Consider the following 70,102-nt stretch of genomic DNA (forward strand, 5'->3'; position numbering starts at 1 on the left):
GGTCCGTGGATCGAAACCATGCTCTGCTATGTTATTGAAAAGTAGCATTTGCTATTTTGGTATCAGTTAGTTTTTCATATAATGGTGATGTAAGCAGAGTGGCGCAGTGGAAGCGTGCTGGGCCCAAAACCCAGAGGTCCGTGGATCGAAACCACGCTCTGCTATGTTAATGCAAAGTAGCATTTGCTATTTTGGTATCAGTTAGTTTTTCATATAATGGCGATGTAAGCAGAGTGGCGCAGTGGAAGCTTGCTGGGCCCATGACCCAGAGGTCCATGGATCGAAACCACGCTCTACTATGTTAATGCAAAGTAGCATTTGCTATTTTGGTATCAGTTAGTTTTTCATAGAATGGTGATGTAAGCAGAGTGGCGCAGTGGAAGCGTGCTGGGCCCAAAACCCAGAGGTCCGTGGATCGAAACCACGCTCTGCTATGTTATTGCAAAGTAGCATTTGCTATTTTGGTATCAGTTAGTTTTTCATATAATGGTGATGTAAGCAGAGTGGCGCAGTGGAAGCGTGCTGGGCCCAAAACCCAGAGGTCCGTGGATCGAAACCACGCTTTGCTTTGTTAATGCAAAGTAGCATTTGCTATTTTGGTATCAGTTAGTTTTTCATATAATGGCGATGTAAGCAGAGTGGCGCAGTGGAAGCTTGCTGGGCCCATGACCCAGAGGTCCATGGATCGAAACCACGCTCTACTATGTTAATGCAAAGTAGCATTTGCTATTTTGGTATCAGTTAGTTTTTCATATAATGGTGATGTAAGCAGAGTGGCGCAGTGGAAGCGTGCTGGGCCCATAACCCAGAGGTCCGTGGATCGAAACCACGCTCTGCTATGTTAATGCAAAGTAGCATTTGCTATTTTGGTATCAGTTAGTTTTTCATATAATGGTTATGTTTGCAGAGTGGCGCAGTGGAAGCGTGCTGGGCCCATAACCCATAGGTCCGTGGATCGAAACCATGCTCTGCTATGTTATTGAAAAGTAGCATTTGCTATTTTGGTATCAGTTAGTTTTTCATATAATGGTGATGTAAGCAGAGTGGCGCAGTGGAAGCGTGCTGGGCCCAAAACCCAGAGGTCCGTGGATCGAAACCACGCTCTGCTATGTTAATGCAAAGTAGCATTTGCTATTTTGGTATCAGTTAGTTTTTCATATAATGGCGATGTAAGCAGAGTGGCGCAGTGGAAGCTTGCTGGGCCCATGACCCAGAGGTCCATGGATCGAAACCACGCTCTACTATGTTAATGCAAAGTAGCATTTGCTATTTTGGTATCAGTTAGTTTTTCATAGAATGGTGATGTAAGCAGAGTGGCGCAGTGGAAGCGTGCTGGGCCCAAAACCCAGAGGTCCGTGGATCGAAACCACGCTCTGCTATGTTATTGCAAAGTAGCATTTGCTATTTTGGTATCAGTTAGTTTTTCATATAATGGTGATGTAAGCAGAGTGGCGCAGTGGAAGCGTGCTGGGCCCAAAACCCAGAGGTCCGTGGATCGAAACCACGCTCTGCTATGTTAATGCAAAGTAGCATTTGCTATTTTGGTATCAGTTAGTTTTTCATATAATGGCGATGTAAGCAGAGTGGCGCAGTGGAAGCTTGCTGGGCCCATGACCCAGAGGTCCATGGATCGAAACCACGCTCTACTATGTTAATGCAAAGTAGCATTTGCTATTTTGGTATCAGTTAGTTTTTCATATAATGGTGATGTAAGCAGAGTTGCGCAGTGGAAGCGTGCTGGGCCCATAACCCAGAGGTCCGTGGATCGAAACCACGCTCTGCTATGTTAATGCAAAGTAGCATTTGCTATTTTGGTATCAGTTAGTTTTTCATATAATGGTTATGTTTGCAGAGTGGCGCAGTGGAAGCGTGCTGGGCCCATAACCCATAGGTCCGTGGATCGAAACCACGCTCTGCTATGTTAATGCAAAGTAGCATTTGCTCTTATGGTATCAGTTAGTTTTTCATATATTGGTGATGTAAGCAGAGTGGCGCAGTGGAAGCGTGCTGGGCCCATAACCCAGAGGTCCGTGGATCGAAACCATGCTCTGCTATGTTATTGAAAAGTAGCATTTGCTATTTTGGTATCAGTTAGTTTTTCATATAATGGTGATGTAAGCAGAGTGGCGCAGTGGAAGCGTGCTGGGCCCAAAACCCAGAGGTCCGTGGATCGAAACCACGCTCTGCTATGTTAATGCAAAGTAGCATTTGCTATTTTGGTATCAGTTAGTTTTTCATATAATGGCGATGTAAGCAGAGTGGCGCAGTGGAAGCTTGCTGGGCCCATGACCCAGAGGTCCATGGATCGAAACCACGCTCTACTATGTTAATGCAAAGTAGCATTTGCTATTTTGGTATCAGTTAGTTTTTCATAGAATGGTGATGTAAGCAGAGTGGCGCAGTGGAAGCGTGCTGGGCCCAAAACCCAGAGGTCCGTGGATCGAAACCACGCTCTGCTATGTTAATGCAAAGTAGCATTTGCTATTTTGGTATCAGTTAGTTTTTCATATAATGGCGATGTAAGCAGAGTGGCGCAGTGGAAGCTTGCTGGGCCCATGACCCAGAGGTCCATGGATCGAAACCACGCTCTACTATGTTAATGCAAAGTAGCATTTGCTATTTTGGTATCAGTTAGTTTTTCATAGAATGGTGATGTAAGCAGAGTGGCGCAGTGGAAGCGTGCTGGGCCCAAAACCCAGAGGTCCGTGGATCGAAACCACGCTCTGCTATGTTATTGCAAAGTAGCATTTGCTATTTTGGTATCAGTTAGTTTTTCATATAATGGCGATGTAAGCAGAGTGGCGCAGTGGAAGCTTGCTGGGCCCATGACCCAGAGGTCCATGGATCGAAACCACGCTCTACTATGTTAATGCAAAGTAGCATTTGCTATTTTGGTATCAGTTAGTTTTTCATATAATGGTGATGTAAGCAGAGTGGCGCAGTGGAAGCGTGCTGGGCCCATAACCCAGAGGTCCGTGGATCGAAACCACGCTCTGCTATGTTAATGCAAAGTAGCATTTGCTATTTTGGTATCAGTTAGTTTTTCATATAATGGTTATGTTTGCAGAGTGGCGCAGTGGAAGCGTGCTGGGCCCATAACCCATAGGTCCGTGGATCGAAACCACGCTCTGCTATGTTAATGCAAAGTAGCATTTGCTCTTATGGTATCAGTTAGTTTTTCATATATTGGTGATGTAAGCAGAGTGGCGCAGTGGAAGCGTGCTGGGCCCATAACCCAGAGGTCCGTGGATCGAAACCATGGTCTGCTATGTTATTGAAAAGTAGCATTTGCTATTTTGGTATCAGTTAGTTTTTCATATAATGGTGATGTAAGCAGAGTGGCGCAGTGGAAGCGTGCTGGGCCCAAAACCCAGAGGTCCGTGGATCGAAACCACGCTCTGCTATGTTAATGCAAAGTAGCATTTGCTATTTTGGTATCAGTTAGTTTTTCATATAATGGCGATGTAAGCAGAGTGGCGCAGTGGAAGCTTGCTGGGCCCATGACCCAGAGGTCCATGGATCGAAACCACGCTCTACTATGTTAATGCAAAGTAGCATTTGCTATTTTGGTATCAGTTAGTTTTTCATAGAATGGTGATGTAAGCAGAGTGGCGCAGTGGAAGCGTGCTGGGCCCAAAACCCAGAGGTCCGTGGATCGAAACCACGCTCTGCTATGTTATTGCAAAGTAGCATTTGCTATTTTGGTATCAGTTAGTTTTTCATATAATGGTGATGTAAGCAGAGTGGCGCAGTGGAAGCGTGCTGGGCCCAAAACCCAGAGGTCCGTGGATCGAAACCACGCTTTGCTTTGTTAATGCAAAGTAGCATTTGCTATTTTGGTATCAGTTAGTTTTTCATATAATGGCGATGTAAGCAGAGTGGCGCAGTGGAAGCTTGCTGGGCCCATGACCCAGAGGTCCATGGATCGAAACCACGCTCTACTATGTTAATGCAAAGTAGCATTTGCTATTTTGGTATCAGTTAGTTTTTCATATAATGGTGATGTAAGCAGAGTGGCGCAGTGGAAGCGTGCTGGGCCCATAACCCAGAGGTCCGTGGATCGAAACCACGCTCTGCTATGTTAATGCAAAGTAGCATTTGCTATTTTGGTATCAGTTAGTTTTTCATATAATGGTTATGTTTGCAGAGTGGCGCAGTGGAAGCGTGCTGGGCCCATAACCCATAGGTCCGTGGATCGAAACCATGCTCTGCTATGTTATTGAAAAGTAGCATTTGCTATTTTGGTATCAGTTAGTTTTTCATATAATGGTGATGTAAGCAGAGTGGCGCAGTGGAAGCGTGCTGGGCCCAAAACCCAGAGGTCCGTGGATCGAAACCACGCTCTGCTATGTTAATGCAAAGTAGCATTTGCTATTTTGGTATCAGTTAGTTTTTCATATAATGGCGATGTAAGCAGAGTGGCGCAGTGGAAGCTTGCTGGGCCCATGACCCAGAGGTCCATGGATCGAAACCACGCTCTACTATGTTAATGCAAAGTAGCATTTGCTATTTTGGTATCAGTTAGTTTTTCATAGAATGGTGATGTAAGCAGAGTGGCGCAGTGGAAGCGTGCTGGGCCCAAAACCCAGAGGTCCGTGGATCGAAACCACGCTCTGCTATGTTATTGCAAAGTAGCATTTGCTATTTTGGTATCAGTTAGTTTTTCATATAATGGTGATGTAAGCAGAGTGGCGCAGTGGAAGCGTGCTGGGCCCAAAACCCAGAGGTCCGTGGATCGAAACCACGCTCTGCTATGTTAATGCAAAGTAGCATTTGCTATTTTGGTATCAGTTAGTTTTTCATATAATGGCGATGTAAGCAGAGTGGCGCAGTGGAAGCTTGCTGGGCCCATGACCCAGAGGTCCATGGATCGAAACCACGCTCTACTATGTTAATGCAAAGTAGCATTTGCTATTTTGGTATCAGTTAGTTTTTCATATAATGGTGATGTAAGCAGAGTTGCGCAGTGGAAGCGTGCTGGGCCCATAACCCAGAGGTCCGTGGATCGAAACCACGCTCTGCTATGTTAATGCAAAGTAGCATTTGCTATTTTGGTATCAGTTAGTTTTTCATATAATGGTTATGTTTGCAGAGTGGCGCAGTGGAAGCGTGCTGGGCCCATAACCCATAGGTCCGTGGATCGAAACCACGCTCTGCTATGTTAATGCAAAGTAGCATTTGCTCTTATGGTATCAGTTAGTTTTTCATATATTGGTGATGTAAGCAGAGTGGCGCAGTGGAAGCGTGCTGGGCCCATAACCCAGAGGTCCGTGGATCGAAACCATGCTCTGCTATGTTATTGAAAAGTAGCATTTGCTATTTTGGTATCAGTTAGTTTTTCATATAATGGTGATGTAAGCAGAGTGGCGCAGTGGAAGCGTGCTGGGCCCAAAACCCAGAGGTCCGTGGATCGAAACCACGCTCTGCTATGTTAATGCAAAGTAGCATTTGCTATTTTGGTATCAGTTAGTTTTTCATATAATGGCGATGTAAGCAGAGTGGCGCAGTGGAAGCTTGCTGGGCCCATGACCCAGAGGTCCATGGATCGAAACCACGCTCTACTATGTTAATGCAAAGTAGCATTTGCTATTTTGGTATCAGTTAGTTTTTCATAGAATGGTGATGTAAGCAGAGTGGCGCAGTGGAAGCGTGCTGGGCCCAAAACCCAGAGGTCCGTGGATCGAAACCACGCTCTGCTATGTTATTGCAAAGTAGCATTTGCTATTTTGGTATCAGTTAGTTTTTCATATAATGGTGATGTAAGCAGAGTGGCGCAGTGGAAGCGTGCTGGGCCCAAAACCCAGAGGTCCGTGGATCGAAACCACGCTCTGCTATGTTAATGCAAAGTAGCATTTGCTATTTTGGTATCAGTTAGTTTTTCATATAATGGCGATGTAAGCAGAGTGGCGCAGTGGAAGCTTGCTGGGCCCATGACCCAGAGGTCCATGGATCGAAACCACGCTCTACTATGTTAATGCAAAGTAGCATTTGCTATTTTGGTATCAGTTAGTTTTTCATATAATGGTGATGTAAGCAGAGTGGCGCAGTGGAAGCGTGCTGGGCCCAAAACCCAGAGGTCCGTGGATCGAAACCACGCTCTGCTATGTTAATGCAAAGTAGCATTTGCTATTTTGGTATCAGTTAGTTTTTCAAATAATGGTGATGTAAGCAGAGTGGCGCAGTGGAAGCGTGCTGGGCCCAAAACCCAGAGGTCCGTGGATCGAAACCACGCTCTGCTATGTTAATGCAAAGTAACATTTGCTATTTTGGTATCAGTTAGTTTTTCATATAATGGCGATGTAAGCAGAGTGGCGCAGTGGAAGCGTACTGGGCCCATAACCCAGAGGTCCGTGGATCGAAACCACGCTCTGCTAAATTAAAGCAAAATAGCACTTGCTATTTTGATTTAAGTTAGTTTGTTCATACAATGATCATGTAAGCAGAATGGCGCAGTGGAAGCGTGCTGGGCCCATAACCCAGAGGTCAGTGGATCGAAACCACGCTCTGCTAAATTAAAGCAAAATAGCACTTGCTCTTTTGCTATCAGTTAGTTTGTTCATACAATGATCATGTAAGCAGAATGGCGCAGTGGAAGCGTGCTGGGCCCATAACCCAGAGGTCAGTGGATCGAAACCACGCTCTGCTAAATTAAAGCAAAATAGCACTTGCTCTTTTGCTATCAGTTAGTTTGTTCATACAATGATCATGTAAGCAGAATGGCGCAGTGGAAGCGTGCTGGGCCCATAACCCAGAGGTCAGTGGATCGAAACCACGCTCTGCTAAATTAAAGCAAAATAGCACTTGCTATTTTGCTATCAGTTAGTTTTTCATATAATGGTGATGTAAGCAGAATGGCGCAGTGGAAGCGTGCTGGGCCCATAACCCAGAGGTCCGTGGATCGAAACCACGCTCTGCTAAATTAACGCAAAATAGCACTTGCTATTTTGATATAAGTTAGTTTGTTCATACAATGATCATGTAAGCAGAGTGGCGCAATGGAAGCGTGCTGGGCCCATAACCCAGAGGTCCGTGGATCGAGACCACGCTCTGCTATGTTGTTGAAAAGTAGCATTTGCTATTTTGGTATCAGTTAGTTTTTCATATAATGGTGATGTAAGCAGAGTGGCGCAGTAGAAGCGTGCTGGGCCCATAACCCAGAGGTCCGTGGATCGAAACCACGCTCTGCTATGTTAATGCAAAGTAGCATTTGCTATTTTGGTATCAGTTAGTTTTTCATATAATGGTTATGTAAGCAGAGTGGCGCAGTGGAAGCGTGCTGGGCCCATAACCCATAGGTCCGTGGATCGAAACCACGCTCTGCTATGTTAATGCAAAGTAGCATTTGCTCTTATGGTATCAGTTAGTTTTTCATATATTGGTGATGTAAGCAGAGTGGAGCAGTGGAAGCGTGCTGGGCCCATAACCCAGAGGTCCGTGGATCGAAACCACGCTCTGCTATGTTATTGAAAAGTAGCATTTGCTATTTTGGTATCAGTTAGTTTTTCATATAATGGTGATGTAAGCAGAGTGGCGCAGTGGAAGCGTGCTGGGCCCATAACCCAGAGGTCCGTGGATCGAAACCACGCTCTGCTATGTTAATGCAAAGTAGCATTTGCTATTTTGGTATGAGTTAGTTTTTCATATAATGGTGATGTAAGCAGAGTGGCGCAGTGGAAGCGTGCTGGGCCCAAAACCCAGAGGTCCGTGGATCGAAACCACGCTCTGCTATGTTATTGCAAAGTAGCATTTGCTATTTTGGTATCAGTTAGTTTTTCATATAATGGTGATGTAAGCAGAGTGGCGCAGTGGAAGCGTGCTGGGCCCATAACCCAGAGGTCCGTGGATCGAAACCACGCTCTGCTATGTTAATGCAAAGTAGCATTTGCTATTTTGGTATCAGTTAGTTTTTCATAGAATGGTTATGTTTGCAGAGTGGCGCAGTGGAAGCGTGCTGGGCCCATAACCCATAGGTCCGTGGATCGAAACCACGCTCTGCTATGTTAATGCAAAGTAGCATTTGCTCTTATGGTATCAGTTAGTTTTTCATATATTGGTGATGTAAGCAGAGTGGCGCAGTGGAAGCGTGCTGGGCCCATAACCCAGAGGTCCGTGGATCGAAACCATGCTCTGCTATGTTATTGAAAAGTAGCATTTGCTATTTTGGTATCAGTTAGTTTTTCATATAATGGTGATGTAAGCAGAGTGGCGCAGTGGAAGCGTGCTGGGCCCAAAACCCAGAGGTCCGTGGATCGAAACCACGCTCTGCTATGTTAATGCAAAGTAGCATTTGCTATTTTGGTATCAGTTAGTTTTTCATATAATGGCGATGTAAGCAGAGTGGCGCAGTGGAAGCTTGCTGGGCCCATGACCCAGAGGTCCATGGATCGAAACCACGCTCTACTATGTTAATGCAAAGTAGCATTTGCTATTTTGGTATCAGTTAGTTTTTCATAGAATGGTGATGTAAGCAGAGTGGCGCAGTGGAAGCGTGCTGGGCCCAAAACCCAGAGGTCCGTGGATCGAAACCACGCTCTGCTATGTTATTGCAAAGTAGCATTTGCTATTTTGGTATCAGTTAGTTTTTCATATAATGGTGATGTAAGCAGAGTGGCGCAGTGGAAGCGTGCTGGGCCCAAAACCCAGAGGTCCGTGGATCGAAACCACGCTCTGCTATGTTAATGCAAAGTAGCATTTGCTATTTTGGTATCAGTTAGTTTTTCATATAATGGCGATGTAAGCAGAGTGGCGCAGTGGAAGCTTGCTGGGCCCATGACCCAGAGGTCCATGGATCGAAACCACGCTCTACTATGTTAATGCAAAGTAGCATTTGCTATTTTGGTATCAGTTAGTTTTTCATATAATGGTGATGTAAGCAGAGTGGCGCAGTGGAAGCGTGCTGGGCCCAAAACCCAGAGGTCCGTGGATCGAAACCACGCTCTGCTATGTTATTGGAAAGTAGCATTTGCTATTTTGGTATCAGTTAGTTTTTCATATAATGGTGATGTAAGCAGAGTGGCGCAGTGGAAGCGTGCTGGGCCCAATTCCCAGAGGTCCGTGGATCGAAACCACGCTCTGCTATGTTATTGCAAAGTAGCATTTGCTATTTTGGTATCAGTTAGTTTTTCATATAATGGTGATGTAAGCAGAGTGGCGCAGTGGAAGCGTGCTGGGCCCAAAACCCAGAGGTCCGTGGATCGAAACCACGCTCTGCTATGTTAATGCAAAGTAGCATTTGCTATTTTGGTATCAGTTAGTTTTTCAAATAATGGTGATGTAAGCAGAGTGGCGCAGTGGAAGCGTGCTGGGCCCAAAACCCAGAGGTCCGTGGATCGAAACCACGCTCTGCTATGTTAATGCAAAGTAGCATTTGCTATTTTGGTATCAGTTAGTTTTTCAAATAATGGTGATGTAAGCAGAGTGGCGCAGTGGAAGCGTGCTGGGCCCAAAACCCAGAGGTCCGTGGATCGAAACCACGCTCTGCTATGTTAATGCAAAGTAACATTTGCTATTTTGGTATCAGTTAGTTTTTCATATAATGGCGATGTAAGCAGAGTGGCGCAGTGGAAGCGTAATGGGCCCATAACCCAGAGGTCCGTGGATCGAAACCACGCTCTGCTAAATTAAAGCAAAATAGCACTTGCTATTTTGATTTAAGTTAGTTTGTTCATACAATGATCATGTAAGCAGAATGGCGCAGTGGAAGCGTGCTGGGCCCATAACCCAGAGGTCAGTGGATCGAAACCACGCTCTGCTAAATTAAAGCAAAATAGCACTTGCTCTTTTGCTATCAGTTAGTTTGTTCATACAATGATCATGTAAGCAGAATGGCGCAGTGGAAGCGTGCTGGGCCCATAACCCAGAGGTCAGTGGATCGAAACCACGCTCTGCTAAATTAAAGCAAAATAGCACTTGCTCTTTTGCTATCAGTTAGTTTGTTCATACAATGATCATGTAAGCAGAATGGCGCAGTGGAAGCGTGCTGGGCCCATAACCCAGAGGTCAGTGGATCGAAACCACGCTCTGCTAAATTAAAGCAAAATAGCACTTGCTATTTTGCTATCAGTTAGTTTTTCATATAATGGTGATGTAAGCAGAATGGCGCAGTGGAAGCGTGCTGGGCCCATAACCCAGAGGTCCGTGGATCGAAACCACGCTCTGCTAAATTAACGCAAAATAGCACTTGCTATTTTGATATAAGTTAGTTTGTTCATACAATGATCATGTAAGCAGAGTGGCGCAATGGAAGCGTGCTGGGCCCATAACCCAGAGGTCCGTGGATCGAGACCACGCTCTGCTATGTTGTTGAAAAGTAGCATTTGCTATTTTGGTATCAGTTAGTTTTTCATATAATGGTGATGTAAGCAGAGTGGCGCAGTAGAAGCGTGCTGGGCCCATAACCCAGAGGTCCGTGGATCGAAACCACGCTCTGCTATGTTAATGCAAAGCAGCATTTGCTATTTTGGTATCAGTTAGTTTTTCATATAATGGTTATGTAAGCAGAGTGGCGCAGTGGAAGCGTGCTGGGCCCATAACCCATAGGTCCGTGGATCGAAACCACGCTCTGCTATGTTAATGCAAAGTAGCATTTGCTCTTATGGTATCAGTTAGTTTTTCATATATTGGTGATGTAAGCAGAGTGGAGCAGTGGAAGCGTGCTGGGCCCATAACCCAGAGGTCCGTGGATCGAAACCACGCTCTGCTATGTTATTGAAAAGTAGCATTTGCTATTTTGGTATCAGTTAGTTTTTCATATAATGGTGATGTAAGCAGAGTGGCGCAGTGGAAGCGTGCTGGGCCCATAACCCAGAGGTCCGTGGATCGAAACCACGCTCTGCTATGTTAATGCAAAGTAGCATTTGCTATTTTGGTATGAGTTAGTTTTTCATATAATGGTGATGTAAGCAGAGTGGCGCAGTGGAAGCGTGCTGGGCCCAAAACCCAGAGGTCCGTGGATCGAAACCACGCTCTGCTATGTTATTGCAAAGTAGCATTTGCTATTTTGGTATCAGTTAGTTTTTCATATAATGGTGATGTAAGCAGAGTGGCGCAGTGGAAGCGTGCTGGGCCCATAACCCAGAGGTCCGTGGATCGAAACCACGCTCTGCTATGTTAATGCAAAGTAGCATTTGCTATTTTGGTATCAGTTAGTTTTTCATAGAATGGTTATGTTTGCAGAGTGGCGCAGTGGAAGCGTGCTGGGCCCATAACCCATAGGTCCGTGGATCGAAACCACGCTCTGCTATGTTAATGCAAAGTAGCATTTGCTCTTATGGTATCAGTTAGTTTTTCATATATTGGTGATGTAAGCAGAGTGGCGCAGTGGAAGCGTGCTGGGCCCATAACCCAGAGGTCCGTGGATCGAAACCATGCTCTGCTATGTTATTGAAAAGTAGCATTTGCTATTTTGGTATCAGTTAGTTTTTCATATAATGGTGATGTAAGCAGAGTGGCGCAGTGGAAGCGTGCTGGGCCCAAAACCCAGAGGTCCGTGGATCGAAACCACGCTCTGCTATGTTAATGCAAAGTAGCATTTGCTATTTTGGTATCAGTTAGTTTTTCATATAATGGCGATGTAAGCAGAGTGGCGCAGTGGAAGCTTGCTGGGCCCATGACCCAGAGGTCCATGGATCGAAACCACGCTCTACTATGTTAATGCAAAGTAGCATTTGCTATTTTGGTATCAGTTAGTTTTTCATAGAATGGTGATGTAAGCAGAGTGGCGCAGTGGAAGCGTGCTGGGCCCAAAACCCAGAGGTCCGTGGATCGAAACCACGCTCTGCTATGTTATTGCAAAGTAGCATTTGCTATTTTGGTATCAGTTAGTTTTTCATATAATGGTGATGTAAGCAGAGTGGCGCAGTGGAAGCGTGCTGGGCCCATAACCCAGAGGTCCGTGGATCGAAACCACGCTCTGCTATGTTAATGCAAAGTAGCATTTGCTATTTTGGTATCAGTTAGTTTTTCATATAATGGCGATGTAAGCAGAGTGGCGCAGTGGAAGCTTGCTGGGCCCATGACCCAGAGGTCCATGGATCGAAACCACGCTCTACTATGTTAATGCAAAGTAGCATTTGCTATTTTGGTATCAGTTAGTTTTTCATAGAATGGTGATGTAAGCAGAGTGGCGCAGTGGAAGCGTGCTGGGCCCAAAACCCAGAGGTCCGTGGATCGAAACCACGCTCTGCTATGTTATTGCAAAGTAGCATTTGCTATTTTGGTATCAGTTAGTTTTTCATATAATGGTGATGTAAGCAGAGTGGCGCAGTGGAAGCGTGCTGGGCCCAAAACCCAGAGGTCCGTGGATCGAAACCACGCTCTGCTATGTTAATGCAAAGTAGCATTTGCTATTTTGGTATCAGTTAGTTTTTCATATAATGGCGATGTAAGCAGAGTGGCGCAGTGGAAGCTTGCTGGGCCCATGACCCAGAGGTCCATGGATCGAAACCACGCTCTACTATGTTAATGCAAAGTAGCATTTGCTATTTTGGTATCAGTTAGTTTTTCATATAATGGTGATGTAAGCAGAGTTGCGCAGTGGAAGCGTGCTGGGCCCATAACCCAGAGGTCCGTGGATCGAAACCACGCTCTGCTATGTTAATGCAAAGTAGCATTTGCTATTTTGGTATCAGTTAGTTTTTCATATAATGGTTATGTTTGCAGAGTGGCGCAGTGGAAGCGTGCTGGGCCCATAACCCATTGGTCCGTGGATCGAAACCACGCTCTGCTATGTTAATGCAAAGTAGCATTTGCTCTTATGGTATCAGTTAGTTTTTCATATATTGGTGATGTAAGCAGAGTGGCGCAGTGGAAGCGTGCTGGGCCCATAACCCAGAGGTCCGTGGATCGAAACCATGCTCTGCTATGTTATTGAAAAGTAGCATTTGCTATTTTGGTATCAGTTAGTTTTTCATATAATGGTGATGTAAGCAGAGTGGCGCAGTGGAAGCGTGCTGGGCCCAAAACCCAGAGGTCCGTGGATCGAAACCACGCTCTGCTATGTTAATGCAAAGTAGCATTTGCTATTTTGGTATCAGTTAGTTTTTCATATAATGGCGATGTAAGCAGAGTGGCGCAGTGGAAGCTTGCTGGGCCCATGACCCAGAGGTCCATGGATCGAAACCACGCTCTACTATGTTAATGCAAAGTAGCATTTGCTATTTTGGTATCAGTTAGTTTTTCATAGAATGGTGATGTAAGCAGAGTGGCGCAGTGGAAGCGTGCTGGGCCCAAAACCCAGAGGTCCGTGGATCGAAACCACGCTCTGCTATGTTATTGCAAAGTAGCATTTGCTATTTTGGTATCAGTTAGTTTTTCATATAATGGTGATGTAAGCTGAGTGGCGCAGTGGAAGCGTGCTGGGCCCAAAACCCAGAGGTCCGTGGATCGAAACCACGCTCTGCTATGTTAATGCAAAGTAGCATTTGCTATTTTGGTATCAGTTAGTTTTTCATATAATGGCGATGTAAGCAGAGTGGCGCAGTGGAAGCTTGCTGGGCCCATGACCCAGAGGTCCATGGATCGAAACCACGCTCTACTATGTTAATGCAAAGTAGCATTTGCTATTTTGGTATCAGTTAGTTTTTCATATAATGGTGATGTAAGCAGAGTGGCGCAGTGGAAGCGTGCTGGGCCCAAAACCCAGAGGTCCGTGGATCGAAACCACGCTCTGCTATGTTATTGGAAAGTAGCATTTGCGATTTTGGTATCAGTTAGTTTTTCATATAATGGTGATGTAAGCAGAGTGGCGCAGTGGAAGCGTGCTGGGCCCAAAACCCAGAGGTCCGTGGATCGAAACCACGCTCTGCTATGTTATTGCAAAGTAGCATTTGCTATTTTGGTATCAGTTAGTTTTTCATATAATGGTGATGTAAGCAGAGTGGCGCAGTGGAAGCGTGCTGGGCCCAAAACCCAGAGGTCCGTGGATCGAAACCACGCTCTGCTATGTTAATGCAAAGTAGCATTTGCTATTTTGGTATCAGTTAGTTTTTCAAATAATGGTGATGTAAGCAGAGTGGCGCAGTGGAAGCGTGCTGGGCCCAAAACCCAGAGGTCCGTGGATCGAAACCACGCTCTGCTATGTTAATGCAAAGTAACATTTGCTATTTTGGTATCAGTTAGTTTTTCATATAATGGCGATGTAAGCAGAGTGGCGCAGTGGAAGCGTACTGGGCCCATAACCCAGAGGTCCGTGGATCGAAACCACGCTCTGCTAAATTAAAGCAAAATAGCACTTGCTATTTTGATTTAAGTTAGTTTGTTCATACAATGATCATGTAAGCAGAATGGCGCAGTGGAAGCGTGCTGGGCCCATAACCCAGAGGTCAGTGGATCGAAACCACGCTCTGCTAAATTAAAGCAAAATAGCACTTGCTCTTTTGCTATCAGTTAGTTTGTTCATACAATGATCATGTAAGCAGAATGGCGCAGTGGAAGCGTGCTGGGCCCATAACCCAGAGGTCAGTGGATCGAAACCACGCTCTGCTAAATTAAAGCAAAATAGCACTTGCTCTTTTGCTATCAGTTAGTTTGTTCATACAATGATCATGTAAGCAGAATGGCGCAGTGGAAGCGTGCTGGGCCCATAACCCAGAGGTCAGTGGATCGAAACCACGCTCTGCTAAATTAAAGCAAAATAGCACTTGCTATTTTGCTATCAGTTAGTTTTTCATATAATGGTGATGTAAGCAGAATGGCGCAGTGGAAGCGTGCTGGGCCCATAACCCAGAGGTCCGTGGATCGAAACCACGCTCTGCTAAATTAACGCAAAATAGCACTTGCTATTTTGATATAAGTTAGTTTGTTCATACAATGATCATGTAAGCAGAGTGGCGCAATGGAAGCGTGCTGGGCCCATAACCCAGAGGTCCGTGGATCGAGACCACGCTCTGCTATGTTGTTGAAAAGTAGCATTTGCTATTTTGGTATCAGTTAGTTTTTCATATAATGGTGATGTAAGCAGAGTGGCGCAGTAGAAGCGTGCTGGGCCCATAACCCAGAGGTCCGTGGATCGAAACCACGCTCTGCTATGTTAATGCAAAGTAGCATTTGCTATTTTGGTATCAGTTAGTTTTTCATATAATGGTTATGTAAGCAGAGTGGCGCAGTGGAAGCGTGCTGGGCCCATAACCCATAGGTCCGTGGATCGAAACCACGCTCTGCTATGTTAATGCAAAGTAGCATTTGCTCTTATGGTATCAGTTAGTTTTTCATATATTGGTGATGTAAGCAGAGTGGAGCAGTGGAAGCGTGCTGGGCCCATAACCCAGAGGTCCGTGGATCGAAACCACGCTCTGCTATGTTATTGAAAAGTAGCATTTGCTATTTTGGTATCAGTTAGTTTTTCATATAATGGTGATGTAAGCAGAGTGGCGCAGTGGAAGCGTGCTGGGCCCATAACCCAGAGGTCCGTGGATCGAAACCACGCTCTGCTATGTTAATGCAAAGTAGCATTTGCTATTTTGGTATGAGTTAGTTTTTCATATAATGGTGATGTAAGCAGAGTGGCGCAGTGGAAGCGTGCTGGGCCCAAAACCCAGAGGTCCGTGGATCGAAACCACGCTCTGCTATGTTATTGCAAAGTAGCATTTGCTATTTTGGTATCAGTTAGTTTTTCATATAATGGTGATGTAAGCAGAGTGGCGCAGTGGAAGCGTGCTGGGCCCATAACCCAGAGGTCCGTGGATCGAAACCACGCTCTGCTATGTTAATGCAAAGTAGCATTTGCTATTTTGGTATCAGTTAGTTTTTCATAGAATGGTTATGTTTGCAGAGTGGCGCAGTGGAAGCGTGCTGGGCCCATAACCCATAGGTCCGTGGATCGAAACCACGCTCTGCTATGTTAATGCAAAGTAGCATTTGCTCTTATGGTATCAGTTAGTTTTTCATATATTGGTGATGTAAGCAGAGTGGCGCAGTGGAAGCGTGCTGGGCCCATAACCCAGAGGTCCGTGGATCGAAACCATGCTCTGCTATGTTATTGAAAAGTAGCATTTGCTATTTTGGTATCAGTTAGTTTTTCATATAATGGTGATGTAAGCAGAGTGGCGCAGTGGAAGCGTGCTGGGCCCAAAACCCAGAGGTCCGTGGATCGAAACCACGCTCTGCTATGTTAATGCAAAGTAGCATTTGCTATTTTGGTATCAGTTAGTTTTTCATATAATGGCGATGTAAGCAGAGTGGCGCAGTGGAAGCTTGCTGGGCCCATGACCCAGAGGTCCATGGATCGAAACCACGCTCTACTATGTTAATGCAAAGTAGCATTTGCTATTTTGGTATCAGTTAGTTTTTCATAGAATGGTGATGTAAGCAGAGTGGCGCAGTGGAAGCGTGCTGGGCCCAAAACCCAGAGGTCCGTGGATCGAAACCACGCTCTGCTATGTTATTGCAAAGTAGCATTTGCTATTTTGGTATCAGTTAGTTTTTCATATAATGGTGATGTAAGCAGAGTGGCGCAGTGGAAGCGTGCTGGGCCCAAAACCCAGAGGTCCGTGGATCGAAACCACGCTCTGCTATGTTAATGCAAAGTAGCATTTGCTATTTTGGTATCAGTTAGTTTTTCATATAATGGCGATGTAAGCAGAGTGGCGCAGTGGAAGCTTGCTGGGCCCATGACCCAGAGGTCCATGGATCGAAACCACGCTCTACTATGTTAATGCAAAGTAGCATTTGCTATTTTGGTATCAGTTAGTTTTTCATATAATGGTGATGTAAGCAGAGTGGCGCAGTGGAAGCGTGCTGGGCCCAAAACCCAGAGGTCCGTGGATCGAAACCACGCTCTGCTATGTTATTGGAAAGTAGCATTTGCTATTTTGGTATCAGTTAGTTTTTCATATAATGGTGATTTAAGCAGAGTGGCGCAGTGGAAGCGTGCTGGGCCCAATTCCCAGAGGTCCGTGGATCGAAACCACGCTCTGCTATGTTATTGCAAAGTAGCATTTGCTATTTTGGTATCAGTTAGTTTTTCATATAATGGTGATGTAAGCAGAGTGGCGCAGTGGAAGCGTGCTGGGCCCAAAACCCAGAGGTCCGTGGATCGAAACCACGCTCTGCTATGTTAATGCAAAGTAGCATTTGCTATTTTGGTATCAGTTAGTTTTTCAAATAATGGTGATGTAAGCAGAGTGGCGCAGTGGAAGCGTGCTGGGCCCAAAACCCAGAGGTCCGTGGATCGAAACCACGCTCTGCTATGTTAATGCAAAGTAACATTTGCTATTTTGGTATCAGTTAGTTTTTCATATAATGGCGATGTAAGCAGAGTGGCGCAGTGGAAGCGTACTGGGCCCATAACCCAGAGGTCCGTGGATCGAAACCACGCTCTGCTATGTTATTGCAAAGTAGCATTTGCTATTTTGGTATCAGTTAGTTTTTCATATAATGGTGATGTAAGCAGAGTGGCGCAGTGGAAGCGTGCTGGGCCCAGAACCCAGAGGTCTGTGGATCGAAACCACGCTCTGCTATGTTAATGCAAAGTAGCATTTGCTATTTTGGTATCAGTTAGTTTTTTAAATAATGGTGATGTAAGCAGAGTGGCGCAGTGGAAGCGTGCTGGGCCCAAAACCCAGAGGTCCGTGGATCGAAACCACGCTCTGCTATGTTAATGCAAAGTAACATTTGCTATTTTGGTATCAGTTAGTTTTTCATATAATGGCGATGTAAGCAGAGTGGCGCAGTGGAAGCGTACTGGGCCCATAACCCAGAGGTCCGTGGATCGAAACCACGCTCTGCTAAATTAAAGCAAAATAGCACTTGCTATTTTGATTTAAGTTAGTTTGTTCATACAATGATCATGTAAGCAGAATGGCGCAGTGGAAGCGTGCTGGGCCCATAACCCAGAGGTCAGTGGATCGAAACCACGCTCTGCTAAATTAAAGCAAAATAGCACTTGCTCTTTTGCTATCAGTTAGTTTGTTCATACAATGATCATGTAAGCAGAATGGCGCAGTGGAAGCGTGCTGGGCCCATAACCCAGAGGTCAGTGGATCGAAACCACGCTCTGCTAAATTAAAGCAAAATAGCACTTGCTCTTCTGCTATCAGTTAGTTTGTTCATACAATGATCATGTAAGCAGAATGGCGCAGTGGAAGCGTGCTGGGCCCATAACCCAGAGGTCAGTGGATCGAAACCACGCTCTGCTAAATTAAAGCAAAATAGCACTTGCTATTTTGCTATCAGTTAGTTTTTCATATAATGGTGATGTAAGCAGAATGGCGCAGTGGAAGCGTGCTGGGCCCATAACCCAGAGGTCCGTGGATCGAAACCACGCTCTGCTAAATTAACGCAAAATAGCACTTGCTATTTTGATATAAGTTAGTTTGTTCATACAATGATCATGTAAGCAGAGTGGCGCAATGGAAGCGTGCTGGGCCCATAACCCAGAGGTCCGTGGATCGAGACCACGCTCTGCTATGTTGTTGAAAAGTAGCATTTGCTATTTTGGTATCAGTTAGTTTTTCATATGATGGTGATGTAAGCAGAGTGGCGCAGTAGAAGCGTGCTGGGCCCATAACCCAGAGGTCCGTGGATCGAAACCACGCTCTGCTATGTTAATGCAAAGTAGCATTTGCTATTTTGGTATCAGTTAGTTTTTCATATAATGGTTATGTAAGCAGAGTGGCGCAGTGGAAGCGTGCTGGGCCCATAACCCATAGGTCCGTGGATCGAAACCACGCTCTGCTATGTTAATGCAAAGTAGCATTTGCTCTTATGGTATCAGTTAGTTTTTCATATATTGGTGATGTAAGCAGAGTGGAGCAGTGGAAGCGTGCTGGGCCCATAACCCAGAGGTCCGTGGATCGAAACCACGCTCTGCTATGTTATTGAAAAGTAGCATTTGCTATTTTGGTATCAGTTAGTTTTTCATATAATGGTGATGTAAGCAGAGTGGCGCAGTGGAAGCGTGCTGGGCCCATAACCCAGAGGTCCGTGGATCGAAACCACGCTCTGCTATGTTAATGCAAAGTAGCATTTGCTATTTTGGTATGAGTTAGTTTTTCATATAATGGTGATGTAAGCAGAGTGGCGCAGTGGAAGCGTGCTGGGCCCAAAACCCAGAGGTCCGTGGATCGAAACCACGCTCTGCTATGTTATTGCAAAGTAGCATTTGCTATTTTGGTATCAGTTAGTTTTTCATATAATGGTGATGTAAGCAGAGTGGCGCAGTGGAAGCGTGCTGGGCCCATAACCCAGAGGTCCTTGGATCGAAACCACGCTCTGCTATGTTAATGCAAAGTAGCATTTGCTATTTTGGTATCAGTTAGTTTTTCATAGAATGGTTATGTTTGCAGAGTGGCGCAGTGGAAGCGTGCTGGGCCCATAACCCATAGGTCCGTGGATCGAAACCACGCTCTGCTATGTTAATGCAAAGTAGCATTTGCTCTTATGGTATCAGTTAGTTTTTCATATATTGGTGATGTAAGCAGAGTGGCGCAGTGGAAGCGTGCTGGGCCCATAACCCAGAGGTCCGTGGATCGAAACCACGCTCTGCTATGTTAATGCAAAGTAGCATTTGCTATTTTGGTATCAGTTAGTTTTTCATATAATGGCGATGTAAGCAGAGTGGCGCAGTGGAAGCTTGCTGGGCCCATGACCCAGAGGTCCATGGATCGAAACCACGCTCTACTATGTTAATGCAAAGTAGCATTTGCTATTTTGGTATCAGTTAGTTTTTCATAGAATGGTGATGTAAGCAGAGTGGCGCAGTGGAAGCGTGCTGGGCCCAAAACCCAGAGGTCCGTGGATCGAAACCACGCTCTGCTATGTTATTGCAAAGTAGCATTTGCTATTTTGGTATCAGTTAGTTTTTCATATAATGGTGATGTAAGCAGAGTGGCGCAGTGGAAGCGTGCTGGGCCCAAAACCCAGAGGTCCGTGGATCGAAACCACACTCTGCTATGTTAATGCAAAGTAGCATTTGCTATTTTGGTATCAGTTAGTTTTTCATATAATGGCGATGTAAGCAGAGTGGCGCAGTGGAAGCTTGCTGGGCCCATGACCCAGAGGTCCATGGATCGAAACCACGCTCTACTATGTTAATGCAAAGTAGCATTTGCTATTTTGGTATCAGTTAGTTTTTCATATAATGGTGATGTAAGCAGAGTGGCGCAGTGGAAGCGTGCTGGGCCCAAAACCCAGAGGTCCGTGGATCGAAACCACGCTCTGCTATGTTATTGGAAAGTAGCATTTGCTATTTTGGTATCAGTTAGTTTTTCATATAATGGTGATGTAAGCAGAGTGGCGCAGTGGAAGCGTGCTGGGCCCAATTCCCAGAGGTCCGTGGATCGAAACCACGCTCTGCTATGTTATTGCAAAGTAGCATTTGCTATTTTGGTATCAGTTAGTTTTTCATATAATGGTGATGTAAGCAGAGTGGCGCAGTGGAAGCGTGCTGGGCCCAAAACCCAGAGGTCCGTGGATCGAAACCACGCTCTGCTATGTTATTGGAAAGTAGCATTTGCGATTTTGGTATCAGTTAGTTTTTCATATAATGGTGATGTAAGCAGAGTGGCGCAGTGGAAGCGTGCTGGGCCCAAAACCCAGAGGTCCGTGGATCGAAACCACGCTCTGCTATGTTATTGCAAAGTAGCATTTGCTATTTTGGTATCAGTTAGTTTTTCATATAATGGTGATGTAAGCAGAGTGGCGCAGTGGAAGCGTGCTGGGCCCAAAACCCAGAGGTCCGTGGATCGAAACCACGCTCTGCTATGTTAATGCAAAGTAGCATTTGCTATTTTGGTATCAGTTAGTTTTTCAAATAATGGTGATGTAAGCAGAGTGGCGCAGTGGAAGCGTGCTGGGCCCAAAACCCAGAGGTCCGTGGATCGAAACCACGCTCTGCTATGTTAATGCAAAGTAACATTTGCTATTTTGGTATCAGTTAGTTTTTCATATAATGGCGATGTAAGCAGAGTGGCGCAGTGGAAGCGTACTGGGCCCATAACCCAGAGGTCCGTGGATCGAAACCACGCTCTGCTAAATTAAAGCAAAATAGCACTTGCTATTTTGATTTAAGTTAGTTTGTTCATACAATGATCATGTAAGCAGAATGGCGCAGTGGAAGCGTGCTGGGCCCATAACCCAGAGGTCAGTGGATCGAAACCACGCTCTGCTAAATTAAAGCAAAATAGCACTTGCTCTTTTGCTATCAGTTAGTTTGTTCATACAATGATCATGTAAGCAGAATGGCGCAGTGGAAGCGTGCTGGGCCCATAACCCAGAGGTCAGTGGATCGAAACCACGCTCTGCTAAATTAAAGCAAAATAGCACTTGCTCTTTTGCTATCAGTTAGTTTGTTCATACAATGATCATGTAAGCAGAATGGCGCAGTGGAAGCGTGCTGGGCCCATAACCCAGAGGTCAGTGGATCGAAACCACGCTCTGCTAAATTAAAGCAAAATAGCACTTGCTATTTTGCTATCAGTTAGTGTTTCATATAATGGTGATGTAAGCAGAATGGCGCAGTGGAAGCGTGCTGGGCCCATAACCCAGAGGTCCGTGGATCGAAACCACGCTCTGCTAAATTAACGCAAAATAGCACTTGCTATTTTGATATAAGTTAGTTTGTTCATACAATGATCATGTAAGCAGAGTGGCGCAATGGAAGCGTGCTGGGCCCATAACCCAGAGGTCCGTGGATCGAGACCACGCTCTGCTATGTTGTTGAAAAGTAGCATTTGCTATTTTGGTATCAGTTAGTTTTTCATATAATGGTGATGTAAGCAGAGTGGCGCAGTAGAAGCGTGCTGGGCCCATAACCCAGAGGTCCGTGGATCGAAACCACGCTCTGCTATGTTAATGCAAAGTAGCATTTGCTATTTTGGTATCAGTTAGTTTTTCATATAATGGTTATGTAAGCAGAGTGGCGCAGTGAAAGCGTGCTGGGCCCATAACCCATAGGTCCGTGGATCGAAACCACGCTCTGCTATGTTAATGCAAAGTAGCATTTGCTCTTATGGTATCAGTTAGTTTTTCATATATTGGTGATGTAAGCAGAGTGGAGCAGTGGAAGCGTGCTGGGCCCATAACCCAGAGGTCCGTGGATCGAAACCACGCTCTGCTATGTTATTGAAAAGTAGCATTTGCTATTTTGGTATCAGTTAGTTTTTCATATAATGGTGATGTAAGCAGAGTGGCGCAGTGGAAGCGTGCTGGGCCCATAACCCAGAGGTCCGTGGATCGAAACCACGCTCTGCTATGTTAATGCAAAGTAGCATTTGCTATTTTGGTATGAGTTAGTTTTTCATATAATGGTGATGTAAGCAGAGTGGCGCAGTGGAAGCGTGCTGGGCCCAAAACCCAGAGGTCCGTGGATCGAAACCACGCTCTGCTATGTTATTGCAAAGTAGCATTTGCTATTTTGGTATCAGTTAGTTTTTCATATAATGGTGATGTAAGCAGAGTGGCGCAGTGGAAGCGTGCTGGGCCCATAACCCAGAGGTCCGTGGATCGAAACCACGCTCTGCTATGTTAATGCAAAGTAGCATTTGCTATTTTGGTATCAGTTAGTTTTTCATAGAATGGTTATGTTTGCAGAGTGGCGCAGTGGAAGCGTGCTGGGCCCATAACCCATAGGTCCGTGGATCGAAACCACGCTCTGCTATGTTAATGCAAAGTAGCATTTGCTCTTATGGTATCAGTTAGTTTTTCATATATTGGTGATGTAAGCAGAGTGGCGCAGTGGAAGCGTGCTGGGCCCATAACCCAGAGGTCCGTGGATCGAAACCACGCTCTGCTATGTTAATGCAAAGTAGCATTTGCTATTTTGGTATCAGTTAGTTTTTCATATAATGGCGATGTAAGCAGAGTGGCGCAGTGGAAGCTTGCTGGGCCCATGACCCAGAGGTCCATGGATCGAAACCACGCTCTACTATGTTAATGCAAAGTAGCATTTGCTATTTTGGTATCAGTTAGTTTTTCATAGAATGGTGATGTAAGCAGAGTGGCGCAGTGGAAGCGTGCTGGGCCCAAAACCCAGAGGTCCGTGGATCGAAACCACGCTCTGCTATGTTATTGCAAAGTAGCATTTGCTATTTTGGTATCAGTTAGTTTTTCATATAATGGTGATGTAAGCAGAGTGGCGCAGTGGAAGCGTGCTGGGCCCAAAACCCAGAGGTCCGTGGATCGAAACCACGCACTGCTATGTTAATGCAAAGTAGCATTTGCTATTTTGGTATCAGTTAGTTTTTCATATAATGGCGATGTAAGCAGAGTGGCGCAGTGGAAGCTTGCTGGGCCCATGACCCAGAGGTCCATGGATCGAAACCACGCTCTACTATGTTAATGCAAAGTAGCATTTGCTATTTTGGTATCAGTTAGTTTTTCATATAATGGTGATGTAAGCAGAGTGGCGCAGTGGAAGCGTGCTGGGCCCAAAATCCAGAGGTCCGTGGATCGAAACCACGCTCTGCTATGTTATTGGAAAGTAGCATTTGCTATTTTGGTATCAGTTAGTTTTTCATATAATGGTGATGTAAGCAGAGTGGCGCAGTGGAAGCGTGCTGGGCCCAATTCCCAGAGGTCCGTGGATCGAAACCACGCTCTGCTATGTTATTGCAAAGTAGCATTTGCTATTTTGGTATCAGTTAGTTTTTCATATAATTGTGATGTAAGCAGAGTGGCGCAGTGGAAGCGTGCTGGGCCCAAAACCCAGAGGTCCGTGGATCGAAACCACGCTCTGCTATGTTAATGCAAAGTAGCATTTGCTATTTTGGTATCAGTTAGTTTTTCAAATAATGGTGATGTAAGCAGAGTGGCGCAGTGGAAGCGTGCTGGGCCCAAAACCCAGAGGTCCGTGGATCGAAACCACGCTCTGCTATGTTAATGCAAAGTAACATTTGCTATTTTGGTATCAGTTAGTTTTTCATATAATGGCGATGTAAGCAGAGTGGCGCAGTGGAAGCGTACTGGGCCCATAACCCAGAGGTCCGTGGATCGAAACCACGCTCTGCTAAATTAAAGCAAAATAGCACTTGCTATTTTGATTTAAGTTAGTTTGTTCATACAATGATCATGTAAGCAGAATGGCGCAGTGGAAGCGTGCTGGGCCCATAACCCAGAGGTCAGTGGATCGAAACCACGCTCTGCTATGTTATTGCAAAGTAGCATTTGCTATTTTGGTATCAGTTAGTTTTTCATATAATGGCGATGTAAGCAGAGTGGCGCAGTGGAAGCGTACTGGGCCCATAACCCAGAGGTCCGTGGATCGAAACCACGCTCTGCTAAATTAAAGCAAAATAGCACTTGCTCTTTTGCTATCAGTTAGTTTGTTCATACAATGATCATGTAAGCAGAATGGCGCAGTGGAATCGTGCTGGGCCCATAACCCAGAGGTCAGTGGATCGAAACCACGCTCTGCTAAATTAAAGCAAAATAGCACTTGCTATTTTGCTATCAGTTAGTTTTTCATATAATGGTGATGTAAGCAGAATGGCGCAGTGGAAGCGTGCTGGGCCCATAACCCAGAGGTCCGTGGATCGAAACCACGCTCTGCTAAATTAACGCAAAATAGCACTTGCTATTTTGATATAAGTTAGTTTGTTCATACAATGATCATGTAAGCAGAGTGGCGCAATGGAAGCGTGCTGGGCCCATAACCCAGAGGTCCGTGGATCGAGACCACGCTCTGCTATGTTGTTGAAAAATAGCATTTGCTATTTTGGTATCAGTTAGTTTTTCATATAATGGTGATGTAAGCAGAGTGGCGCAGTAGAAGCGTGCTGGGCCCATAACCCAGAGGTCCGTGGATCGAAACCACGCTCTGCTATGTTAATGCAAAGTAGCATTTGCTATTTTGGTATCAGTTAGTTTTTCATATAATGGTTATGTAAGCAGAGTGGCGCAGTGGAAGCGTGCTGGGCCCATAACCCATAGGTCCGTGGATCGAAACCACGCTCTGCTATGTTAATGCAAAGTAGCATTTGCTCTTATGGTATCAGTTAGTTTTTCATATATTGGTGATGTAAGCAGAGTGGAGCAGTGGAAGCGTGCTGGGCCCATAACCCAGAGGTCCGTGGATCGAAACCATGCTCTGCTATGTTATTGAAAAGTAGCATTTGCTATTTTGGTATCAGTTAGTTTTTCATATAATGGTGATGTAAGCAGAGTGGCGCAGTGGAAGCGTGCTGGGCCCATAACCCAGAGGTCCGTGGATCGAAACCACGCTCTGCTATGTTAATGCAAAGTAGCATTTGCTATTTTGGTATGAGTTAGTTTTTCATATAATGGTGATGTAAGCAGAGTGGCGCAGTGGAAGCGTGCTGGGCCCAAAACCCAGAGGTCCGTGGATCGAAACCACGCTCTGCTATGTTATTGCAAAGTAGCATTTGCTATTTTGGTATCAGTTAGTTTTTCATATAATGGTGATGTAAGCAGAGTGGCGCAGTGGAAGCGTGCTGGGCCCAAAACCCAGAGGTCCGTGGATCGAAACCACGCTCTGCTATGTTAATGCAAAGTAGCATTTGCTATTTTGGTATCAGTTAGTTTTTCATATAATGGCGATGTAAGCAGAGTGGCGCAGTGGAAGCTTGCTGGGCCCATGACCCAGAGGTCCATGGATCGAAACCACGCTCTACTATGTTAATGCAAAGTAGCATTTGCTATTTTGGTATCAGTTAGTTTTTCATATAATGGTGATAAAAGCAGAGTGGCGCAGTAGAAGCGTGCTGGGCCCATAACCCAGAGGTCCGTGGATCGAAACCACGCTCTGCTATGTTAATGCAAAGTAGCATTTGCTATTTTGGTATCAGTTAGTTTTTCATATAATGGTTATGTAAGCAGAGTGGCGCAGTGGAGGCGTGCTGGGCCCATAACCCATAGGTCCGTGGATCGAAACCACGCTGTGCTATGTTATTGAAAAGTAGCATTTGCTATTTTGGTATCAGTTAGTTTTTAATATAATGGTGATGTAAGCAGAGTGGCGCAGTGGAAGCGTGCTGGGCCCATAACCCAGAGGTCCGTGGATCGAAACCACGCTCTGCTATGTTAATGCAAAGTAGCATTTGCTATTTTGGTATGAGTTAGTTTTTCATATAATGGTGATGTAAGCAGAGTGGCGCAGTGGAAGCGTGCTGGGCCCAAAACCCAGAGGTCCGTGGATCGAAACCACGCTCTGCTATGTTATTGCAAAGTAGCATTTGCTATTTTGGTATCAGTTAGTTTTTCATATAATGGTGATGTAAGCAGAGTGGCGCAGTGGAAGCGTGCTGGGCCCAAAACCCAGAGGTCCGTGGATCGAAACCACGCTCTGCTATGTTAATGCAAAGTAGCATTTGCTATTTTGGTATCAGTTAGTTTTTCATATAATGGCGATGTAAGTAGAGTGGCGCAGTGGAAGCGTACTGGGCCCATAACCCAGAGGTCCGTGGATCGAAACCACGCTCTGCTAAATTAAAGCTAAATAGCACTTGCTATTTTGCTATCAGTTAGTTTTTCATATAATGGTGATGTAAGCAGAATGGCGCAGTGGAAGCGTGCTGGGCCCATAACCCAGAGGTCCGTGGATCGAAACCACGCTCTGCTAAATTAACGCAAAATAGCACTTGCTATTTTGATATAAGTTAGTTTGTTCATACAATGATCATGTAAGCAGAGTGGCGCAATGGAAGCGTGCTGGGCCCATAACCCAGAGGTCCGTGGATCGAGACCACGCTCTGCTATGTTGTTGAAAAGTAGCATTTGCTATTTTGGTATCAGTTAGTTTTTCATATAATGGTGATGTAAGCAGAGTGGCGCAGTGGAAGCGTGCTGGGCCCATAACCCAGAGGTCCGTGGATCGAAACCACGCTCTGCTATGTTAATGCAAAGTAGCATTTGCTATTTTGGTATCAGTTAGTTTTTCATATAATGGTTATGTTTGCAGAGTGGCGAAGTGGAAGCGTGCTGGGCCCATAACCCATAGGTCCGTGGATCGAAACCACGCTCTACTATGTTAATGCAAAGTAGCATTTGCTATTTTGGTATCAGTTAGTTTTTCATAGAATGGTGATGTAAGCAGAGTGGCGCAGTGGAAGCGTGCTGGGCCCAAAACCCAGAGGTCCGTGGATCGAAACCACGCTCTGCTATGTTATTGCAAAGTAGCATTTGCTATTTTGGTATCAGTTAGTTTTTCATATAATGGTGATGTAAGCAGAGTGGCGCAGTGGAAGCGTGCTGGGCCCAAAACCCAGAGGTCCGTGGATCGAAACCACGCTCTGCTATGTTAATGCAAAGTAGCATTTGCTATTTTGGTATCAGTTAGTTTTTCATATAATGGCGATGTAAGCAGAGTGGCGCAGTGGAAGCTTGCTGGGCCCATGACCCAGAGGTCCATGGATCGAAACCACGCTCTACTATGTTAATGCAAAGTAGCATTTGCTATTTTGGTATCAGTTAGTTTTTCATATAATGGTGATGTAAGCAGAGTGGCGCAGTGGAAGCGTGCTGGGCCCAAAACCCAGAGGTCCGTGGATCGAAACCACGCTCTGCTATGTTATTGCAAAGTAGCATTTGCTATTTTGGTATCAGTTAGTTTTTCATATAATGGTGATGTAAGCAGAGTGGCGCAGTGGAAGCGTGCTGGGCCCAAAACCCAGAGGTCCGTGGATCGAAACCACGCTCTGCTATGTTATTGCAAAGTAGCATTTGCTATTTTGGTATCAGTTAGTTTTTCATATAATGGTGATGTAAGCAGAGTGGCGCAGTGGAAGCGTGCTGAGCCCAAAACCCAGAGGTCCGTGGATCGAAACCACGCTCTGCTATGTTAATGCAAAGTAGCATTTGCTATTTTGGTATCAGTTAGTTTTTCAAATAATGGTGATGTAAGCAGAGTGGCGCAGTGGAAGCGTGCTGGGCCCAAAACCCAGAGGTCCGTGGATCGAAACCACGCTCTGCTATGTTAATGCAAAGTAACATTTGCTATTTTGGTATCAGTTAGTTTTTCATATAATGGCGATGTAAGCAGAGTGGCGCAGTGGAAGCGTACTGGGCCCATAACCCAGAGGTCCGTGGATCGAAACCACGCTCTGCTAAATTAAAGCAAAATAGCACTTGCTATTTTGATTTAAGTTAGTTTGTTCATACAATGATCATGTAAGCAGAATGGCGCAGTGGAAGCGTGCTGGGCCCATAACCCAGAGGTCAGTGGATCGAAACCACGCTCTGCTAAATTAAAGCAAAATAGCACTTGCTCTTTTGCTATCAGTTAGTTTGTTCATACAATGATCATGTAAGCAGAATGGCGCAGTGGAAGCGTGCTGGGCCCATAACCCAGAGGTCAGTGGATCGAAACCACGCTCTGCTAAATTAAAGCAAAATAGCACTTGCTCCTTTGCTATCAGTTAGTTTGTTCATACAATGATCATGTAAGCAGAATGGCGCAGTGGAAGCGTGCTGGGCCCGTAACCCAGAGGTCAGTGGATCGAAACCACGCTCTGCTAAATTAAAGCAAAATAGCACTTGCTATTTTGCTATCAGTTAGTTTTTCATATAATGGTGATGTAAGCAGAATGGCGCAGTGGAAGCGTGCTGGGCCCATAACCCAGAGGTCCGTGGATCGAAACCACGCTCTGCTAAATTAACGCAAAATAGCACTTGCTATTTTGATATAAGTTAGTTTGTTCATACAATGATCATGTAAGCAGAGTGGCGCAATGGAAGCGTGCTGGGCCCATAACCCAGAGGTCCGTGGATCGAGACCACGCTCTGCTATGTTGTTGAAAAGTAGCATTTGCTATTTTGGTATCAGTTAGTTTTTCATATAATGGTGATGTAAGCAGAGTGGCGCAGTGGAAGCGTGCTGGGCCCATAACCCAGAGGTCCGTGGATCGAAACCACGCTCTGCTATGTTAGTGCAAAGTAGCATTTGCTATTTTGGTATCAGTTAGTTTTTCATATAATGGTGATGTAAGCAGAGTGGCGCAGTGGAAGCGTGCTGAGCCCAAAACCCAGAGGTCCGTGGATCGAAACCACGCTCTGCTATGTTAATGCAAAGTAGCATTTGCTATTTTGGTATCAGTTAGTTTTTCAAATAATGGTGATGTAAGCAGAGTGGCGCAGTGGAAGCGTGCTGGGCCCAAAACCCAGAGGTCCGTGGATCGAAACCACGCTCTGCTATGTTAATGCAAAGTAACATTTGCTATTTTGGTATCAGTTAGTTTTTCATATAATGGCGATGTAAGCAGAGTGGCGCAGTGGAAGCGTACTGGGCCCATAACCCAGAGGTCCGTGGATCGAAACCACGCTCTGCTAAATTAAAGCAAAATAGCACTTGCTATTTTGATTTAAGTTAGTTTGTTCATACAATGATCATGTAAGCAGAATGGCGCAGTGGAAGCGTGCTGGGCCCATAACCCAGAGGTCAGTGGATCGAAACCACGCTCTGCTAAATTAAAGCAAAATAGCACTTGCTCTTTTGCTATCAGTTAGTTTGTTCATACAATGATCATGTAAGCAGAATGGCGCAGTGGAAGCGTGCTGGGCCCATAACCCAGAGGTCAGTGGATCGAAACCACGCTCTGCTAAATTAAAGCAAAATAGCACTTGCTCTTTTGCTATCAGTTAGTTTGTTCATACAATGATCATGTAAGCAGAATGGCGCAGTGGAAGCGTGCTGGGCCCGTAACCCAGAGGTCAGTGGATCGAAACCACGCTCTGCTAAATTAAAGCAAAATAGCACTTGCTATTTTGCTATCAGTTAGTTTTTCATATAATGGTGATGTAAGCAGAATGGCGCAGTGGAAGCGTGCTGGGCCCATAACCCAGAGGTCCGTGGATCGAAACCACGCTCTGCTAAATTAACGCAAAATAGCACTTGCTATTTTGATATAAGTTAGTTTGTTCATACAATGATCATGTAAGCAGAGTGGCGCAATGGAAGCGTGCTGGGCCCATAACCCAGAGGTCCGTGGATCGAGACCACGCTCTGCTATGTAGTTGAAAAGTAGCATTTGCTATTTTGGTATCAGTTAGTTTTTCATATAATGGTGATGTAAGCAGAGTGGCGCAGTAGAAGCGTGCTGGGCCCATAACCCAGAGGTCCGTGGATCGAAACCACGCTCTGCTATGTTAATGCAAAGTAGCATTTGCTATTTTGGTATCAGTTAGTTTTTCATATAATGGTTATGTAAGCAGAGTGGCGCAGTGGAAGCGTGCTGGGCCCATAACCCATAGGTCCGTGGATCGAAACCACGCTCTGCTATGTTATTGAAAAGTAGCATTTGCTATTTTGGTATCAGTTAGTTTTTCATATAATGGTGATGTAAGCAGAGTGGCGCAGTGGAAGCGTGCTGGGCCCATAACCCAGAGGTCCGTGGATCGAAACCACGCTCTGCTATGTTAATGCAAAGTAGCATTTGCTATTTTGGTATGAGTTAGTTTTTCATATAATGGTGATGAAAGCAGAGTGGCGCAGTGGAAGCGTGCTGGGCCCAAAACCCAGAGGTCCGTGGATCGAAACCACGCTCTGCTATGTTATTGCAAAGTAGCATTTGCTATTTTGGTATCAGTTAGTTTTTCATATAATGGTGATGTAAGCAGAGTGGCGCAGTGGAAGCGTGCTGGGCCCAAAACCCAGAGGTCCGTGGATCGAAACCACGCTCTGCTATGTTAATGCAAAGTAGCATTTGCTATTTTGGTATCAGTTAGTTTTTCATATAATGGCGATGTAAGCAGAGTGGCGCAGTGGAAGCTTGCTGGGCCCATGACCCAGAGGTCCATGGATCGAAACCACGCTCTACTATGTTAATGCAAAGTAGCATTTGCTATTTTGGTATCAGTTAGTTTTTCATAGAATGGTGATGTAAGCAGAGTGGCGCAGTGGAAGCGTGCTGGGCCCAAAACCCAGAGGTCCGTGGATCGAAACCACGCTCTGCTATGTTAATGCAATGTAACATTTGCTATTTTGGTATCAGTTAGTTTTTCATATAATGGCGATGTAAGCAGAGTGGCGCAGTGGAAGCGTACTGGGCCCATAACCAAGAGGTCCGTGGATCGAAACCACGCTCAGCTAAATTAAAGCAAAATAGCACTTGCTATTTTGATTTAAGTTAGTTTGTTCATACAATGACCATGTAAGCAGAATGGCGCAGTGGAAGCGTGCTGGGCCCATAACCCAGAGGTCAGTGGATCGAAACCACGCTCTGCTAAATTAAAGCAAAATAGCACTTGCTCTTTTGCTATCAGTTAGTTTGTTCATACAATGATCATGTAAGCAGAATGGCGCAGTGGAAGCGTGCTGGGCCCAAAACCCAGAGGTCCGTGGATCGAAACCACGCTCTGCTATGTTATTGCAAAGTAGCATTTGCTATTTTGGTTACAGTTAGTTTTTCATATAATGGTGATGTAAGCAGAGTGGCGCAGTGGAAGCGTGCTGGGCCCAAAACCCAGAGGTCCGTGGATCGAAACCACGCTCTGCTATGTTAATGCAAAGTAGCATTTGCTATTTTGGTATCAGTTAGTTTTTCATATAATGGCGATGTAAGCAGAGTGGCGCAGTGGAAGCTTGCTGGGCCCATGACCCAGAGGTCCATGGATCGAAACCACGCTCTACTATGTTAATGCAAACTAGCATTTGCTATTTTGGTATCAGTTAGTTTTTCATAGAATGGTGATGTAAGCAGAGTGGCGCAGTGGAAGCGTGCTGGGCCCAAAACCCAGAGGTCCGTGGATCGAAACCACGCTCTGCTATGTTAATGCAATGTAACATTTGCTATTTTGGTATCAGTTACTTTTTCATATAATGGCGATGTAAGCAGAGTGGCGCAGTGGAAGCGTACTGGGCCCATAACCAAGAGGTCCGTGGATCGAAACCACGCTCAGCTAAATTAAAGCAAAATAGCACTTGCTATTTTGATTTAAGTTAGTTTGTTCATACAATGACCATGTAAGCAGAATGGCGCAGTGGAAGCGTGCTGGGCCCATAACCCAGAGGTCAGTGGATCGAAACCACGCTCTGCTAAATTAAAGCAAAATAGCACTTGCTCTTTTGCTATCAGTTAGTTTGTTCATACAATGATCATGTAAGCAGAATGGCGCAGTGGAAGCGTGCTGGGCCCATAACCCAGAGGTCAGTGGATCGAAACCACGCTCTGCTAAATTAAAGCAAAATAGCACTTGCTCTTTTGCTATCAGTTAGTTTGTTCATACAATGATCATGTAAGCAGAATGGCGCAGTGGAAGCGTGCTGGGCCCATAACCCAGAGGTCAGTGGATCGAAACCACGCTCTGCTAAATTAAAGCAAAATAGCACTTGCTATTTTGCTATCAGTTAGTTTTTCATATAATGGTGATGTAAGCAGAATGGCGCAGTGGAAGCGTGCTGGGCCCATAACCCAGAGGTCCGTGGATCGAAACCACGCTCTGCTAAATTAACGCAAAATAGCACTTGCTATTTTGATATAAGTTAGTTTGTTCATACAATGATCATGTAAGCAGAGTGGCGCAATGGAAGCGTGCTGGGCCCATAACTCAGAGGTCCGTGGATCGAAACCACGCTCTGCTATGTTAATGCAAAGTAGCATTTGCTCTTATGGTATCAGTTAGTTTTTCATATATTGGTGGTGTAAGCAGAGTGGCGCAGTGGAAGCGTGCTGGGCCCAAAACCCAGAGGTCCGTGGATCGAAACCACGCTCTGCTATGTTATTGCAAAGTAGCATTTGCTATTTTGGTATCAGTTAGTTTTTCATATAATGGTGATGTAAGCAGAGTGGCGCAGTGGAAGCGTGCTGGGCCCAAAACCCAGAGGTCCGTGGATCGAAACCACGCTCTGCTATGTTATTGCAAAGTAGCATTTGCTATTTTGGTATCAGTTAGTTTTTCATATAATGGTTATGTAAGCAGAGTGGCGCAGTGGAAGCGTGCTGGGCCCATAACCCAGAGGTCCGTGGATCGAAACCACGCTCTGCTAAATTAAAGCGAAATAGCACTTGCTATTTTGCTATCAGTTAGTTTTTCATATAATGGAGATGTAAGCAGAATGGCGCAGTGGAAGCGTGCTGGGCCCATAACCCAGAGGTCAGTGGATCGAAACCACGCTCTGCTAAATTAAAGCAAAATAGCACTTGCTATTTTGCTATCAGTTAGTTTTTCATATAATGGTGATGTAAGCAGAATGGCGCAGTGGAAGCGTGCTGGGCCTATAACCCAGAGGTCCGTGGATCGAAACCACGCTCTGCTAAATTAACGCAAAATAGCACTTGCTATTTTGATATAAGTTAGTTTGTTCATACAATGATCATGTAAGCAGAGTGGCGCAATGGAAGCGTGCTGGGCCCATAACACAGAGGTCCGTGGATCGAGACCACGCTCTGCTATGTTGTTGAAAAGTAGCATTTGCTATTTTGGTATCAGTTAGTTTTTCATATAATGGTGATGTAAGCAGAGTGGCGCAGTAGAAGCGTGCTGGGCCCATAACCCAGAGGTCCGTGGATCGAAACCACGCTCTGCTATATTAATGCAAAGTAGCATTTGCTATTTTGGTATCAGTTAGTTTTTCATATAATGGTTATGTAAGCAGAGTGGCGCAGTGGAAGCGTGCTGGGCCCATAACTCAGAGGTCCGTGGATCGAAACCACGCTCTGCTATGTTAATGCAAAGTAGCATTTGCTCTTATGGTATCAGTTAGTTTTTCATATATTGGTGATGTAAGCAGAGTGGCGCAGTGGAAGCGTACTGGGCCCATAACCCAGAGGTCCGTGGATCGAAACCACGCTCTGCTATGTTAATGCAAAGTAGCATTTGCTATTTTGGTATCAGTTAGTTTTTCATATAATGGTGATGTAAGCAGAGTGGCGCAGTGGAAGCGTGCTGGGCCCAAAACCCAGAGGTCCGTGGATCGAAACCACGCTCTGCTATGTTAATGCAAAATAGCATTTGCTATTTTGGTATCAGTTAGTTTTTCATATAATGGTTATGTAAGCAGAGTGGCGCAGTGGAAGCGTGCTGGGCCCATAACTCAGAGGTCCGTGGATCGAAACCACGCTCTGCTATGTTAATGCAAAGTAGCATTTGCTCTTATGGTATCAGTTAGTTTTTCATATATTGGTGATGTAAGCAGAGTGGCGCAGTGGAAGCGTGCTGGGCCCAAAACCCAGAGGTCCGTGGATCGAAACCACGCTCTGCTATGTTATTGCAAAGTAGCATTTGCTATTTTGGTATCAGTTAGTTTTTCATATAATGGCGATGTAAGCAGAGTGGCGCAGTGGAAGCGTACTGGACCCATAACCCAGAGGTCCGTGGATCGAAACCACGCTCTGCTATGTTAATGCAAAATAGCACTTGCTATTTTGATATAAGTTAGTTTGTTCATACAATGATCATGTAAGCAGAATGGCGCAGTGGAAGCGTGCTGGGCCCATAACCCAGAGGTCAGTGGATCGAAACCACGCTCTGCTAAATTAAAGCAAAATAGCACTTGCTATTTTGCTATCAGTTAGGTTTTCATATAATGGTGATGTAAGCAGAATGGCGCAGTGGAAGCGTGCTGGGCCTATAACCCAGAGGTCCGTGGATCGAAACCACGCTCTGCTAAATTAAAGCAAAATAGCACTTGCTATTTTGCTATCAGTTAGTTTTTCATATAATGGAGATGTAAGCAGAATGGCGCAGTGGAAGCGTGCTGGGCCCATAACCCAGAGGTCAGTGGATCGAAACCACGCTCTGCTAAATTAAAGCAAAATAGCACTTGCTATTTTGCTATCAGTTAGTTTTTCATATAATGGTGATGTAAGCAGAATGGCGCAGTGGAAGCGTGCTGGGCCTATAACCCAGAGGTCCGTGGATCGAAACCACGCTCTGCTAAATTAACGCAAAATAGCACTTGCTATTTTGATATAAGTTAGTTTGTTCATACAATGATCATGTAAGCAGAGTGGCGCAATGGAAGCGTGCTGGGCCCATAACACAGAGGTCCGTGGATCGAAACCACGCTCTGCTATGTTAATGCAATGTAACATTTGCTATTTTGGTATCAGTTAGTTTTTCATATAATGGCGATATAAGCAGAGTGGCGCAGTGGAAGCGTACTGGGCCCATAACCAAGAGGTCCGTGGATCGAAACCACGCTCTGCTAAATTAAAGCAAAATAGCACTTGCTATTTTGATTTAAGTTAGTTTGTTCATACAATGATCATGTAAGCAGAATGGCGCAGTGGAAGCGTGCTGGGCCCATAACCCAGAGGTCAGTGGATCGAAACCACGCTCTGCTAAATTAAAGCAAAATAGCACTTGCTCTTTTGCTATCAGTTAGTTTGTTCATACAATGATCATGTAAGCAGAATGGCGCAGTGGAAGCGTGCTGGGCCCATAACCCAGAGGTCAGTGGATCGAAACCACGCTCTGCTAAATTAAAGCAAAATAGCACTTGCTCTTTTGCTATCAGTTAGTTTGTTCATACAATGATCATGTAAGCAGAATGGCGCAGTGGAAGCGTGCTGGGCCCATAACCCAGAGGTCAGTGGATCGAAACCACGCTCTGCTAAATTAAAGCAAAATAGCACTTGCTATTTTGCTATCAGTTAGTTTTTCATATAATGGTGATGTAAGCAGAATGGCGCAGTGGAAGCGTGCTGGGCCCATAACCCAGAGGTCCGTGGATCGAAACCACGCTCTGCTAAATTAACGCAAAATAGCACTTGCTATTTTGATATAAGTTAGTTTGTTCATACAATGATCATGTAAGCAGAGTGGCGCAATGGAAGCGTGCTGGGCCCATAACCCAGAGGTCCGTGGATCGAGACCACGCTCTGCTATGTTAATGCAAAGTAGCATTTGCTATTTTGGTATCAGTTAGTTTTTCATATAATGGTTATGTAAGCAGAGTGGCGCAGTGGAAGCGTGCTGGGCCCAAAACCCAGAGGTCCGTGGATCGAAACCACGCTCTGCTATGTTATTGCAAAGTAGCATTTGCTATTTTGGTATCAGTTAGTTTTTCATATAATGGTGATGTAAGCAGAGTGGCGCAGTGGAAGCGTGCTGGGCCCAAAACCCAGAGGTCCGTGGATCGAAACCACGCTCTGCTATGTTAATGCAAAGTAGCATTTGCTATTTTGGTATCAGTTAGTTTTTCATATAATGGCGATGTAAGCAGAGTGGCGCAGTGGAAGCTTGCTGGGCCCATGACCCAGAGGTCCATGGATCGAAACCACGCTCTACTATGTTAATGCAAAGTAGCATTTGCTATTTTGGTATCAGTTAGTTTTTCATAGAATGGTGATGTAAGCAGAGTGGCGCAGTGGAAGCGTGCTGGGCCCAAAACCCAGAGGTCCGTGGATCGAAACCACGCTCTGCTATGTTAATGCCATGTAACATTTGCTATTTTGGTATCAGTTAGTTTTTCATATAATGGCGATGTAAGCAGAGTGGCGCAGTGGAAGCGTACTGGGCCCATAACCAAGAGGTCCGTGGATCGAAACCACGCTCAGCTAAATTAAAGCAAAATAGCACTTGCTATTTTGATTTAAGTTAGTTTGTTCATACAATGATCATGTAAGCAGAATGGCGCAGAGGAAGCGTGCTGGGCCCATAACCCAGAGGTCAGTGGATCGAAACCACGCTCTGCTAAATTAAAGCAAAATAGCACTTGCTCTTTTGCTATCAGTTAGTTTGTTCATACAATGATCATGTAAGCAGAATGGCGCAGTGGAAGCGTGCTGGGCCCATAACCCAGAGGTCAGTGGATCGAAACCACGCTCTGCTAAATTAAAGCAAAATAGCACTTGCTCTTTTGCTATCAGTTAGTTTGTTCATACAATGATCATGTAAGCAGAATGGCGCAGTGGAAGCGTGCTGGGCCCATAACCCAGAGGTCAGTGGATCGAAACCACGCTCTGCTAAATTAACGCAAAATAGCACTTGCTATTTTGATATAAGTTAGTTTGTTCATACAATGATCATGTAAGCAGAGTGGCGCAATGGAAGCGTGCTGGGCCCATAACTCAGAGGTCCGTGGATCGAAACCACGCTCTGCTATGTTAATGCAAAGTAGCATTTGCTCTTATGGTATCAGTTAGTTTTTCATATATTGGTGATGTAAGCAGAGTGGCGCAGTGGAAGCGTGCTGGGCCCAAAACCCAGAGGTCCGTGGATCGAAACCACGCTCTGCTATGTTATTGCAAAGTAGCAATTGCTATTTTGGTATCAGTTAGTTTTTCATATAATGGTGATGTAAGCAGAGTGGCGCAGTGGAAGCGTGCTGGGCCCATAACCCAGAGGTCCGTGGATCGAAACCACGCTCTGCTAAATTAACGCAAAATAGCACTTGCTATTTTGATATAAGTTAGTTTGTTCATACAATGATCATGTAAGCAGAGTGGCGCAATGGAAGCGTGCTGGGCCCATAACTCAGAGGTCCGTGGATCGAAACCACGCTCTGCTATGTTAATGCAAAGTAGCATTTGCTCTTATGGTATCAGTTAGTTTTTCATATATTGGTGATGTAAGCAGAGTGGCGCAGTGGAAGCGTGCTGGGCCCATAACCCAGAGGTCCGTGGATCGAAACCACGCTCTGCTAAATTAACGCAAAATAGCACTTGCTATTTTGATATAAGTTAGTTTGTTCATACAATGATCATGTAAGCAGAGTGGCGCAATGGAAGCGTGCTGGGCCCATAACTCAGAGGTCCGTGGATCGAAACCACGCTCTGCTATGTTAATGCAAAGTAGCATTTGCTCTTATGGTATCAGTTAGTTTTTCATATATTGGTGATGTAAGCAGAGTGGCGCAGTGGAAGCGTGCTGGGCCCAAAACCCAGAGGTCCGTGGATCGAAACCACGCTCTGCTATGTTATTGCAAAGTAGCAATTGCTATTTTGGTATCAGTTAGTTTTTCATATAATGGTTATGTAAGCAGAGTGGCGCAGTGGAAGCGTGCTGGGCCCATAACTCAGAGGTCCGTGGATCGAAACCACGCTCTGCTATGTTAATGCAAAGTAGCATTTGCTCTTATGGTATCAGTTAGTTTTTCATATATTGGTGATGTAAGCAGAGTGGCGCAGTGGAAGCGTACTGGGCCCATAACCCAGAGGTCCGTGGATCGAAACCACGCTCTGCTATGTTAATGCAAAGTAGCATTTGCTATTTTGGTATCAGTTAGTTTTTCATATAATGGTGATGTAAGCAGAGTGGCGCAGTGGAAGCGTGCTGGGCCCAAAACCCAGAGGTCCGTGGATCGAAACCACGCTCTGCTATGTTAATGCAAAATAGCATTTGCTATTTTGGTATCAGTTAGTTTTTCATATAATGGTTATGTAAGCAGAGTGGCGCAGTGGAAGCGTGCTGGGCCCATAACTCAGAGGTCCGTGGATCGAAGCCACGCTCTGCTATGTTAATGCAAAGTAGCATTTGCTCTTATGGTATCAGTTAGTTTTTCATATATTGGTGATGTAAGCAGAGTGGCGCAGTGGAAGCGTGCTGGGCCCAAAACCCAGAGGTCCGTGGATCGAAACCACGCTCTGCTATGTTATTGCAAAGTAGCATTTGCTATTTTGGTATCAGTTAGTTTTTCATATAATGGCGATGTAAGCAGAGTGGCGCAGTGGAAGCGTACTGGACCCATAACCCAGAGGTCCGTGGATCGAAACCACGCTCTGCTATGTTAATGCAAAATAGCACTTGCTATTTTGATATAAGTTAGTTTGTTCATACAATGATCATGTAAGCAGAATGGCGCAGTGGAAGCGTGCTGGGCCCATAACCCAGAGGTCAGTGGATCGAAACCACGCTCTGCTAAATTAAAGCAAAATAGCACTTGCTATTTTGCTATCAGTTAGGTTTTAATATAATGGTGATGTAAGCAGAATGGCGCAGTGGAAGCGTGCTGGGCCTATAACCCAGAGGTCCGTGGATCGAAACCACGCTCTGCTAAATTAAAGCAAAATAGCACTTGCTATTTTGCTATCAGTTAGTTTTTCATATAATGGAGATGTAAGCAGAATGGCGCAGTGGAAGCGTGCTGGGCCCATAACCCAGAGGTCAGTGGATCGAAACCACGCTCTGCTAAATTAAAGCAAAATAGCACTTGCTATTTTGCTATCAGTTAGTTTTTCATATAATGGTGATGTAAGCAGAATGGCGCAGTGGAAGCGTGCTGGGCCTATAACCCAGAGGTCCGTGGATCGAAACCACGCTCTGCTAAATTAACGCAAAATAGCACTTGCTATTTTGATATAAGTTAGTTTGTTCATACAATGATCATGTAAGCAGAGTGGCGCAATGGAAGCGTGCTGGGCCCATAACACAGAGGTCCGTGGATCGAAACCACGCTCTGCTATGTTAATGCAATGTAACATTTGCTATTTTGGTATCAGTTAGTTTTTCATATAATGGCGATGTAAGCAGAGTGGCGCAGTGGAAGCGTACTGGGCCCATAACCAAGAGGTCCGTGGATCGAAACCACGCTCAGCTAAATTAAAGCAAAATAGCACTTGCTATTTTGATTTAAGTTAGTTTGTTCATACAATGATCATGTAAGCAGAATGGCGCAGTGGAAGCGTGCTGGGCCCATAACCCAGAGGTCAGTGGATCGAAACCACGCTCTGCTAAATTAAAGCAAAATAGCACTTGCTCTTTTGCTATCAGTTAGTTTGTTCATACAATGATCATGTAAGCAGAATGGCGCAGTGGAAGCGTGCTGGGCCCATAACCCAGAGGTCAGTGGATCGAAACCACGCTCTGCTAAATTAAAGCAAAATAGCACTTGCTCTTTTGCTATCAGTTAGTTTGTTCATACAATGATCATGTAAGCAGAATGGCGCAGTGGAAGCGTGCTGGGCCCATAACCCAGAGGTCAGTGGATCGAAACCACGCTCTGCTAAATTAAAGCAAAATAGCACTTGCTATTTTGCTATCAGTTAGTTTTTCATATAATGGTGATGTAAGCAGAATGGCGCAGTGGAAGCGTGCTGGGCCCATAACCCAGAGGTCCGTGGATCGAAACCACGCTCTGCTAAATTAACGCAAAATAGCACTTGCTATTTTGATATAAGTTAGTTTGTTCATACAATGATCATGTAAGCAGAGTGGCGCAATGGAAGCGTGCTGGGCCCATAACTCAGAGGTCCGTGGATCGAAACCACGCTCTACTATGTTAATGCAAAGTAGCATTTGCTCTTATGGTATCAGTTAGTTTTTCATATATCGGTGATGTAAGCAGAGTGGCGCAGTGGAAGCGTGCTGGGCCCAAAACCCAGAGGTCCGTGGATCGAAACCACGCTCTGCTATGTTATTGCAAAGTAGCATTTGCTATTTTGGTATCAGTTAGTTTTTCATATAATGGTGATGTAAGCAGAGTGGCGCAGTGGAAGCGTGCTGGGCCCAAAACCCAGAGGTCCGTGGATCGAAACCACGCTCTGCTATGTTATTGCAAAGTAGCATTTGCTATTTTGGTATCAGTTAGTTTTTCATATAATGGTTATGTAAGCAGAGTGGCGCAGTGGAAGCGTGCTGGGCCCATAACCCAGAGGTCCGTGGATCGAAACCACGCTCTGCTAAATTAAAGCAAAATAGCACTTGCTATTTTGCTATCAGTTAGTTTTTCATATAATGGAGATGTAAGCAGAATGGCGCAGTGGAAGCGTGCTGGGCCCATAACCCAGAGGTCAGTGGATCGAAACCACGCTCTGCTAAATTAAAGCAAAATAGCACTTGCTATTTTGCTATCAGTTAGTTTTTCATATAATGGTGATGTAAGCAGAATGGCGCAGTGGAAGCGTGCTGGGCCTATAACCCAGAGGTCCGTGGATCGAAACCACGCTCTGCTAAATTAACGCAAAATAGCACTTGCTATTTTGATATAAGTTAGTTTGTTCATACAATGATCATGTAAGCAGAGTGGCGCAATGGAAGCGTGCTGGGCCCATAACACAGAGTTCCGTGGATCGAGACCACGCTCTGCTATGTTGTTGAAAAGTAGCATTTGCTATTTTGGTATCAGTTAGTTTTTCATATAATGGTGATGTAAGCAGAGTGGCGCAGTAGAAGCGTGCTGGGCCCATAACCCAGAGGTCCGTGGATCGAAACCACGCTCTGCTATATTAATGCAAAGTAGCATTTGCTATTTTGGTATCAGTTAGTTTTTCATATAATGGCGATGTAAGCAGAGTGGCGCAGTGGAAGCGTGCTGGGCCCATAACTCAGAGGTCCGTGGATCGAAACCACGCTCTGCTATGTTAATGCAAAGTAGCATTTGCTCTTATGGTATCAGTTAGTTTTTCATATATTGGTGATGTAAGCAGAGTGGCGCAGTGGAAGCGTACTGGGCCCATAACCCAGAGGTCCGTGGATCGAAACCACGCTCTGCTATGTTAATGCAAAGTAGCATTTGCTATTTTGGTATCAGTTAGTTTTTCATATAATGGTGATGTAAGCAGAGTGGCGCAGTGGAAGCGTGCTGGGCCCAAAACCCAGAGGTCCGTGGATCGAAACCACGCTCTGCTATGTTAATGCAAAATAGCATTTGCTATTTTGGTATCAGTTAGTTTTTCATATAATGGTTATGTAAGCAGAGTGGCGCAGTGGAAGCGTGCTGGGCCCATAACTCAGAGGTCCGTGGATCGAAACCACGCTCTGCTACGTTAATGCAAAGTAGCATTTGCTCTTATGGTATCAGTTAGTTTTTCATATATTGGTGATGTAAGCAGAGTGGCGCAGTGGAAGCGTGCTGGGCCCAAAACCCAGAGGTCCGTGGATCGAAACCACGCTCTGCTATGTTATTGCAAAGTAGCATTTGCTATTTTGGTATCAGTTAGTTTTTCATATAATGGCGATGTAAGCAGAGTGGCGCAGTGGAAGCGTACTGGACCCATAACCCAGAGGTCCGTGGATCGAAACCACGCTCTGCTATGTTAATGCAAAATAGCACTTGCTATTTTGATATAAGTTAGTTTGTTCATACAATGATCATGTAAGCAGAATGGCGCAGTGGAAGCGTGCTGGGCCCATAACCCAGAGGTCAGTGGATCGAAACCACGCTCTGCTAAATTAAAGCAAAATAGCACTTGCTATTTTGCTATCAGTTAGGTTTTCATATAATGGTGATGTAAGCAGAATGGCGCAGTGGAAGCGTGCTGGGCCTATAACCCAGAGGTCCGTGGATCGAAACCACGCTCTGCTAAATTAAAGCAAAATAGCACTTGCTATTTTGCTATTAGTTAGGTTTTCATATAATGGTGATGTAAGCAGAATGGCGCAGTGGAAGCGTGCTGGGCCCATAACTCAGAGGTCCGTGGATCGAAACCACGCTCTGCTAAATTAAAGCAAAATAGCACTTGCTATTTTGCTATCAGTTAGTTTTTCATATAATGGTGATGTAAGCAGAATGGCGCAGTGGAAGCGTGCTGGGCCTATAACCCAGAGGTCCGTGGATCGAAACCACGCTCTGCTAAATTAACGCAAAATAGCACTTGCTATTTTGATATAAGTTAGTTTGTTCATACAATGATCATGTAAGCAGAGTGGCGCAATGGAAGCGTGCTGGGCCCATAACACAGAGGTCCGTGGATCGAAACCACGCTCTGCTATGTTAATGCAATGTAACATTTGCTATTTTGGTATCAGTTAGTTTTTCATATAATGGCGATGTAAGCAGAGTGGCGCAGTGGAAGCGTACTGGGCCCATAACCAAGAGGTCCGTGGATCGAAACCACGCTCAGCTAAATTAAAGCAAAATAGCACTTGCTATTTTGATTTAAGTTAGTTTGTTCATACAATGATCATGTAAGCAGAATGGCGCAGTGGAAGCGTGCTGGGCCCATAACCCAGAGGTCAGTGGATCGAAACCACGCTCTGCTAAATTAAAGCAAAATAGCACTTGCTCTTTTGCTATCAGTTAGTTTGTTCATACAATGATCATGTAAGCAGAATGGCGCAGTGGAAGCGTGCTGGGCCCATAACCCAGAGGTCAGTGGATCGAAACCACGCTCTGCTAAATTAAAGCAAAATAGCACTTGCTCTTTTGCTATCAGTTAGTTTGTTCATACAATGATCATGTAAGCAGAATGGCGCAGTGGAAGCGTGCTGGGCCCATAACCCAGAGGTCAGTGGATCGAAACCACGCTCTGCTAAATTAAAGCAAAATAGCACTTGCTATTTTGCTATCAGTTAGTTTTTCATATAATGGTGATGTAAGCAGAATGGCGCAGTGGAAGCGTGCTGGGCCCATAACCCAGAGGTCCGTGGATCGAAACCACGCTCTGCTAAATTAACGCAAAATAGCACTTGCTATTTTGATATAAGTTAGTTTGTTCATACAATGATCATGTAAGCAGAGTGGCGCAATGGAAGCGTGCTGGGCCCATAACTCAGAGGTCCGTGGATCGAAACCACGCTCTACTATGTTAATGCAAAGTAGCATTTGCTCTTATGGTATCAGTTAGTTTTTCATATATCGGTGATGTAAGCAGAGTGGCGCAGTGGAAGCGTGCTGGGCCCAAAACCCAGAGGTCCGTGGATCGAAACCACGCTCTGCTATGTTATTGCAAAGTAGCATTTGCTATTTTGGTATCAGTTAGTTTTTCATATAATGGTGATGTAAGCAGAGTGGCGCAGTGGAAGCGTGCTGGGCCCAAAACCCAGAGGTCCGTGGATCGAAACCACGCTCTGCTATGTTATTGCAAAGTAGCATTTGCTATTTTGGTATCAGTTAGTTTTTCATATAATGGTTATGTAAGCAGAGTGGCGCAGTGGAAGCGTGCTGGGCCCATAACCCGGAGGTCCGTGGATCGAAACCACGCTCTGCTAAATTAAAGCAAAATAGCACTTGCTATTTTGCTATCAGTTAGTTTTTCATATAATGGAGATGTAAGCAGAATGGCGCAGTGGAAGCGTGCTGGGCCCATAACCCAGAGGTCAGTGGATCGAAACCACGCTCTGCTAAATTAAAGCAAAATAGCACTTGCTATTTTGCTATCAGTTAGTTTTTCATATAATGGTGATGTAAGCAGAATGGCGCAGTGGAAGCGTGCTGGGCCTATAACCCAGAGGTCCGTGGATCGAAACCACGCTCTGCTAAATTAACGCAAAATAGCACTTGCTATTTTGATATAAGTTAGTTTGTTCATACAATGATCATGTAAGCAGAGTGGCGCAATGGAAGCGTGCTGGGCCCATAACACAGAGGTCCGTGGATCGAGACCACGCTCTGCTATGTTGTTGAAAAGTAGCATTTGCTATTTTGGTATCAGTTAGTTTTTCATATAATGGTGATGTAAGCAGAGTGGCGCAGTAGAAGCGTGCTGGGCCCATAACCCAGAGGTCCGTGGATCGAAACCACGCTCTGCTATATTAATGCAAAGTAGCATTTGCTATTTTGGTATCAGTTAGTTTTTCATATAATGGCGATGTAAGCAGAGTGGCGCAGTGGAAGCGTGCTGGGCCCATAACTCAGAGGTCCGTGGATCGAAACCACGCTCTGCTATGTTAATGCAAAGTAGCATTTGCTCTTATGGTATCAGTTAGTTTTTCATATATTGGTGATGTAAGCAGAGTGGCGCAGTGGAAGCGTACTGGGCCCATAACCCAGAGGTCCGTGGATCGAAACCACGCTCTGCTATGTTAATGCAAAGTAGCATTTGCTATTTTGGTATCAGTTAGTTTTTCATATAATGGTGATGTAAGCAGAGTGGCGCAGTGGAAGCGTGCTGGGCCCAAAACCCAGAGGTCCGTGGATCGAAACCACGCTCTGCTATGTTAATGCAAAATAGCATTTGCTATTTTGGTATCAGTTAGTTTTTCATATAATGGTTATGTAAGCAGAGTGGCGCAGTGGAAGCGTGCTGGGCCCATAACTCAGAGGTCCGTGGATCGAAACCACGCTCTGCTACGTTAATGCAAAGTAGCATTTGCTCTTATGGTATCAGTTAGTTTTTCATATATTGGTGATGTAAGCAGAGTGGCGCAGTGGAAGCGTGCTGGGCCCAAAACCCAGAGGTCCGTGGATCGAAACCACGCTCTGCTATGTTATTGCAAAGTAGCATTTGCTATTTTGGTATCAGTTAGTTTTTCATATAATGGCGATGTAAGCAGAGTGGCGCAGTGGAAGCGTACTGGACCCATAACCCAGAGGTCCGTGGATCGAAACCACGCTCTGCTATGTTAATGCAAAATAGCACTTGCTATTTTGATATAAGTTAGTTTGTTCATACAATGATCATGTAAGCAGAATGGCGCAGTGGAAGCGTGCTGGGCCCATAACCCAGAGGTCAGTGGATCGAAACCACGCTCTGCTAAATTAAAGCAAAATAGCACTTGCTATTTTGCTATCAGTTAGGTTTTCATATAATGGTGATGTAAGCAGAATGGCGCAGTGGAAGCGTGCTGGGCCTATAACCCAGAGGTCCGTGGATCGAAACCACGCTCTGCTAAATTAAAGCAAAATAGCACTTGCTATTTTGCTATCAGTTAGGTTTTCATATAATGGTGATGTAAGCAGAATGGCGCAGTGGAAGCGTGCTGGGCCCATAACTCAGAGGTCCGTGGATCGAAACCACGCTCTGCTATGTTAATGCAAAGTAGCATTTGCTCTTATGGTATCAGTTAGTTTTTCATATATTGGTGATGTAAGCAGAGTGGCGCAGTGGAAGCGTACTGGGCCCATAACCCAGAGGTCCGTGGATCGAAACCACGCTCTGCTATGTTAATGCAAAGTAGCATTTGCTATTTTGGTATCAGTTAGTTTTTCATATAATGGTGATGTAAGCAGAGTGGCGCAGTGGAAGCGTGCTGGGCCCAAAACCCAGAGGTCCGTGGATCGAAACCACGCTCTGCTATGTTAATGCAAAATAGCATTTGCTATTTTGGTATCAGTTAGTTTTTCATATAATGGTTATGTAAGCAGAGTGGCGCAGTGGAAGCGTGCTGGGCCCATAACTCAGAGGTCCGTGGATCGAAACCACGCTCTGCTATGTTAATGCAAAGTAGCATTTGCTCTTATGGTATCAGTTAGTTTTTCATATATTGGTGATGTAAGCAGAGTGGCGCAGTGGAAGCGTGCTGGGCCCAAAACCCAGAGGTCCGTGGATCGAAACCACGCTCTGCTATGTTATTGCAAAGTAGCATTTGCTATTTTGGTATCAGTTAGTTTTTCATATAATGGCGATGTAAGCAGAGTGGCGCAGTGGAAGCGTACTGGACCCATAACCCAGAGGTCCGTGGATCGAAACCACGCTCTGCTATGTTAATGCAAAATAGCACTTGCTATTTTGATATAAGTTAGTTTGTTCATACAATGATCATGTAAGCAGAATGGCGCAGTGGAAGCGTGCTGGGCCCATAACCCAGAGGTCAGTGGATCGAAACCACGCTCTGCTAAATTAAAGCAAAATAGCACTTGCTATTTTGCTATCAGTTAGGTTTTCATATAATGGTGATGTAAGCAGAATGGCGCAGTGGAAGCGTGCTGGGCCTATAACCCAGAGGTCCGTGGATCGAAACCACGCTCTGCTAAATTAAAGCAAAATAGCACTTGCTATTTTGCTATCAGTTAGTTTTTCATATAATGGAGATGTAAGCAGAATGGCGCAGTGGAAGCGTGCTGGGCCCATAACCCAGAGGTCAGTGGATCGAAACCACGCTCTGCTAAATTAAAGCAAATAGCACTTGCTATTTTGCTATCAGTTAGTTTTTCATATAATGGTGATGTAAGCAGAATGGCGCAGTGGAAGCGTGCTGGGCCTATAACCCAGAGGTCCGTGGATCGAAACCACGCTCTGCTAAATTAACGCAAAATAGCACTTGCTATTTTGATATAAGTTAGTTTGTTCATACAATGATCATGTAAGCAGAGTGGCGCAATGGAAGCGTGCTGGGCCCATAACACAGAGGTCCGTGGATAGAGACCACGCTCTGCTATGTTGTTGAAAAGTAGCATTTGCTATTTTGCTATCAGTTAGTTTTTCATGTAACGGTGATGTATGCAGAGTGGCGCAGTGGAAGCGTGCTGGGCCCATAACCCATAGGTCCGTGGATCGAAACCACGCTCTGCTATGTTAATGCAAAGCAGCACTTGCTATTTTGATATAATTTAGTTTGTTCATACCATGATCATGTAAGCAGAGTAGCGCAGTGGAAGCTTGCTGGGCCCATAACCCAGAGGTCCGTGGATCGAAAACACGCTCTGCTATGTTAAGGCAAAGTAGCATTTCCTATTTTGGTATCAGTTAGTTTTTCCTATAATGATGATGTAAGCAGAGTGGCGCAGTGGAAGCGTGCTGGGCCCATAACCCAGAGGTCCGTGGATTGAAACCACGCTCTGCTATGTTAATGCAAAGTAGCATTTGATATTTTGGTATCAGTTAGTTTTTCATATATTGGTGATGTAAGCAGAGTGGCGCAGTGGAAGCGTGCTGGGCCCATAACCCAGAGGTCCGTGGATCGAAACCACGCTCTGCTATGTTATTGAAAAGTAGCATTTGCTATTTTGGTATCAGTTAGTTTTTCATATATTGGTGATGTAAGCAGAGTGGCGCAGTGGAAGCGTGCTGGGCCCATAACCCAGAGGTCCGTGGATCGAAACCACGCTCTGCTATGTTATTGAAAAGTAGCATTTGCTATTTTGGTATCAGTTAGTTTTTCATATATTGGTGATGTAAGCAGAGTGGCGCAGTGGAAGCGTGCTGGGCCCATAACCCAGAGGTCCGTGGATCGAAACCACGCTCTGCTATGTTATTGAAAAGTAGCATTTGCTATTTTGGTATCAGTTAGTTTTTCATATAATGGTGATGTAAGCAGAGTGGCGCAGTGGAAGCGTGCTGGGCCCATAACCCAGAGGTCCGTGTATCGAAACCACGCTCTGCTATGTTAATGCAAAGTAGCACTTGCTATTTTGATATAAGATAGTTTGTTCATACCATGATCATGTAAGCAGAGTGGCGCAGTGGAAGCGTGCTGGGCCCATAACCCAGAGGTCCGTGGATCGAAACCACGCTCTGCTATGTTATTGCAAAGTAGCATTTGCTATTTTGGTATCAGTTAGTTTTTCATATAATGGTGATGTAAGCAGAGTGGCGCAGTGGAAGCGTGCTGGGCCCAAAACCCAGAGCTCCGTGGATCGTAACCACGCTCTGCTATGTTAATGCAAAGTAGCATTTGCTATTTTGGTATCAGTTAGTTTTTCATATAATGGTTATGTAAGCAGAGTGGCGCAGTGGAAGCGTGCTAGGCCCATAACCCAGAGGTCCGTGGATCGAAACCACGCTCTGCTATGTTATTGAAAAGTAGCATTTGCTATTTTGGTATCAGTTAGTTTTTCATATAATGGTGATGTAAGCAGAGGGGCAGTGGAAGCGTGCTTGGCCCATAACCCTGAGGTCCGTGGATCGAAACCACGCTCTGCTATGTTAATGCAAAGGAGCATTTGCTATTTTGGTATCAGTTAGTTTTTCATATGATGGTGATGTAAGCAGAGTGGCGCAGTGGAAGCGTGCTGGGCCCATAAGCCAGAGGTCCGTGGATCGAAACCACGCTCTGCTATGTTATTGCAAAGTAGCATTTGCTATTTTGCTATCAGTTAGTTTTTCATGTGACGGTGATGTATGCAGAGTGGTGCAGTGGAAGCGAGCTGGGCCCATAACCCATAGGTCCGTGGATCGAAACCACGCTCTGCTATGTTAATGCAAAGTAGCACTTGCTATTTTGATATAAGTTAGTTTGTTCATACCACGATCATGTAAGCCGAGTAGCGCAGTGGAAGCTTTCTGGGCCCATAACCCAGAGGTCCGTGGATCGAAACCACGCTCTGCCATGTTAAGGCAAAGTAGCATTTCCTATTTTGGTATCAGTTAGTTTTTCATAGAATGGTGATGTAAGCAGAGTGGCGCAGTGGAAGCGTGCTGGGCCCATAACCCAGAGGTCCGTGGATCGAAACCACGCTCTGCTATGTTATTGCAAAGTAGCATTTGCTATTTTGCTATCAGTTTTTCATGTAACGGTGATGTATGCAGAGTGGCGCAGTGGAAGCTTGCTGGGCCCATGACCCAGAGGTCCATGGATCGAAACCACGCTCTACTATGTTAATGCAAAGTAGCATTTGCTATTTTGGTATCAGTTAGTTTTTCATATAATGGCGATGTAAGCAGAGTGGCGCAGTGGAAGCGTACTGGGCCCATAACCCAGAGGTCCGTGGATCGAAACCACGCTCTGCTAAATTAAAGCAAAATAGCACTTGCTATTTTGATATAAGTTAGTTTGTTCATACAATGATCATGTAAGCAGAATGGCGCAGTGGAAGCGTGCTGGGCCCATAACCCAGAGGTCCGTGGATCGAAACCACGCTCTGCTATGTTATTGAAAAGTAGCATTTGCTATTTTGGTATCAGTTAGTTTTTCATATAATGGTGATGTAAGCAGAGTGGCGCAGTGGAAGCGTGCTGGGCCCATAACCCAGAGGTCCGTGGATCGAAACCACGCTCTGCTATGTTATTGCAAAGTAGCATTTGCTATTTTGCTATCAGTTAGTTTTTCATGTAACGGTGATGTATGCAGAGTGGCGCAGTGGAAGCGTGCTGGGCCCATAACCCATAGGTCCGTGTATCGAAACCACGCTCTGCTATGTTAATGCAAAGTAGCACTTGCTATTTTGATATAAGATAGTTTGTTCATACCATGATCATGTAAGCAGAGTGGCGCAGTGGAAGCGTGCTGGGCCCATAACCCAGAGGTCCGTGGATCGAAACCACGCTCTGCTATGTTATTGCAAAGTAGCATTTGCTATTTTGGTATCAGTTAGTTTTTCATATAATGGTGATGTAAGCAGAGTGGCGCAGTGGAAGCGTGCTGGGCCCAAAACCCAGAGCTCCGTGGATCGTAACCACGCTCTGCTATGTTAATGCAAAGTAGCATTTGCTATTTTGGTATCAGTTAGTTTTTCATATAATGGTTATGTAAGCAGAGTGGCGCAGTGGAAGCGTGCTAGGCCCATAACCCAGAGGTCCGTGGATCGAAACCACGCTCTGCTATGTTATTGAAAAGTAGCATTTGCTATTTTGGTATCAGTTAGTTTTTCATATAATGGTGATGTAAGCAGAGGGGCAGTGGAAGCGTGCTTGGCCCATAACCCTGAGGTCCGTGGATCGAAACCACGCTCTGCTATGTTAATGCAAAGGAGCATTTGCTATTTTGGTATCAGTTAGTTTTTCATATGATGGTGATGTAAGCAGAGTGGCGCAGTGGAAGCGTGCTGGGCCCATAAGCCAGAGGTCCGTGGATCGAAACCACGCTCTGCTATGTTATTGCAAAGTAGCATTTGCTATTTTGCTATCAGTTAGTTTTTCATGTGACGGTGATGTATGCAGAGTGGTGCAGTGGAAGCGAGCTGGGCCCATAACCCATAGGTCCGTGGATCGAAACCACGCTCTGCTATGTTAATGCAAAGTAGCACTTGCTATTTTGATATAAGTTAGTTTGTTCATACCACGATCATGTAAGCCGAGTAGCGCAGTGGAAGCTTTCTGGGCCCATAACCCAGAGGTCCGTGGATCGAAACCACGCTCTGCCATGTTAAGGCAAAGTAGCATTTCCTATTTTGGTATCAGTTAGTTTTTCATAGAATGGTGATGTAAGCAGAGTGGCGCAGTGGAAGCGTGCTGGGCCCATAACCCAGAGGTCCGTGGATCGAAACCACGCTCTGCTATGTTATTGCAAAGTAGCATTTGCTATTTTGCTATCAGTTTTTCATGTAACGGTGATGTATGCAGAGTGGCGCAGTGGAAGCTTGCTGGGCCCATGACCCAGATGTCCATGGATCGAAACCACGCTCTACTATGTTAATGCAAAGTAGCATTTGCTATTTTGGTATCAGTTAGTTTTTCATATAATGGCGATGTAAGCAGAGTGGCGCAGTGGAAGCGTACTGGGCCCATAACCCAGAGGTCCGTGGATCGAAACCACGCTCTGCTAAATTAAAGCAAAATAGCACTTGCTATTTTGATATAAGTTAGTTTGTTCATACAATGATCATGTAAGCAGAATGGCGCAGTGGAAGCGTGCTGGGCCCATAACCCAGAGGTCAGTGGATCGAAACCACGCTCTGCTAAATTAAAGCAAAATAGCACTTGCTATTTTGCTATCAGTTAGTTTTTCATATAATGGTGATGCAAGCAGAATATCGCAGTGGAAGCGTGCTGGGCCCATAACCCAGAGGTCCGTGGATCGAAACCACGCTCTGCTATGTTAATGCAAAGTAGCATTTGCTCTTTTGGTATCAGTTAGTTTTTCATGTATTGGTGATGTAAGCAGAGTGGCGCAGTGGAAGCGTGCTGGGCCCATAACCCAGAGGTCCGTGGATCGAAACCACGCTCTGCTATGTTATTGAAAAGTAGCATTTGCTATTTTGGTATCAGTTAGTTTTTCATATAATGGTGATGTAAGCAGAGTGGCGCAGAGGAAGCGTGCTGGGCCCATAACCCAGAGGTCCGTGGATCGAAACCACGCTCTGCTATGTTAATGCAAAGTAGCATTTGCTATTTTGGTATCAGTTAGTTTTTCATATAATGGTAATGTAAGCAGAGTGGCGCAGTGGAAGCGTGCTGGGCCCATAACCCAGAGGTCCGTGGATCGAAACCACGCTCTACTACGTTAATGCAAAGTAGCATTTGCTATTTTGGTATCAGTTAATTTTTCATATAATGGTGATGTAAGCAGAGTGGCGCAGTGGAAGCGTGCTGGGCCCATAACCCAGAGGTCCGTGGATCGAAACCACGCTCTGCTATGTTAATGCAAAGTAGCATTTGCTCTTTTGGTATCAGTTAGTTTTTCATATATTGGTTATGTAAGCAGAGTGGCGCAGTGGAAGCGTGCTGGGCCCATAACCCAGAGGTCCGTGGATCGAAACCACGCTCTGCTATGTTATTGAAAAGTAGCATTTGCTATTTTTGTATCAGTTAGTTTTTCATATAATGGTGATATAAGCAGAGTGGCGCAGTGGAAGCGTGCTTGGCCCATAACCCAGAGGTCCGTGGATCGAAACCACGCTCTGCTATGTTAATGCAAAGTAGCATTTGCTATTTTGGTATCAGTTAGTTTTTCATGTAACGGTGATGTATGCAGAGTGGCGCAGTGGAAGCGTGCTGGGCCCATAACCCATAGGTCCGTGGATCGAAACCACGCTCTGCTATGTTAATGCAAAGTAGCACTTGCTATTTTGATATCAGTTAGTTTTTCATATAATGGCGATGTAAGCAGAGTGGCGCAGTGGAAGCGTACTGGGCCCATAACCCAGAGGTCCGTGGATCGAAACCACGCTCTGCTAAATTAAAGCAAAATAGCACTTGCTATTTTGATATAAGTTAGTTTGTTCATACAATGATCATGTAAGCAGAATGGCGCAGTGGAAGCGTGCTGGGCCCATAACCCAGAGGTCAGTGGATCGAAACCACGCTCTGCTAAGTTAATGCAAATTAGCATTTGCTATTTTGGTATCAGTTAGTTTTTCATAGAATGGTGCTGTAAGCAGAGTGGCGCAGTGGAAGCGTGCTGGGCCCAAAACCCAGAGGTCCGTGGATCGAAACCACGCTCTGCTATGTTATTGCAAAGTAGCATTTGCTATTTTGGTATCAGTTAGTTTTTCATATAATGGTGATGTAAGCAGAGTGGCGCAGTGGAAGCGTGCTGGGCCCAAAACCCAGAGGTCCGTGGATCGAAACCACGATCTGCTATGTTAATGCAAAGTAGCATTTGCTATTTTGGTATCAGTTAGTTTTTCATGTAATGGCGATGTAAGCAGAGTGGCGCAGTGGAAGCGTACTGGGCCCATAACCCAGAGGTCCGTGGATCGAAACCACGCTCTGCTAAATTAAAGCAAAATAGCACTTGCTATTTTGATATAAGTTAGTTTGTTCATACAATGATCATGTAAGCAGAATGGCGCAGTGGAAGCGTGCTGGGCCCATAACCCAGAGGTCCGTGGATCGAAACCACGCTCTGCTATGTTATTGAAAAGTAGCATTTGCTATTTTGGTATCAGTTAGTTTTTCATATAATGGTGATGTAAGCAGAGTGGCGCAGTGGAAGCGTGCTGGGCCCATAACCCAGAGGTCCGTGGATCGAAACCACGCTCTGCTATGTTAATGCAAAGTAGCATTTGCTATTTTGGTATCAGTTAGTTTTTCATATAATGGTAATGTAAGCAGAGTGGCGCAGTGGAAGCGTGCTGGGCCCATAACCCAGAGGTCCGTGGATCGAAACCACGCTCTGCTATGTTAATGCAATGTAGCATTTGCTATTTTGGTATCAGTTAATTTTTCATATAATGGTGATGTAAGCAGAGTGGCGCAGTGGAAGCGTGCTGGGCCCATAACCCAGAGGTCCGTGGATCGAAACCACGCTCTGCTATGTTAACGCAAAGTAGCATTTGCTATTTTGGTATCAGTTAGTTTTTCATATAATGGTGATGTAAGCAGAGTGGCGCAGTGGAAGCGTGCTGGGCCCATAACCCAGAGGTCCGTGGATCGAAACCACGCTCTGCTATGTTAATGCAAAGTAGCATTTGCTCTTTTGGTATCAGTTAGTTTTTCATATATTGGTGATGTAAGCAGAGTGGCGCAGTGGACGCGTGCTGGGCCCATAACCCAGAGGTCCGTGGATCGAAACCATGCTCTGCTATGTTAATGCAAAGTAGCATTTGCTATTTTGGTATCAGTTAGTTTTTCATATAATGGTAATGTAAGCAGAGTGGCGCAGTGGAAGCGTGCTGGGCCCATAACCCAGAGGTCCGTGGATCGAAACCACGCTCTGCTATGTTAATGCAAAGTAGCATTTGCTATTTTGGTATCAGTTAGTTTTTCATATAATGGTAATGTAAGCAGAGTGGCGCAGTGGAAGCGTGCTGGGCCCATAAACCAGAGGTCCGTGGATCGAAACCACGCTCTGCTATGTTAATGCAAAGTAGCATTTGCTATTTTGGTATCAGTTAATTTTTCAAATAATGGTGATGTAAGCAGAGTGGCGCAGTGGAAGCGTGCTGGGCCCATAACCCAGAGGTCCGTGGATCGAAACCACGCTCTGCTATGTTAATGCAAAGTAGCATTTGCTATTTTGGTATCAGTTAGTTTTTCATATAATGTTGATGTAAGCAGAGTGGCGCAGTGGAAGCGTGCTGGGCCCATAACCCAGAGGTCCGTGGATCGAAACCACGCTCTGCTATGTTAATGAAAGTAGCATTTGCTCTTTTGGTATCAGTTAGTTTTTCATATATTGGTGATGTAAGCAGAGTGGCGCAGTGGAAGCGTGCTGGGCCAATAACCCAGAGGTCCGTGGATCGAAACCACGCTCTGCTATGTCATTGAAAAGTAGCATTTGCTATTTTGGTATCAGTTAGTTTTTCATATAATGGTGATGCAAGCAGAGTGGCGCAGTGGAAGCGTGCTTGGCCCATAACCCAGAGGTCCGTGGATCGAAACCACGCTCTGCTATGTTAATGCAAAGTAGCATTTGCTATTTTGGTATCAGTTAGTTTTTCATGTAACGGTGATGTATGCTGAGTGGCGCAGTGGAAGCGTGCTGGGCCCATAACCCATAGGTCCGTGGATCGAAACCACGCTCTGCTTTGTTAATGCAAAGTAGCATTTGCTATTTTGGTATCAGTTAGTTTTTCATATAATGGTGATGTAAGCAGAGTGGCGCAGTGGAAGCGTGCTGGGCCCATAACCCAGAGGTCCGTGGATCGAAACCACGCTCTGCTATGTTAATGCAAAGTAGCATTTGCTCTTTTGGTATCAGTTAGTTTTTCATATATTGGTGATGTAAGCAGAGTGGCGCAGTGGAAGCGTGCTGGGCCCATAACGCAGAGGTCCGTGGATCAAAACCACGCTCTGCTATGTCATTGAAAAGTAGCATTTGCTATTTTGGTATCAGTTAGTTTTTCATATAATGGTGATGCAAGCAGAGTGGCGCAGTGGAAGCGTGCTTGGCCCATAACCCAGAGGTCCGTGGATCGAAACCACGCTCTGCTATGTTAATGCAAAGTAGCATTTGCTATTTTGGTATAAGTTAGTTTGTTCATACCATGATCATGTAAGCAGAGTGGCGCAGTGGAAGCGTGCTGGGCCCATAACCCAGAGGTCCGTGGATCGAAACCACGCTCTGCTATGTTATTGCAAAGTAGCATTTGCTATTTTGGTATCAGTTAGTTTTTCATATAATGGTGATGTAAGCAGAGTGGCGCAGTGGAAGCGTGCTGGGGCCAAAACCCAGAGGTCCGTGGATCGAAACCACGCTCTGCTATGTTAATGCAAAGTAGCATTTGCTCTTTTGGTATCAGTTAGTTTTTCATATATTGGTGATGTAAGCAGAGTGGCGCAGTGGAAGCGTGCTGGGCCCATAACCCAGAGGTCCGTGGATCGAAACCACGCTCTGCTATGTCATTGAAAAGTAGCATTTGCTATTTTGGTATCAGTTAGTTTTTCATATAATGGTGATGTAAGCAGAGTGGCGCAGTGGAAGCGTGCTTGGCCCATAACCCAGAGGTCCGTGGATCGAAACCACGCTCTGCTATGTTAATGCAAAGTAGCATTTGCTATTTTGGTATCAGTTAGTTTTTCATGTAACGGTGATGTATGCAGAGTGGCGCAGTGGAAGCGTGCTGGGCCCATAACCCATAGGTCCGTGGATCGAAACCACGCTCTGCTATGTTATTGCAAAGTAGCATTTGCTATTTTGGTATCAGTTAGTTTTTCATATAATGGTGATGTAAGCAGAGTGGCGCAGTGGAAGCGTGCTGGGCCCAAAACCCAGAGGTCCGTGGATCGAAACCACGATCTGCTATGTTAATGCAAAGTAGCATTTGCTATTTTGGTATCAGTTAGTTTTTCATGTAATGGCGATGTAAGCAGAGTGGCGCAGTGGAAGCGTACTGGGCCCATAACCCAGAGGTCCGTGGATCGAAACCACGCTCTGCTAAATTAAAGCAAAATAGCACTTGCTATTTTGATATAAGTTAGTTTGTTCATACAATGATCATGTAAGCAGAATGGCGCAGTGGAAGCGTGCTGGGCCCATAACCCAGAGGTCCGTGGATCGAAACCACGCTCTGCTATGTTATTGAAAAGTAGCATTTGCTATTTTGGTATCAGTTAGTTTTTCATATAATGGTGATGTAAGCAGAGTGGCGCAGTGGAAGCGTGCTGGGCCCATAACCCAGAGGTCCGTGGATCGAAACCACGCTCTGCTATGTTAATGCAAAGTAGCATTTGCTATTTTGGTATCAGTTAGTTTTTCATATAATGGTAATGTAAGCAGAGTGGCGCAGTGGAAGCGTGCTGGGCCCATAACCCAGAGGTCCGTGGATCGAAACCACGCTCTGCTATGTTAATGCAATGTAGCATTTGCTATTTTGGTATCAGTTAATTTTTCATATAATGGTGATGTAAGCAGAGTGGCGCAGTGGAAGCGTGCTGGGCCCATAACCCAGAGGTCCGTGGATCGAAACCACGCTCTGCTATGTTAACGCAAAGTAGCATTTGCTATTTTGGTATCAGTTAGTTTTTCATATAATGGTGATGTAAGCAGAGTGGCGCAGTGGAAGCGTGCTGGGCCCATAACCCAGAGGTCCGTGGATCGAAACCACGCTCTGCTATGTTAATGCAAAGTAGCATTTGCTCTTTTGGTATCAGTTAGTTTTTCATATATTGGTGATGTAAGCAGAGTGGCGCAGTGGACGCGTGCTGGGCCCATAACCCAGAGGTCCGTGGATCGAAACCATGCTCTGCTATGTTAATGCAAAGTAGCATTTGCTATTTTGGTATCAGTTAGTTTTTCATATAATGGTAATGTAAGCAGAGTGGCGCAGTGGAAGCGTGCTGGGCCCATAACCCAGAGGTCCGTGGATCGAAACCACGCTCTGCTATGTTAATGCAAAGTAGCATTTGCTATTTTGGTATCAGTTAGTTTTTCATATAATGGTAATGTAAGCAGAGTGGCGCAGTGGAAGCGTGCTGGGCCCATAAACCAGAGGTCCGTGGATCGAAACCACGCTCTGCTATGTTAATGCAAAGTAGCATTTGCTATTTTGGTATCAGTTAATTTTTCAAATAATGGTGATGTAAGCAGAGTGGCGCAGTGGAAGCGTGCTGGGCCCATAACCCAGAGGTCCGTGGATCGAAACCACGCTCTGCTATGTTAATGCAAAGTAGCATTTGCTATTTTGGTATCAGTTAGTTTTTCATATAATGTTGATGTAAGCAGAGTGGCGCAGTGGAAGCGTGCTGGGCCCATAACCCAGAGGTCCGTGGATCGAAACCACGCTCTGCTATGTTAATGAAAGTAGCATTTGCTCTTTTGGTATCAGTTAGTTTTTCATATATTGGTGATGTAAGCAGAGTGGCGCAGTGGAAGCGTGCTGGGCCAATAACCCAGAGGTCCGTGGATCGAAACCACGCTCTGCTATGTCATTGAAAAGTAGCATTTGCTATTTTGGTATCAGTTAGTTTTTCATATAATGGTGATGCAAGCAGAGTGGCGCAGTGGAAGCGTGCTTGGCCCATAACCCAGAGGTCCGTGGATCGAAACCACGCTCTGCTATGTTAATGCAAAGTAGCATTTGCTATTTTGGTATCAGTTAGTTTTTCATGTAACGGTGATGTATGCTGAGTGGCGCAGTGGAAGCGTGCTGGGCCCATAACCCATAGGTCCGTGGATCGAAACCACGCTCTGCTTTGTTAATGCAAAGTAGCATTTGCTATTTTGGTATCAGTTAGTTTTTCATATAATGGTGATGTAAGCAGAGTGGCGCAGTGGAAGCGTGCTGGGCCCATAACCCAGAGGTCCGTGGATCGAAACCACGCTCTGCTATGTTAATGCAAAGTAGCATTTGCTCTTTTGGTATCAGTTAGTTTTTCATATATTGGTGATGTAAGCAGAGTGGCGCAGTGGAAGCGTGCTGGGCCCATAACGCAGAGGTCCGTGGATCAAAACCACGCTCTGCTATGTCATTGAAAAGTAGCATTTGCTATTTTGGTATCAGTTAGTTTTTCATATAATGGTGATGCAAGCAGAGTGGCGCAGTGGAAGCGTGCTTGGCCCATAACCCAGAGGTCCGTGGATCGAAACCACGCTCTGCTATGTTAATGCAAAGTAGCATTTGCTATTTTGGTATAAGTTAGTTTGTTCATACCATGATCATGTAAGCAGAGTGGCGCAGTGGAAGCGTGCTGGGCCCATAACCCAGAGGTCCGTGGATCGAAACCACGCTCTGCTATGTTATTGCAAAGTAGCATTTGCTATTTTGGTATCAGTTAGTTTTTCATATAATGGTGATGTAAGCAGAGTGGCGCAGTGGAAGCGTGCTGGGGCCAAAACCCAGAGGTCCGTGGATCGAAACCACGCTCTGCTATGTTAATGCAAAGTAGCATTTGCTCTTTTGGTATCAGTTAGTTTTTCATATATTGGTGATGTAAGCAGAGTGGCGCAGTGGAAGCGTGCTGGGCCCATAACCCAGAGGTCCGTGGATCGAAACCACGCTCTGCTATGTCATTGAAAAGTAGCATTTGCTATTTTGGTATCAGTTAGTTTTTCATATAATGGTGATGTAAGCAGAGTGGCGCAGTGGAAGCGTGCTTGGCCCATAACCCAGAGGTCCGTGGATCGAAACCACGCTCTGCTATGTTAATGCAAAGTAGCATTTGCTATTTTGGTATCAGTTAGTTTTTCATGTAACGGTGATGTATGCAGAGTGGCGCAGTGGAAGCGTGCTGGGCCCATAACCCATAGGTCCGTGGATCGAAACCACGCTCTGCTATGTTAATGCAAAGTAGCACTTGCTATTTTGAAATAAGTTAGTTTTTCATATAATGGCGATGTAAGCAGAGTGGCGCAGTGGAAGCGTACTGGGCCCATAACCCAGAGGTCCGTGGATCGAAACCACGCTCTGCTAAATTAAAGCAAAATAGCACTTGCTATTTTGATATAAGTTAGTTTGTTCACACAATGATCATGTAAGCAGAATGGCGCAGTGGAAGCGTGCTGGGCCCATAACCCAGAGGTCAGTGGATCGAAACCACGCTCTGCTAAGTTAATGCAAATTAGCATTTGCTATTTTGGTATCAGTTAGTTTTTCATAGAATGGTGATGTAAGCAGAGTGGCGCAGTGGAAGCGTGCTGGGCCCATAACCCGGAGGTCCGTGGATCGAAACCACGCTCTGCTATGTTAATGCAAAGTAGCATTTGCTATTTTGGTATCAGTTAATTTTTCATATAATGGTGATGTAAGCAGAGTGGCGCAGTGGAAGCGTGCTCGGCCCATAACCCAGAGGTCCGTGGATCGAAACCACGCTCTGCTATGTCATTGAAAAGTAGCATTTGCTATTTTGGTATCAGTTAGTTTTTCATATAATGGTGATGCAAGCAGAGTGGCGCAGTGGAAGCGTGCTTGGCCCATAACCCAGAGGTCCGTGGATCGAAACCACGCTCTGCTATGTTAATGCAAAGTAGCATTTGCTATATTGGTATCAGTTAGTTTTTCATATAATGGTAATGTAAGCAGAGTGGCGCAGTGGAAGTGTGCTGGGCCCATAACCCGGAGGTCCGTGGATCGAAACCACGCTCTGCTATGTTAATGCAAAGTAGCATTTGCTATTTTTGTATCAGTTAATTTTTCATATAATGGTGATGTAAGCAGAGTGGCGCAGTGGAAGCGTGCTCGGCCCATAACCCAGAGGTCCGTGGATCGAAACCACGCTCTGCTATGTCATTGAAAAGTAGCATTTGCTATTTTGGTATCAGTTAGTTTTTCATATAATGGTGATGCAAGCAGAGTGGCGCAGTGGAAGCGTGCTTGGCCCATAACCCAGAGGTCCGTGGATCGAAACCACGCTCTGCTATGTTAATGCAAAGTAGCATTTGCTATATTGGTATCAGTTAGTTTTTCATATAATGGTAATGTAAGCAGAGTGGCGCAGTGGAAGCGTGCTGGGCCCATAACCCGGAGGTCCGTGGATCGAAACCACGCTCTGCTATGATAATGAAAAGTAGCATTTGCTATTTTGGTATCAGTTAATTTTTCATATAATGGTGATGTAAGCAGAGTGGCGCAGTGGAAGCGTGCTCGGCCCATAACCCAGAGGTCCGTGGATCGAAACCACGCTCTGCTATGTCATTGAAAAGTAGCATTTGCTATTTTGGTATCAGTTAGTTTTTCATATAATGGTGATGCAAGCAGAGTGGCGCAGTGGAAGCGTGCTTGGCCCATAACCCAGAGGTCCGTGGATCGAAACCACGCTCTGCTATGTTAATGCAAAGTAGCATTTGCTATTTTGGTATCAGTTAGTTTTTCATGTAACGGTGATGTATGCAGAGTGGCGCAGTGGAAGCGTGCTGGGCCCATAACCCATAGGTCCGTGGATCGAAACCACGCTCTGCTATGTTAATGCAAAGTAGCACTTGCTATTTTGATATCAGTTAGTTTTTCATATAATGGTGATGTAAGCAGAGTGGCGCAGTGGAAGCGTGCTGGGGCCAAAACCCAGAGGTCCGTGGATAGAAACCACGCTCTGCTATGTTAATGCAAAGTAGCATTTGCTATTTTGGTATCAGTTAGTTTTTCATGTAACGGTGATGTATGCAGAGTGGCGCAGTGGAAGCGTGCTGGGCCCATAACACATAGGTCCGTGGATCGAAACCACGCTCTGCTATGTTAATGCAAAGTAGCACTTGCTATTTTGAAATAAGTTAGTTTTTCATATAATGGCGATGTAAGCAGAGTGGCGCAGTGGAAGCGTACTGGGCCCATAACCCAGAGGTCCGTGGATCGAAACCACGCTCTGCTAAATTAAAGCAAAATAGCACTTGCTATTTTGATATAAGTTAGTTTGTTCACACAATGATCATGTAAGCAGAATGGCGCAGTGGAAGCGTGCTGGGCCCATAACCCAGAGGTCAGTGGATCGAAACCACGCTCTGCTAAGTTAATGCAAATTAGCATTTGCTATTTTGGTATCAGTTAGTTTTTCATAGAATGGTGATGTAAGCAGAGTGGCGCAGTGGAAGCGTGCTGGGCCCAAAACCCAGAGGTCCGTGGATCGAAACCACGCTCTGCTATGTTAATGCAAAGTAGCATTTGCTATTTTGGTATCAGTTAGTTTTTCATATAATGGTGATGTAAGCAGAGTGGCGCAGTGGAAGCGTGCTGGGCCCAAAACCCAGAGGTCCGTGGATCGAAACCACGATCTGCTATGTTAATGCAAAGTAGCATTTGCTATTTTGGTATCAGTTAGTTTTTCATGTAATGGCGATGTAAGCAGAGTGGCGCAGTGGAAGCGTACTGGGCCCATAACCCAGAGGTCCGTGGATCGAAACCACGCTCTGCTAAATTAAAGCAAAATAGCACTTGCTATTTTCATATAAGTTAGTTTGTTCATACAATGATCATGTAAGCAGAATGGCGCAGTGGAAGCGTGCTGGGCCCATAACCCAGAGGTCCGTGGATCGAAACCACGCTCTGCTATGTTATTGAAAAGTAGCATTTGCTATTTTGGTATCAGTTAGTTTTTCATATAATGGTGATGTAAGCACAGTGGCGCAGTGGAAGCGTGCTGGGCCCATAACCCAGAGGTCCGTGGATCGAAACCACGCTCTGCTATGTTAATGCAAAGTAGCATTTGCTATATTGGTATCAGTTAGTTTTTCATATAATGGTAATGTAAGCAGAGTGGCGCAGTGGAAGCGTGCTGGGCCCATAACCCGGAGGTCCGTGGATCGAAACCACGCTCTGCTATGTTAATGCAAAGTAGCATTTGCTATTTTGGTATCAGTTAATTTTTCATATAATGGTGATGTAAGCAGAGTGGCGCAGTGGAAGCGTGCTCGGCCCATAACCCAGAGGTCCGTGGATCGAAACCACGCTCTGCTATGTCATTGAAAAGTAGCATTTGCTATTTTGGTATCAGTTAGTTTTTCATATAATGGTGATGCAAGCAGAGTGGCGCAGTGGAAGCGTGCTGGGCCCATAACCCAAAGGTCCGTGGATCGAAACCACGCTCTGCTATGTTAATGCAAAGTAGCATTTGCTATTTTGGTATGAGTTAGTTTTTCATATAATGGTGATGTAAGCAGAGTGGCGCAGTGGAAGCGTGCTGGGCCCATAACACAGAGGTCCGTGGATCGAAACCACGCTCTGCTATGTTAATGCAAAGTAGCATTTGCTGTTTTGGTATCAGTTAGTTTTTCATATAATGGTTATGTAAGCAGAGTGGCGCAGTGGAAGCGTGCTGGGCCCATAACCCAGAGGTCCGTGGATCGAAACCACGCTCTGCTATGTTAATGCAAAGTAGCATTTGCTCTTATGGTATCAGTTAGTTTTTCATATATTGGTGATGTAAGCAGAGTGGCGCAGTTGAAGCGTGCTGGGCCCATAACCCAGAGGTCCGTGGATCGAAACCACGCTCTGCTATGTTATTGAAAAGTAGCATTTGCTATTTTGGTATCAGTTAGTTTTTCATATAATGGTGATGTAAGCAGAGTGGCGCAGTGGAAGCGTGCTGGGCCCATAACCCAAAGGTCCGTGGATCGAAACCACGCTCTGCTATGTTAATGCAAAGTAGCATTTGCTATTTTGGTATGAGTTAGTTTTTCATATAATGGTGATGTAAGCAGAGTGGCGCAGTGGAAGCGTGCTGGGCCCATAACACAGAGGTCCGTGGATCGAAACCACGCTCTGCTATGTTAATGCAAAGTAGCATTTGCTGTTTTGGTATCAGTTAGTTTTTCATATAATGGTGATGTAAGCAGAGTGGCGCAGTGGAAGCGTGCTGGGCCCATAACCCAGAGGTCCGTGGATCGAAACCACGCTCTGCTATGTTAATGCAAAGCATCACTTGCTATTTTGATATAATTTAGTTTGTTCATACCATGATCATGTAAGAAGAGTAGCGCAGTGGATGCTTGCTGGGCCCATAATACAGAGGTCCGTGGATCGAAACCACGCTCTGCTGTGTTAATGCAAAGTAGCATTTGCTCTTTTGGTATCAGTTAGTTTTTCATATATTGGTGATGTAAGCAGAGTGGCGCAGTGGAAGCGTGCTGGGCCCACAACCCAGAGGTCCGTGGATCGAAACCACGCTCTGCTATGTTATTGAAAAGTAGCATTTGCTATTTTGGTATCAGTTAGTTTTTCATATATTGGTGATGCAAGCAGAGTGGCGCAGTGGAAGCGTGCTGGGCCCATAACCCAGAGGTCCGTGGATCGAAACCACGCTCTGCTATGTTAATGCAAAGTAGTTTTTGCTCTTTTGGTATCAGTTAGTTTTTCATATATTGGTGATGTAAGCAGAGTGGCGCAGTGGAAGCGTGCTGGGCCCATAACCCAGAGGTCCGTGGATCGAAACCACGCTCTGCTATGTTAATGCAAAGTAGCATTTGCTCTTTTGGTATCAGTTAGTTTTTCATATATTGAGATGTAAGCAGAGTGGCGCAGTGGAAGCGTGCTGGGCCCATAACCCAGAGGTCCGTGGATCGAAACCACGCTCTGCTATGTTATTGAAAAGTAGCATTTGCTATTTTGGTATCAGTTAGTTTTTCATATAATGGTGATGTAAGCAGAGTGGCGCAGTGGAAGCGTGCTGGGCCCATAACCCAGAGGTCCGTGGATCGAAACCACGCTCTGCTATGTTAATGCAAAGTAGCATTTGCTATTTTGGTATGAGTTAGTTTTTCATATAATGGTGATGTTAGCAGAGTGGCGCAGTGGAAGCGTGCTGGGCCCAAAACACAGAGGTCCGTGGATGGAAACCACGCTCTGCTATGTTAATGCAAAGTAGCATTTGCTGTTTTGGTATCAGTTAGTTTTTCATATAATGGTGATGTAAGCAGAGTGGCGCAGTGGAAGCGTGCTGGGCCCATAACCCAGAGGTCCGTGGATCGAAACCACGCTCTGCTATGTTAATGCAAAGCAGCACTTGCTATTTTGATATAATTTAGTTTGTTCATACCATGATCATGTAAGAAGAGTAGCGCAGTGGAAGCTTGCTGAGCCCATAATACAGAGGTCCGTGGATCGAAACCACGCTCTGCTGTGTTAATGCAAAGTAGCATTTGCTCTTTTGGTATCAGTTAGTTTTTCTTATATTGGTGATGTAAGCAGAGTGGCGCAGTGGAAGCGTGCTGGGCCCATAACCCAGAGGTCCGTGGATCGAAACCACGCTCTGCTATGTTATTGAAAAGTAGCATTTGCTATTTTGGTATCAGTTAGTTTTTCATATAATGGTGATGCAAGCAGAGTGGCGCAGTGGAAGCGTGCTGGGCCCATAACCCAGAGGTCCGTGGATCGAAACCACGCTCTGCTATGTTAATGCAAAGTAGCATTTGCTCTTTTGGTATCAGTTAGTTTTTCATATATTGGTGATGTAAGCAGAGTGGCGCAGTGGAAGCGTGCTGGGCCCATAACCCAGAGGTCCGTGGATCGAAACCACGCTCTGCTATGTTAATGCAAAGTAGCATTTGCTCTTTTGGTATCAGTTAGTTTTTCATATATTGAGATGTAAGCAGAGTGGCGCAGTGGAAGCGTGCTGGGCCCATAACCCAGAGGTCCGTGGATCGAAACCACGCTCTGCTATGTTATTGAAAAGTAGCATTTGCTATTTTGGTATCAGTTAGTTTTTCATATAATGGTGATGTAAGCAGAGTGGCGCAGTGGAAGCGTGCTGGGCCCATAACCCAGAGGTCCGTGGATCGAAACCACGCTCTGCTATGTTAATGCAAAGTAGCATTTGCTATTTTGGTATGAGTTAGTTTTTCATATAATGGTGATGTTAGCAGAGTGGCGCAGTGGAAGCGTGCTGGGCCCAAAACACAGAGGTCCGTGGATGGAAACCACGCTCTGCTATGTTAATGCAAAGTAGCATTTGCTGTTTTGGTATCAGTTAGTTTTTCATATAATGGTGATGTAAGCAGAGTGGCGCAGTGGAAGCGTGCTGGGCCCATAACCCAGAGGTCCGTGGATCGAAACCACGCTCTGCTATGTTAATGCAAAGCAGCACTTGCTATTTTGATATAATTTAGTTTGTTCATACCATGATCATGTAAGAAGAGTAGCGCAGTGGAAGCTTGCTGAGCCCATAATACAGAGGTCCGTGGATCGAAACCACGCTCTGCTGTGTTAATGCAAAGTAGCATTTGCTCTTTTGGTATCAGTTAGTTTTTCTTATATTGGTGATGTAAGCAGAGTGGCGCAGTGGAAGCGTGCTGGGCCCATAACCCAGAGGTCCGTGGATCGAAACCACGCTCTGCTATGTTATTGAAAAGTAGCATTTGCTATTTTGGTATCAGTTAGTTTTTCATATAATGGTGATGCAAGCAGAGTGGCGCAGTGGAAGCGTGCTGGGCCCATAACCCAGAGGTCCGTGGATCGAAACCACGCTCTGCTATGTTATTGAAAAGTAGCATTTGCTACTTTGGTATCAGTTAGTTTTTCATATATTGGTGATGTAAGCAGAGTGGCGCAGTGGAAGCGTGCTGGGCCCATAACCCAGAGGTCCGTGGATCGAAACCACGCTCTGCTATGTTAATGCAAAGTAGCATTTGCTATTTTGGTATCAGTTAGTTTTTCATATAATGGCGACGTAAGCAGAGTGGCGCAGTGGAAGCGTGCTGGGCCCATAACCCAGAGGTCCGTGGATCGAAATCACGCTCTGCTATGTTAATGCAAAGTAGCATTTGCTATTTTGGTATCAGTTAGTTTTTCATATTATGGTGATGTAAGCAGAGTGGCGCAGTGGAAGCTGTTGAATTGTTATATTATCGTTACCAATAATCATAGCCGACTTTGCATTAAATTAGTTTATTAATAAAATTATATAAAGAATTATCTCTAGTTAGTACATTATTATCGCGGTTATTGAATACATTATTCCACAGTATCATAGTTATTGTATCTATCTTTCATTTCATTAATACGCGAACCGGCCTCAACACAGGTTTTCTTTCTAGTAACTTGCTTAACCATCTGTAGCAGCCGACAGAAAAATAATAGGCCTCCTTATCACTTCACGTGTTACAAGTATAGATTAGATAAACAAGAATTGATGCCTACTGATAAGAATAGATAAGGAAATACTTTAGAATATTGACCTATTATAACATGCTCCCTTATTTTCTTACTATTCTGATTCGAACATGTTTTCTATGTTTTCTGATTACACAATTTCTATTGCTCTCATTTTCCCCACCCATTCAATAGTAAACACAATTCTTAATAGTACAATTGTATACTCTTACAAAATTCTTTAAATTTTCTAGCTGCAATAGCCTTTGTGAACATATCCGCTATGTTACTATTTGTTCTAACAAAAGCCAATGCTATAGTATTTTTCTCTACACAATCTCGAATGTAGTGATATCTCAGATCTATATGTTTAGTACGTTTATTTTCGATGTTACTTCGTGATAAGGCTATGGCTGCTTGGTTGTCACAATATATCTCTGGACACGGTACTGTTTCTTGCAAGTTCAATTTTCTAACGAGTTCATTGACTACACGATGTAACCAGATGACTTCCTTCGATGTTTCGGCTAAAGCTATGTATTCAGCCTCCGTGCTAGATTGAGCAACGCACTCTTGTTTAGCTGATCTCCACATCACTGGATTTGTCCCGATGTTGATTATCAGTCCCGATGTAGATTTTCCGTCGTCTCGATCCATGCCATATGACGCGTCTGTATACGCTTCGATTGTGATGTACGTTAAATCGTGATAATGCAATCCATATGTACTTGTGTCGAATACATATTTTAATATACGCAATAACATATCCCAATGGACTTTCGCTGGATTTGATGAATATTTTGATAAAGTTGTGACGGAGTACATAATGTCCGGTCTAGTGCGCTGTGCTAAGAATAATAATATCCCTATGAGTTTCCGATATGGGACTTCTAGAGGGGACTCTTCGGGTGGACATTGGTCTTTCGTAAAGGCGGTTCCAACTGGTATTGGTATATCATATATCCTTTGCGTTTCGATTGTCCATTCTTGTTTTAATTTTTCGATGTATCCATGTTGATGTATGAAAGCTCTTCCTTTGGATATATCGAATTCAATTCCCAAGAAGTATTTAACTCCGCCCAGATCATTCACCTCGAATTTTGATCGAATTCTTGTTATGACGTCTTGCAAGACCCTTTGCTTTTTGGCCATTACTATGATATCGTCAACGTAGATGAGTATAACTGCACTCGCATCCATGATATATATACAATTACTTCCATTTATTCTCGTACAGCCTATTTCTTGCAACACCGCATCAATTTCTCGATACCACTGACGTCCGCTTTGTTTCAACCCATATAAGGCTCGTTTTAACTCCCAAACGTGATTTTCTTTTCCTCGTTCTACAAATCCTTTTGGTTGTTTTACATGGATTACTTCATTCAAAGAACCATAGAGATATGCGTTTTTAACGTCTAGTTGTGTATGCGCCCATCCAAAACATACTATAAACAACAGGATGCATGTTCTCACCAGTGAAAAATTGATTACTGGTGCATATGTTTCCGTATAGTCTATTTGATATTCCTGTGAAAAACCTTGGGCGACCAATCTTGCTTTATGTCTTATGACCTCTCCGTTGGCGTTGCTCTTTATGGCGTATACCCATTTCGATCCTATGATCTTCTGATTAGGCTTCTTTTCGACCAGGTCATAGACATCTCGATCTTTTATGGTTCGTATTTCTGTGTCCATAGCTTCATGCCATTTCTCTCCATCTTTACTGTTCATCGCTTCTTCGAATGTCTTCGGTACTGTTATGCAATGACCTTCAATATTACCGAGATAAGCTTTTGTTTCTTTTTGTTTTGCCAATGGTGTAAAATCGAAATATTTGGTGTCATGCTTAATTTTCCGTTGTTCTAGGCACGCTACAACTTCCTTCATGGATCTTAGTCTATTCTTGTCATCCGTATAGTAGTACACGTCAATCCTTCCTGATTTACGCTCTACTTCTTTCCTTGTCCATCCTTTTGGCAAATTTGGAGTTTCGTTCGTTTGGAGTTCCAATGGTTTTCTTAAGGTGACGAAATCGCCCTCGTCTTTGTCGCCTTCGTCTTTTAATTCTTGCCCATTCTTCCTTTCTCTGCTGAAGGTTACATAGTCATCATCAGTGAGAGCTTCTTTGTAGTCTTCATCATTGTCGTCTTCATCTGTTGTTATTTGTTCTTTTCGTCTTTTATTTCCCGTCTCTTCCTGTTTCTTTGGTTTACTTCCTTCCTCTTGTTCATTGTTGTCTTCTTCTTCTTCTTCAGCAAACCTTACTTTCTTGGTTCTTTGTTCTGCTTCTGGTACATGTACGTATATATTGTCTTCTAATTCTTGAAATTTGCTTATTCCTAATACATCCTCATCAAAGCGAACATGTTTAGTCTCTATTATCTTGTCCTCTATCGGCAACCATATTCTGTATCCTTTCGTCTTCACTGCGTAACCAACCATTATACCTTCCCTCGCTCTGTTTTGGAATTTATTTCGATGAGGTTTCGGCAAATACGCATAGGCTAGACATCCGTACCTCCTCAAATGTCTTACACTTGGTTTTCTTTGTGACCATTCCTCCATTGGCACTTTATGCGGTAACTTTGAATGTGGCAGTCTGTTTGACAAATAGGTGAACGCTAACGCTGCTTCCGCCCATAATTGTTGGGGTAATTGAGAGTCTTCCAATATTGTTCTTATTCCGTCTAATAATGTCCTGTTAAATCTTTCGCTTACGCCGTTCATTTCAGGTGTATGAGTATTAGTTCGTTGTACTTGTATTCCAAGATCTTTACAATACGTTTCGAACTTCTGGGAGCAATACTCCATACCATTATCGGTTCTTAAGTTTTTGATTTTCTTTCCCGTCTGCCTTTCTGTGAATGCTTTGTATTCCTTAAATTTCTCATAGGCTTGGTCCTTCGATGTCATCAAATATATCGTAGCTCGTCTTGTATAGTCGTCTATAAAAGTAATGATGTACCTCGCACCATTTCTTGATATTGTTGGTGCCGGTCCCCAGACGTCACTATGCACCACTTCCAATACTTGTGTGGTACCTCTTTCAGCTATTTGTGTAGATGGCGCCCGAGTCGCTTTAGATACTCTACATGAATGACACGTTCCCAATTCACCCTGTAGCTGTGGTAAGCCTTCGACCATCTGATAGGCCTGCAAGTCGTTCAATCTTTTTTCGGATGGGTGCCCTAATCTTTGGTGCCATCTTGTAATGTTGACCATAGTTGTAGTATAGCTTTTAGCTGGTCTATTATAACGTGTGTCCTGTCCTTGCTTGTAGTCTCTATGTACCTTGGCAGCCGCAATATATAGGTTTTCGTCCGTTAACTTTGCACTCATGAAGAATTTATTTTCGGTGTCGTATATTGTCATGAGGCCATGCTGGACTATCGTTTTATACCCTTGATTATCGAATTTCCGAACCGATATTAAATTCCTATTATATCCTGGTATGTAGATGACATCCGTTAACGTGATTATTTCAGCACCATTTCGAATAGATAACGCTATTGTTCCGACACCTTGTGCCTTCGCCCCACCTTCTGCGATTTCTACTTCAGAATCCATTGCCCTATAGCTTTCGAACCAAGCTTTATTATTACAAAAGTGGTGGGTTGCCCCGGTGTCGAGGACCCAATCTTCTGTACTCTTGCCTGCAATTAGTGTTGAGGCAAAAAATGCTTTCCTTCCGTCCCTTCTACTTTCCCTTGTCTCGGTTCGTTTGTATTGCCTCGTATTCCGACAATCTCTAGCGTAATGCCCCTCTTCATTACAATTGTAACATCGTCTAGGAGTTTGTTGTCTTCTAGATCTAGATGTACTTCTATGCCTACTCTGATTACGCCCTCTGGATTTGTTTCTTGCCAAAGAAGAAAAACCTGCCTGTGTTTGCTCCTTGAACTCTGCTACTTCTAATCGCTTTTGTCTATCATGTTCCGCTATTAATAATGCCTTCACATTGTCAGGGGTAAAGTCAGAGTCCTTCCAATGATACGCTAACGATGATACTTGATTATATTCAGGAGGTAATTTATACAACATTTGAAATGCTATTTCTTCATTTGTGAGTGATAGGCCTGAGTCAATAAGTTCTTCTGCAATACTGGTGATTTTCGCCAAATGTGTTGCCATTGATTCCTTATTAGAATATCGGCATTCTAGAAACGCCTCTCGCAACTC

General features: G+C 44.8%; 16 non-coding genes across 16 annotated transcripts; all 16 read left to right on the top strand.

The window, feature by feature from the left end:
* The first annotated feature begins 17,384 nt into the window (after positions 1–17,384).
* TRNAL-CAG (transfer RNA leucine (anticodon CAG)) lies at positions 17,385–17,456 on the top strand. Its single transcript has one exon. It is a non-coding gene; the product is annotated as a tRNA-Leu (tRNA).
* Positions 17,457–33,070: 15,614 nt separating this feature from the next.
* On the top strand, positions 33,071–33,142 carry TRNAI-UAU (transfer RNA isoleucine (anticodon UAU)). The gene has a single exon. It is a non-coding gene; the product is annotated as a tRNA-Ile (tRNA).
* A 1,280-nt stretch (positions 33,143–34,422) lies between these two features.
* TRNAI-UAU (transfer RNA isoleucine (anticodon UAU)) lies at positions 34,423–34,494 on the top strand. Its single transcript has one exon. It is a non-coding gene; the product is annotated as a tRNA-Ile (tRNA).
* Positions 34,495–34,692: 198 nt separating this feature from the next.
* TRNAI-UAU (transfer RNA isoleucine (anticodon UAU)) lies at positions 34,693–34,764 on the top strand. Its single transcript has one exon. It is a non-coding gene; the product is annotated as a tRNA-Ile (tRNA).
* Positions 34,765–38,754: 3,990 nt separating this feature from the next.
* On the top strand, positions 38,755–38,826 carry TRNAI-UAU (transfer RNA isoleucine (anticodon UAU)). The gene has a single exon. It is a non-coding gene; the product is annotated as a tRNA-Ile (tRNA).
* A 198-nt stretch (positions 38,827–39,024) lies between these two features.
* On the top strand, positions 39,025–39,096 carry TRNAI-UAU (transfer RNA isoleucine (anticodon UAU)). Its single transcript has one exon. It is a non-coding gene; the product is annotated as a tRNA-Ile (tRNA).
* A 1,553-nt stretch (positions 39,097–40,649) lies between these two features.
* On the top strand, positions 40,650–40,721 carry TRNAI-UAU (transfer RNA isoleucine (anticodon UAU)). Its single transcript has one exon. It is a non-coding gene; the product is annotated as a tRNA-Ile (tRNA).
* Positions 40,722–42,001: 1,280 nt separating this feature from the next.
* On the top strand, positions 42,002–42,073 carry TRNAI-UAU (transfer RNA isoleucine (anticodon UAU)). Its single transcript has one exon. It is a non-coding gene; the product is annotated as a tRNA-Ile (tRNA).
* Positions 42,074–42,271: 198 nt separating this feature from the next.
* TRNAI-UAU (transfer RNA isoleucine (anticodon UAU)) lies at positions 42,272–42,343 on the top strand. The gene has a single exon. It is a non-coding gene; the product is annotated as a tRNA-Ile (tRNA).
* Positions 42,344–43,896: 1,553 nt separating this feature from the next.
* On the top strand, positions 43,897–43,968 carry TRNAI-UAU (transfer RNA isoleucine (anticodon UAU)). Its single transcript has one exon. It is a non-coding gene; the product is annotated as a tRNA-Ile (tRNA).
* A 1,280-nt stretch (positions 43,969–45,248) lies between these two features.
* TRNAI-UAU (transfer RNA isoleucine (anticodon UAU)) lies at positions 45,249–45,320 on the top strand. The gene has a single exon. It is a non-coding gene; the product is annotated as a tRNA-Ile (tRNA).
* Positions 45,321–46,329: 1,009 nt separating this feature from the next.
* TRNAI-UAU (transfer RNA isoleucine (anticodon UAU)) lies at positions 46,330–46,401 on the top strand. Its single transcript has one exon. It is a non-coding gene; the product is annotated as a tRNA-Ile (tRNA).
* A 197-nt stretch (positions 46,402–46,598) lies between these two features.
* TRNAI-UAU (transfer RNA isoleucine (anticodon UAU)) lies at positions 46,599–46,670 on the top strand. Its single transcript has one exon. It is a non-coding gene; the product is annotated as a tRNA-Ile (tRNA).
* A 7,485-nt stretch (positions 46,671–54,155) lies between these two features.
* TRNAI-AAU (transfer RNA isoleucine (anticodon AAU)) lies at positions 54,156–54,227 on the top strand. The gene has a single exon. It is a non-coding gene; the product is annotated as a tRNA-Ile (tRNA).
* A 3,034-nt stretch (positions 54,228–57,261) lies between these two features.
* Positions 57,262–57,333, top strand: TRNAI-AAU (transfer RNA isoleucine (anticodon AAU)). The gene has a single exon. It is a non-coding gene; the product is annotated as a tRNA-Ile (tRNA).
* A 5,603-nt stretch (positions 57,334–62,936) lies between these two features.
* On the top strand, positions 62,937–63,008 carry TRNAV-CAC (transfer RNA valine (anticodon CAC)). Its single transcript has one exon. It is a non-coding gene; the product is annotated as a tRNA-Val (tRNA).
* The last annotated feature ends 7,094 nt before the right edge of the window (positions 63,009–70,102 follow it).

The sequence above is a fragment of the Phalangium opilio genome, unplaced genomic scaffold (genome assembly GCF_054372755.1).
Source record: "Phalangium opilio isolate 3A_F unplaced genomic scaffold, DU_Popi_V2 ptg000078l_1, whole genome shotgun sequence".
NCBI lineage: Eukaryota > Metazoa > Arthropoda > Arachnida > Opiliones > Phalangiidae > Phalangium > Phalangium opilio.